The 72,089-nt window shown below is 32.1% G+C and overlaps 6 protein-coding genes, 1 long non-coding RNA gene and 1 other non-coding gene across 8 annotated transcripts in view; 7 read left to right on the top strand and 1 right to left on the bottom strand.

The window, feature by feature from the left end:
- Positions 1-5,944: 5,944 nt before the first annotated feature.
- Positions 5,945-12,589, top strand: LOC101265804 (branched-chain amino acid aminotransferase 2, chloroplastic-like). The gene is made up of 10 exons (XM_004234597.5): positions 5,945-6,185; positions 6,439-6,524; positions 7,387-7,561; positions 7,692-7,868; positions 7,959-8,090; positions 9,719-9,817; positions 10,526-10,642; positions 11,060-11,155; positions 11,927-12,039; positions 12,254-12,589. Exons 1-10 carry the CDS (start codon positions 6,042-6,044, stop codon positions 12,369-12,371), a joined length of 1,257 nt encoding a protein of 418 aa, XP_004234645.1. The 5' UTR covers positions 5,945-6,041; the 3' UTR covers positions 12,372-12,589.
- A 1,424-nt stretch (positions 12,590-14,013) lies between these two features.
- Positions 14,014-18,013, top strand: LOC101265515 (uncharacterized). The gene is made up of 11 exons (XM_010319471.4): positions 14,014-14,228; positions 14,298-14,369; positions 15,042-15,112; positions 15,337-15,415; positions 15,497-15,571; positions 15,746-15,860; positions 15,943-16,000; positions 16,083-16,154; positions 16,422-16,552; positions 16,626-16,749; positions 17,701-18,013. The coding sequence occupies exons 1-11, from the start codon at positions 14,226-14,228 to the stop codon at positions 17,774-17,776; spliced, it is 876 nt and encodes a 291-aa protein (XP_010317773.1). The 5' UTR covers positions 14,014-14,225; the 3' UTR covers positions 17,777-18,013.
- Positions 18,014-25,111: 7,098 nt separating this feature from the next.
- LOC101265208 (uncharacterized) lies at positions 25,112-26,153 on the top strand. Its single transcript, XR_011220365.1, has 2 exons — positions 25,112-25,398; positions 25,721-26,153. It is a non-coding gene; the product is annotated as an uncharacterized protein (transcript).
- Positions 26,154-28,049: 1,896 nt separating this feature from the next.
- LOC101264898 (cytochrome c oxidase subunit 6a, mitochondrial-like) lies at positions 28,050-30,203 on the bottom strand. Its single transcript, XM_004234594.5, has 4 exons — positions 29,977-30,203; positions 29,423-29,529; positions 29,180-29,222; positions 28,050-28,296 (listed from the first exon to the last, which is right to left on the bottom strand). Exons 1-4 carry the CDS (start codon positions 30,059-30,061, stop codon positions 28,262-28,264), a joined length of 270 nt encoding a protein of 89 aa, XP_004234642.1. The 5' UTR covers positions 30,062-30,203; the 3' UTR covers positions 28,050-28,261.
- Positions 30,204-31,013: 810 nt separating this feature from the next.
- LOC109119800 (uncharacterized) lies at positions 31,014-31,525 on the top strand. Its single transcript, XR_002027221.3, has 2 exons — positions 31,014-31,175; positions 31,384-31,525. It is a non-coding gene; the product is annotated as an uncharacterized lncRNA (long non-coding RNA).
- Positions 31,526-35,855: 4,330 nt separating this feature from the next.
- On the top strand, positions 35,856-37,308 carry LOC138347735 (transcription factor HY5-like). The gene is made up of 4 exons (XM_069296050.1): positions 35,856-36,033; positions 36,116-36,206; positions 36,770-36,896; positions 37,118-37,308. Exons 1-4 carry the CDS (start codon positions 35,867-35,869, stop codon positions 37,243-37,245), a joined length of 513 nt encoding a protein of 170 aa, XP_069152151.1. The 5' UTR covers positions 35,856-35,866; the 3' UTR covers positions 37,246-37,308.
- Positions 37,309-41,422: 4,114 nt separating this feature from the next.
- Positions 41,423-51,865, top strand: LOC112941131 (transcription factor VIP1-like). The gene is made up of 6 exons (XM_026030274.2): positions 41,423-41,589; positions 41,672-41,762; positions 42,325-42,451; positions 42,659-42,743; positions 43,125-43,137; positions 51,701-51,865. Exons 1-6 carry the CDS (start codon positions 41,423-41,425, stop codon positions 51,863-51,865), a joined length of 648 nt encoding a protein of 215 aa, XP_025886059.2.
- Positions 51,866-68,418: 16,553 nt separating this feature from the next.
- The window catches only part of LOC138347358 (basic leucine zipper 63-like), a 6,029-nt gene continuing 2,358 nt past the window's right edge, over positions 68,419-72,089 (top strand). Inside the window, exons 1-2 of the mRNA XM_069295478.1 lie at positions 68,419-68,585; positions 68,670-68,760. Coding sequence (XP_069151579.1) covers positions 68,419-68,585; positions 68,670-68,760 — 258 coding nt within the window. The remainder of the gene's footprint in view (positions 68,586-68,669; positions 68,761-72,089) is intronic.

Here is a 72,089-nt window from a genome sequence, read left to right as displayed (position 1 = left end):
GGAGTCTTTGTGAAGCTTACTCTTTTTTGTTTGCCCATAACACAACTCTCGCAAAGACCCATATCAACAGACTTCAGACCCTCTAATGCTCCTTTTGCAACCAACATCTTCATTCCTTTAGTACTCATGTGTCTAAGTCTGTTGTGCCACAGACATGAACCGAAGCACCTTCAGCAATAGCAGCCATGTTTATACATCCTGCCGTGGTGTACAAGGTTCCAGATTTGGTGCCACGAGCTACTACCATAGCACCTTTCACGATCTTCCATGAACCTTTCCCAAACTCTGCTGCTTATCCCGTGCTATCCAACTGACCAACAAAGATCAGATTTTTCTTGATCCTAGGAATATATCTGACATCCTCCAATGTCCACTGGTTTCCCGAGGTGGTCTTTATGCAAACATCCCCCTTTCCTTCAATCTCTAAGGCTTTATTGTCAGCAAGATATACTTTTCCAAAATTTCCAGATTTGAAATTTTGGAACAACTCCTTGCTTGGAGACGAATGGAAAGATGCATCAGAATCCAAAATCCATGATTCTACCTGGCTGTTCACACTAAGGATTAGAGCATCCTCAATGTCCTCTGCTGAATTTACAGAATCATTGTCATCTCCAAATTTCTGATTCTGTTTCTTCTTGGCTTTGTACAGTTCGTCCAAAAGTGCCCTTTTTCTCCACAGTTCCAACAAGTCACGTTTGATCTGTTCAGGAATTTTCCTCGATTCTTTGATTTTGATCGACCATGTAGATTTTGGCCTTTCGTCTTACTTCTCCCCCTTCAATCAATGCTGAGAGCATTGCCCGATGAATCTCCCACTTCTCGTTTGCGAATACTTTCGCTAAGAACAACATCACAGATTTCATCAAACTTCAGTTTCTCAGATCCACGGGAACTGCTAATCGCAGCAACAACAGTATCCCAAGACTCGGGCAGAGACGACATCAAAATCAATGCCTTAATTTCATCTTCGAAATTAATATCCTCTGAATTGAGTTGACTCACAATCATATTGAACTCGTTTATATGATCAGAAACGGATCCATTCTCAGACATTTGTAAATTGAACAATCTACGTATCAAATATACCTTGTTCGTAGCCGATGGTTTTTCATACATGTTTGACAGTGCCTTGAACAGACCGGACGTAGTCTTCTCCTTCACGATGTTGAACGCCACATTTCTTGACAAAGTCAACCGGATCAACCCTAGAGCCTGGCGGTCCTTGAGTTTCCACTTCTCCTCCGTCATGGATTCCGGCTTCACCTCGGTCAATGGTTAGTGAAGATCTTTCTGGTACAGATAACTTCGATCTGCATCTTCCAGAAACTGAAATCGGATCCATCAAACTTCTCGATTCCAAGCTTCGAACTATCCATCTTTAGTGTCGTGTTGAATATCCTTAGCTCTGATACCAGTTGTTAGGATCGAATTCACGCACACACACTAGAATGAAGAACACAAGAAATTTCAAGAGAAAGAGATGAGAGATCTAGAGAGAGAGAAAGAGAAAACCCAATATTTCGTGGTAACAATCCGTGAGTAAACTTCCACGGCGGTGAGGTATATTATAGGAAACTCATCATTCTTTCTACGTTAGAAGACCCGTACTTATAGATATTTCTTTCCAGTTTAAAAAGGAGAAGGAAAAAGGCACATTGTTTTCTTGAACAAGAAATACATAATCTTATCTCCCATTCCCCTAGAAATAGAATTCTGAGTTTTAGCTGAATATAAGGATCGCAGGAACCACATAATATTAATTACTAATTCTTCATATTATGAAAATTATTCTAAAAATTAATTTGATTTATTCTTATCATAATAAATTATAAATTATTTCACTAGCTAGAAATTCATAATTGCACCCCTCTATTTATATTTTGTAATTTCTCATCAAACACTTACGTAATTCTACATGTTAAGATTATCGATACTGATCAATAAATTAACTTCCAGGTCATTCCCATGATCATTCTATCAAATAAGGGTTCTTTCCAGCATTAATGCAGGTTAAAATCCTTCATAAGATTAACCACCTAAATTCAAAGGCTTTTAAGAATCAAAATACAAGTTTGGAAGGTAATTAACTTACCTTTACTAAAGAGAATGGTGGAAAAGTTGAAGAAATTGCCATAAATATCCCTTATCAATTTCACGAACGAGGTTGTAAAAAATAAGAGGTTTTGTGAACTATTCTGCATTAAATTCGGACTTACCCTGCTATAGATGTCCAATAGACAAAATTAGAGACTTGGAAACCTTTCCAAAAGCTTCCATTTCACAACATACCTTCGACCCTTAATGTTTTATATTAACCCTTTCACGCCAAGTTCGATACCAAGAATTTTATTCACCTAAATTCAATTTCAAGAGGCCTTATGAGTTCATTAATGTCTTAGATACTAGAAAACATGAATCAAACTTAGACTTATCACCCAACCCATTTTTGAATTTCCAGGACCTCGCCTCGTTCAAATTCCGTCCAAAACTAGCCTAACCTAGAAGTTTTGAGTCTCACCCCCAAAAAAATTTGATCCAGTTTTTCCACCATTGATCTATATCGTTCAAGAAACCACTGCCTCAGATACTAAAATCAATTGGACCAATTAGCAATAGGAAATGCATAAAAGATGCAACAAGTATAATATAAGTACAAGAACACATGTACTTAAAAGGCATCATAAACGAAACAAGCTAGGATTAAAAAGTCATACGTAAATGGGTTGTTTGATAGAGTGTATTAGAGAAAATAATGCTTACATTAGCTTGATGTATTACTAGTATCTTGTTTGATTCACATTTCTAACCTATGCATAACTAGTACTTATATTAGTGATACACTCTATTGTGTATTGAAGAGTGTGTAACTAATACCATGAATTTCTATGCATTAGTAATACAATGAGTTCTAATATTTTTTAACTAATGCAAGCATAACTAATACAAATATCACTAATACAAATATTATTAATACACCATACTTTGCATTATCCTTATACAATCTGTCAAATTCCTTTAAACAGTACAAGATATATTATATAATATATTCTAGCTTATGTGTCTCAATCCACTAATACACGGAAAAAGGAGAAAATAGATACAATGACATCAAGGCCCATGTTTTCATGGCCCGAACTATTTCACAAAAGACTGCAAGGTACCTATACTACATGTATATAGATATTATCTTTCCACACAAATATACTTCATTATTTTCACTAGATCACTTTGTCACATGCATATGCCTATATACACAAACATTACATTATTCACTAACTACTTCCATTTTGTAATATATATATATATATATATATATATATATATATATATATATATATATATATATTATATACATATACTATTTTCACGTATACGTATCATACACATATTTTCCAGTACACCATACTCAAGTGCAGATATATTCTTTCTCATATTGTGTATATATACACTATTTCATATATCATATACTTCCTTGTATATTGTGTATACACACATCATATACCACCTTATACACATTATAATACACCATTGCATATACGACCCAGTTAAGATCATATAGAGTATATACATATTCTTCAAAAAAAAAAAAAGAGTGAACCCTATTGAAAGACGAGAGTGAGGTACAACAAGTCATTTCTTTCTACCGCCCTTCTCACGGAGCTGTACGTGGACGTTACCCACTCATACAACTCTCATCTAACAAACAATTAACCTCTCTCTAGAAGGAATGAAAGTACGGATAAATCAACATAAAAAATAAGATTATTTTTGTACACGATCTTATTACGACCATCAGGGTCGGACCCACACCATACCGGGGGGGGGGTTGTGCACCCAATAACTTCCGAAAAATAATATGTATATCTATTTTAAAAAATTGGTATAAATTAAGATATAATTAACAATGCACCCATAAAAAAACATAGAAGTGCTCTGTGCAATAGCTAGAAGCTAGAGATATCACTCTCTAGACCAGGGTTCGAATCTCATTTAAGTCTGTTTTTATTTTAGGTTTAGCTTAGACCTTATATTTGAGCTATGTTTATAATGGTGCACCCAAAGCCTTCATATCTTGCAGTTGTCCTTATATCATTTTCTTTTTCTAAGTCTTTCTTATAAATTAAAGCACTCACTGAGTTACTTATAAAATCTCAACTCTCTCTCGACACAGAGAATTCTTCATGTTTCCATGTCGATTAGAGCTTCAACTGTCTTCTCCTCGCCATTTAACCTTCTGGACCCTTGGAAAATAAAGTTAAAATCAAAAAGAAAGAAGAGAAATTGGGTTATCTTCCTCGAGAGGATAGAGTTCTAATCGACTGCTCTGTGAAAGGCTTCCCTCTTTTCTTGGCTTTGACAATGAACTATTGTTGTAGCTTATCAATTGTGAAGTTTCGTTTAGTTCTAAAGGAATAGTCTTGATTCTTGAAAATGGTAGCTAAAATGAGATAAATTGTAGGGGTGAAAGGTACCAAATTTATTGTCCCTTTGGTTATTGGTTTGTAAACTAAAACTATTTGGATTAGTGAAATGCTATGGCAAATCTTTCTGAAGTATATAGTGTTTGGTATTTATCTTCTTTTGTGTCTAAACAATCTTGTTGGTCAACACATATTTACTTGTCAAGCTAGAAGATCTTGATGTTTATGATCACTCTATATGGCCAACTTGAGGAGAGTATTGAAACATAAAATAGTCTTAACGATAGTTTTTAGTCATTATATTTTCAAAGAGCATTCAAGTCATTTCGATAATAAAGACAATTAATTTGCTAGAACATCACATCAAGTTAGGCTAGCTAACTCACCTTAATTTATACTAATAATAATAATAATTTTTCCTTACACCAATACCATCATTCAATTAAAGGGAAGGATTAAGCAAATATCAAAAATCCACTCTGGAACTTATCCAATTTTTTAGTTCAAAACAACTTATTAATTACTTTAATTTCCTCCTTTACTCTAATACTATCTCTGTTTCTAATTATCTGTCCACTTTTTCTTTTATAGTTGTCCCTAATTATTTGGCCATTTTGATAAATCAAGAAATGACAAATTTTTTTACCTATTATACTCTGACTAATTACTTTGAAAAATATAAAATTTTTCATCCACTTCATAATTAATAAAATTAAAATGATAAATCATTAATTATTTTCTTAATAGAAGCGTCAATTCAAAAGTGTACATGTAAACATTCCCCAAGGCCCCACCAACCCAAATTACGTGAGAGAATTCTCCTTCCACAAAGTTACTAGAGGAATTCTCCTTCCACAAAGTTATTATTAATTCTTTTCATTCTATGATTAACTATACATCGTATTTAGATAAATATATAAAAACTAACTATAAATAATTAAAGTACGAAACTTAAAATAAATTAAGACTGATTGTACAAAATTCAAAGTTAAGCAAAGTGGTATAAACATTTTTTTGAATTACATATTTGCCAAAATACTATAAACATTGTTATCAATTTGGTTAATATTCCCAATAAAAAAATACTAGTGTAAACTATTTCCATTCATTTCTATTACGCGATTCTTAAAAAAATTATAATTGATATAAGTATTTTATTATAATATTTATATTAATTGATATTTAATTTTAAATCATAAAAAAATTTAAATAATAATTACTTAATATATATATATATATATATATATATATTCACCATAAAATAAAAATATTTTTTTTTATAATAGATAAGCGAAAGTTAATGAATAAAATATTTTTAAAAACTATTTTAATTCGTTTAAGAAAGTATTTTTCTTTTAATAACTTTTTAAATTTTAACACATAAATCTTTAATCTGAATCACAAAACTCTTTTTTTTTTTTTTAAATTTAGTATCAATGTAAGTCATTCCTATTAAAATGAATATTATTAATTTTTTGGAAGATAGTATTGAAGTACGTGGATTGCATTTTATAATAGTCAATAAATTGCAGCACGTCGTTCAAAATTAGAAAAATTAAGAAAGCATTGGAAGTGTGACAAACGAAACGGCTCAAGTCGTAGAAGAAGAAGAAATCAATGGAGAGCGGCGGCGTATTAGCAGGGCTTCACCGGAATCCTACTTGCCACCACCTTCTCCGGCCACCACGAGCCGCCGTTAATAATCTTCTCTCTTCTTCTTCCTTCACCGATAAGCGCCATTTTTCTCCTCTTCCTCTCAAGGTTTTTTCTCCGCTACACTAATGTCCTCTTTTTTTTTGTTTATTTTTTTGACCTGAATGAATTTGGACGAAAGGCTCGAACCGGAGAATTCTAGTCAAATATGAAAATTGAAAGAGTTTCGCCTACGTTACGTTCAATTTGAAATGTCTATGCTTATATTCGTGTTTTTTTTAAACGTATTATCTATACGTGTTTCTGTAATTTGGTTCATGTAATTGGAGTGTTGATTTGTTAATTTTGTGATGTTGTACAGTTTCAGAAGCAGTCACATTTTGCTTCTTATAGTTGTAATTGCTCCATAAACGATGGGAGTGCTTTTCAGGTGGCGAGTTCTGCTAGGTATTTTTTTTCCCTTTCTACTGAGTATTGTTTTCCGAAATATTGTTTTGATCAGTACATTTCGATTGATACATCGAAATTGAATCGACATCACATCATGGAAGTACTACTATAAGCTGCTTAATATTTAAGATTTTGTTTGTGAGTTCGACTTGTTCAGCATTTCCTGTTTTCAACTGGCTATTATGCGAAATTAGAATAAACTAAAATACATAAATCAATTAACTACTGCTCAACGTTGTGTTTAGCTAAGCCTAATAATGTAAGTGCATGAATATTTACACTACCGGAAATTAGGTAGCTTTATCGCTCCCAGAATTAGTATGTTATACGTTGTTACAAACTAGTGATGGATAGCCAAAATAAACGCGGGGATGAATATGCTTTTATGGGGGTTAAAACCTATTTTTAAAATCTTAACCTCAGGGACCTCATTGGATCATAGGCTAGTCACTGTATATATTGAAGATCATGCAGTTCTGTTGAAGAATAATATCTCAACATTCTCAATTAACGTTCTTAAAAGTAGCTTTTATCGGATGTTCATTTTTTCAACCTTACAAAGTGAGGTGGTTAAATCTCCCCACCTTGAACCAGCCTTCATTCTGTGAGACGACGTCAGAGTTCATCAACCATAAGAAACAAAAGCATAAAACTAGAGCATAGTAACATTGATGCATCAACAGTACATTTTCCTCGAATTATACATTTCTATTTATTTTCAGATTATCTATCAAGTGCCTCTAGATGTAGTGCTTTGCTTGTTTGCTCTTAAAAAGAAAGAAAGAAAAAAGATCTAGTGCTTTTCTTGTTTAATCACTAGTGTACCAACTGATAAGAAGTGTTTTCTTTATCAAAATAGTGCAACAGCTGAATTAGCCAACATCGATTGGGACAACATTGGCTTTGCGGTAATGCCTACTGATTATATGTATAGCATGAAATGTTCTCAAGATGGAAACTTTTCTAAGGGTGAGCTCCAACGTTTTGGGAATATTGAGTTGAGCCCAGCTTCTGGGATATTGAATTATGGACAGGTCTGTTTTGCAACTTGCTGGTGTTTTTTATATTAATCTTAAATATATTGCTTATACTATTCATTTTAATGATTACTGCTCCACTTTTGTCTGTCATACTTTACTTAAATGCTTTTTGAAATATTGATAGGGATTGTTTGAAGGTTTAAAAGCCTATAAAAGACATGATGGTAATATATTGCTATTTCGACCTGAAGAAAATGCTCTGCGCATGAAGATGGGAGCAGAACGTATATGCATGCCTTCACCATCTGTTGAACAGTTTGTGGAAGCAGTAAAAGCCACTGTTTTAGCAAATGAAAGATGGGTAAATGTGACAATTCAACGTTGTAGTCAGTAATCTTGTTGTTGGCTGATTCCTGTACTCCTGACCGATTTCCTTTTCCAATTCCTTCAGATTCCTCCACCAGGTAAAGGTTCATTATACATAAGACCACTGCTTATGGGGAGTGGAGCTATTCTTGGTGTTGCTCCAGCTCCTGAGTACACATTCCTGATTTATGTTTCACCTGTGGGAAACTATTTTAAGGTACTATTTTACGCATCCTTGCTTGCATATGCATCTGTTTTTTTTTTAAATTTTTTTTTGAGATAGGCGTAGATCTTTTAGGATCTCTTCTCCTTTTTGTTTTTCCTTCTGCTAATGAGCAAACTAGCTTTTGTATTATCATAAGTGTCACCTTTGACTACTTTAAAGTTGAATACATTGATACAGGGGTGATATTTTTCTTGGTCACCACTGCTAGGCAGTCCGCACACTCTGCTTAACTTCAGCCTACACACACACTCACAATTTTCCTACAAGTCCTTAAGACTGTTTTCTTAGGCTGTATATAAATAATAGCAACGCAAACATACAAGAACAAATCCCAACCACCTTTATTAATCTCACAGATATACAAAGGAATAGGCTTGACGGGTTATACTAAGGCAGAAAACATGTTTGAGATGTAATTAAACTGTGTTCATCATTTTGAAAATTGCATATTTGTGGGATGTTACAGATTTTAACCTCACTTTTAGTGTTATCCTTGTTTGGTATTTCAGTTTTTCTCTTACATATCACATTCCATGAAAATGTTAATCATTCATAAAAAGTACAAAAATCATCGGACTATGCAAAATCATTTGGTTAATTGCCTGGGGGTCACACACGACTGCACTCAAAAGATGTATCAAAAATCTTTCCTATTTTGAAAAAAGTGTTATATATTTTCCCTTATGTGTATGAGATTACCCATCAAGTCAATTATCTATTTCAAGGAATACTTCCATCTTTGCGAGAAGTTCCAAAACTTATTCAGTTAACTAACATTATGTTGAAAATCATTGATGAATTTACCATTCTTATTGGGAAATAACTTTTCCCATAAACCACCCTAATAAAACTTCTGTCAATGTTCATTCCCATTAGATATGTAAAAGGATAAATCATTTTGGTCTTTTTGAACAAATTATACTTCACTTATATAAACCTAAGCCTATAAACAAGGAGAACTTTGCTGCTAAATTATGTGAAGAGATAATTGTTGTAAGTTCATCAGGATCCATGATATTATTGGTTTTAAACTATAGAAAAAAAATGATTTACAAGGATTGCCCAGAGGGGATGGGGAGCAAAAATTACATATGCAATTGTTTTCCCTGTTCTGCTGTTTATTACATTTCATATGGTTATAGGAGAGTTTTAGTTGCTGATTGAGTATCATGAGAAGCATTGGTATTAGACATAAGGTGTTGGGCTATGGAATTTTGTTGTGAATGATACAAGAATATTCATTAGATCTGAATTCCTTTTTGACTAAATTTTGAAATGTTCAAAATTTTGTATGAATTTAAGTCCTTGATGATGGTTGTGGCATATCTCGGGACTGTCAACTACAGTTGGTATATGAAGTGAATTTGATGTGAAAGCAAAAAGTTAACAAGTTATGATACATTATCTCACAATCTTCATACTACTTTCAAGACAAGTGGTTATGGTGTTGGTAAGGAATACATAAAGGATAGGAAGATGTAGGTTTGTTGTTAATTCTCAATCCTCAAGTGAGCATGCCATCTTTTGTTGTAGAATTCCATGTTTGTGTTCTAATAATCATGTTATCCGTTGGGTTTTCTCTAGTTCTACCGTCACTTCATTTTTTACTTTCTTGGCAGGAAGGTATGGCACCAATAAATTTGTTAATTGAGACAGAAATGCATCGCGCAACTCCTGGAGGTACCGGAGGTGTCAAGACTATAGGAAATTATGCTGCGGTAAGCTAGGTTTACGGTTTTTTTTTTCAGATGTGTGCTCATGCAACAAAAAATATTGGAGCCTTAGTTTCATTTTCTTCTTCGGGATTGATGATGATAAATATTCATGAGATCATACTAAGCTTGCTTGTCCTTTTTGTATTTTTAATGTCATCCTCACCCTTTGTTCATTTGTTAAATATACGATACGTCCTTAGTTTCATTTTCTTCTTCGGAATTGATGATGATAAATATTCATGAGATCATACTAAGCTTGCTTGTCCTTTTTGTATTTTTAATGTCATTCTCACCCTTTGTTCATTTGTTAAATATACGATACGTTCTCTGCGTTCAGCTTAACCCTTGAACTTCTGCACTCCACCTAGCAAGCTCTTATTCCTCTAAACTTTTGAGCCTTTCACTCTTGTGTTACACTTGATGTGTTTACAAGGGGATATGCAATTTTATTATCATATTATTAGATGGAAACACCTAACTTTATAGGCAAGCAGTGATTATGAGAAGAAAAACATTTGTCCTTCTACTAATTATTTGATGCCTAATTTATAATTCTGGAATGAAATGGGTCTAAATGGACCGAAATGGATATAGGGATTCATATGGCTGACCAAAACAGCCTAGGATCGAGGCGTAGTTTCTATTTTATATGGATAATCAGATCTGCAATTGTTGATGACTTCATTTTCATCTACGGGTATGTGAATGTAGGTTCTGAAGGCACAGAGTGCTGCTAAAGCAAAAGGCTACTCTGATGTTCTGTACCTTGATTCTGTCAACAATAGATACCTAGAGGAGGTTTCCTCTTGTAATGTCTTCATCGTGAAGGTATAATATTACGTCAATTTTGTCTGTGCACCAAAACTATTCTTTTAGTATTTTCATTATGGTTACGAAGAAATATGTGTCCGGATTTTTTAATATAAGCTTTTATTTCGTATCCTTTTTATCTTTTCCCAATTTGGCTTACATATGGGTTAGGTCATCATTGTCTCCTTTCAAACACAATGGATTTCTCTTACTTTATTTGCAAAAAGAAAGAGCTCTTTCCTTCTGGTGAATGTGTGAATTCTTGGCATTGAAACATTTGCTAGTCTTAGGCAAGAACAAAAATGATAAGATTCACTTAGATATTTGTCAAGCAGTGGCATTTTCCCTACAAGGATATTTTGAATTCTCCAAACAGACTTCTTTGCAAATTATCATAATGATGAAGGCAAGTATGTTTCTATATACATTTCTCAGGGTAATCTGATAGCAACTCCTGCAATTAAAGGAACCATTCTTCCTGGTATCACACGAAAGAGCATAATTGACGTAGCTCTAAGCCAAGGGTTCCAGGTAAGCCCCCTTCCATTTGTCTAATACAAAAACATGCTTTAGACTAATCTAATCCTACTTGCCATATCATAAGGGTTTCAAAATATACTTATATTGTGTTCCATATGTGCAAGCAATTGGAGTTCCTTCCCTTCTTTTTTTCCCTTCCATATTCAGTTTCTTGATATTTTTAAGTCCTCTAGCTTACTTCAGGAAGACGTGAAGATAGTGTTCATCATATTTGTAATGAAACCCCAGTTTAAAAATCAATGAATATTGTGCTTATTCTACCAACTAGTATATACAATTCTGAGCTTAGTCAAAGGGATATCATTACAAATTTTACAGTTCCAGAGGATGAGAAAAAGAAATGTTGCAGACGAATTATTCAAGACATAGGTAACTGAGAGTTGCTTTTATGTTTTAGCAATAAAAAATTTGGCTATAAATCTCAGATTTAAGCAACAAGCTAAGGGAAATGGTTCTGCATTGGTTAAATCACCTAGGTAGAACTTCAATTCTATTGAATGATAGTATTGAGCCTTTCATGACTATTGTGTATATGTTGGTCATCTGGCTAGGAGAAAAAAATAGAATCTTTCAAGTTTAGCTCTAGCCATGGTGAGTCAAATTCGTGGCAATGACGCTTTGATGATTAAGTTCCTGGCATAATGATGAACTTCACGTTACCATTCCTTTGATTTCTTCTAGTTCAGTTGGCTGAGCTGGTAACTTAATACTTCATATATCATAAGACTATTATTCTAAGACCATAATGTTTTCAATATGCAGGTTGAAGAACGGCAAGTGTCTGTGGACGAATTGCTTGATGCTGATGAAGTGTTCTGCACAGGAACAGCAGTGGTTGTATCTCCTGTTGGCAGCATTACTCATCTTGGGAAAAGGTATCTACATAAAGCGGAATGGAATTAGATAGACTTTTTCATCCAGATACTATCGTGTTATCTCTTTAGTCGTCTCCTGCTGCAGAATGTGAGATGGCTATGAACATATACATCATGATTTCTAAAATAAGTTGCTTAGTTGTCAGTGCATGAATACCCATGTGTACATTCGTATATGTCTGGATCACGCACATTCTGGCTTACATTTGTGCAGGGTATCATATGGAAGTGATGGGGTTGGTCGTGTATCAAAGCAATTATATTCTACACTTACAAGCCTACAAATGGGACTAGCAACGGATAACATGAATTGGACTGTTGAGCTAAAATGAGCTTTGCTATCTTTGGATAAAAAAGTTATATTCAGTGGATAGTAAATATTCATGACACTACAATTTTACTGTGTTATTAATTTATTTTCAAGGTTTATTTAGGCCTCTTATGGAGAGTTACCTAATGTTGTATGTCAATTTTAGTTCATGCTGTATTTTCTTTTACAATGTTAATGCACATAACTTAAACACTCTCTTCTAGCTTAAGTTTGTCTGAAGTTCTCGCATTGTCATATAGACTTTTATATGTCTGTTAACGATCTCAGTTGATATCATTTGTATGTCTGTTATATCTCCTAGCTACTTAGCTGATCGCTTAATATGTCTTCCAACTCGAAGACACTTTCAATGGAGATTGTCAAAATCAACATTCTGATTTGACTTGTTGGGGAAATGCAAGCGGGCAGAAAGAGGATATGTCAAAGTTTCGAATCAAAATTCCTTCCAGATGTGTTGAATTTTTGAGCGACGGGCAACAAGTAACACCTTCATGTGAAAGAAAGATTTGTTGTAGTGAATCATGTCACGAATTTACTTTTTTCCCAAGAATGATCACACATAACTTGATTTTTATGTTTTTTTGAAGCTATATCATAGAAAATTTTGAGCATGATTGAAGCCTATCTTTTATTTACTTCAAGGAAGGTGACTTCTCTCGTAGAACCTTCAATCAACACTTACAAAACTCGATGGGGCACTTAAAGACAACTCGACAACAAGACTTAGATTCTAATCATTTTCGTGACTTGAATTTTTGTAGATGACGATGTATAATCATCTTCATGTCACCTTTATTTTTTCATTCATTCATGTATCAAATTCTTTTAATATTTGAGCAATATTTTTTTTTAAAACTTCATCGCAAATCCTCTTCTTCTTTCAATTATATATGCCTAAATATTGCGAAGAGTATGATCAAACACATATACTTATAAAAAAAATTTTTGGGGAGGGGGGCGTACTCAATTTAAACTCATGCAGACTATAGGAATAACAAATAATTTAGGCTCATGAGTTTATGAGAATTCAACTTGCAGTTTAGGCTCGTACTTTGAAGAGTGTTTTCACATGTAGCTTAAGCTCGTACGTTAAGGAGCGTTTCAATATGTGTTTAGGTTCGTACATCGAGGAGCATTTCAACTTGCAGTTTAAGCTCGTACATTGAGGAATGTTTCAATTTGCAGTTTAGGCACATATATTGAGGAGCGTTTCAATTTGCAGTTTAGGCTCGTACATCGAGGAGCATTTCAGCATGTAGTTTAAGCATGCACATCAAAGAGCATCTCAACTTGCAATTTAGACTTGTATTTTAAGAAGCATTTTATAGTTGTAACAAGGTTGCTTATGATTAACCAAAAAATTTCATTTCGGCACTTAACGAATTGTGATTGATTCTTGAATTTGCAAGACTACCACATTATTTGGACATGTGTGTTCATCTTGTTGGGCTTGGATGCCTCGTCATTATAACACATGATATGAATTTGGATTTTAAACTGAAATAAACCTTGTATTATAATTTAACAAAATAAACTTGTTTATTTGTAAACTGCAAATAAATCCTTCAACTCAAATACACATAAATTTAATCTAAATTTCGTATAAATAATCCTTTGTGGTTGTGGCATAAGTAAAATTTTTTAAAGTGGACAACTAAAAAAAAGCCCAAGAAGGTCTTCATTTTCCTAAATGATTTTCGGGCAAAAACAGAAGAAGTAATGTTTCTGAATGCTGAATAGCAGCTGAAAAAAAATAAATAGATTCTTGGAATTGGGTTGAGAAGCTGTTGAGGCTGGTGGCGTTGGTATCTGACATTGAAATATTTCAATTTTGGTTTGTTGGAAGATAATTATAATGGTAAGTAACAACTTTATTTTCCCCCAAATTGATTTAAGTACTGAGTATATCTGAATCTCATACATTTAGGAGTGTGCAGAGCAGAAAAGATGCCAAGAATTGGCCAAATCATCATCTTTCTACCGCAGGATATATTCAGAGGTATGCTGTATCAGTATCAGTAAATCTTAAGATTTAATACTCTATTTTATTGTTTTTTAGTATGGAGTCTCAAAATTTAAAATGGAAAGAAAAAGCCCCATTTTTTGCTTTTCTTATTTGGGAGGAGTGGGAGGTGGAGTCAGGATTTGAAGCTTATTATGTGTTCGGAGCTATGTTGTTCTCGCTCTCCCAAAATACGCTATTTTTGGAGTATCCAACACGTACCTGTTCATATTTTTGTGAAGTTTGAGCATCATGAGTTTCAAGTGGATTTTAAGGATGAATAGTTAAATACAGGGTTTAAACCAAAGCTAATGAATTCGTTTTTACTAAGGAAGGGATATTTACATACCCAAGATTACATTGATGTTAAATTTTAACCATTATGTCCTTGCACTTTCCAGTGGCTTTGTGAAATTTTGAGATTCATGGCTAAGAATGATCAGAAACAGTACAGATAAGTTTTGTAGATGTTTGCCTTTTATGAAACTTCTCTGTAATTTAGGCATTGTGCTTGACATTGCTCGGTTTCTAAATTAGAGATATTTAATGTGACTTTTGAACTACTATGCTATTTGCATCGTCGTCTATTATAGACATTGATTGAGTGGTTTTGAATATGCTTTTGGCAAATAATTTCTTGGATCTTCTGAAATCATGTTGTATTTACAGGTAGAGGAGATAGGATGGGAGCACCTTGTTAGATTTGGGAAAGACCTAAGACTTCTCAGCTTTCGGATCAAGTATGGCCTCTTTTATCTCTTAACGTTATGCTTGGGTTAAAATTAGGAAGAGGAGGTGTTGGTTAAATGAAAGAAGAGGTATTAGATTGTTCCCTTGTTTGTTAGGAAGGAATTATAAGAGGAGGGACTGTAGTGGAGGACTGTAAACTTCTGAATTGCAGCTAGTGGAAGACTGTGATTTGCCTTACCGGAAAATAATCTCTCAAGCTTTTTCCGTGTGTTAGGGACAAGAAGGGAAGAGTGCACATTCTGCAGATAACTTTGGATGGAACATATCCTAACCATCCGCCTTCATTATCAGCGGTTGGCATCCTTCAAATTTGAGATACTAGAACCTTGCATGAAGTCTTTAGGCAATGTCCTAATTTACTGACTATTCCCCAGGATGTGCCTTATCTCTTCAATTTGAAATGGTCAATTAACTCAAGACTGAAAGATGTTATCCAACAGTTTCAGAAGGTAATTGTGTATTCTTTTTATCATGTTGCAGCTCTCCCCTCGTTTGCATTTGCATTGTAACTTATGATTTACTACTGATTATTTCATCCACCAATGATATATGTGTAGTTTATCAACATTTGTGAATTGTGATTTTCTGCTATAATTACCATATCTTTTTCTTAATGGATCCAGCATCTTGAGAAGCTTCAGGACTTTTGGAATCTAATGGATGACATTGACCACTCTCTTTTGGTTTCTGATCTACGATATCCTCAACGTGCTTTGTCACATCGCCAACTTAATATAAGTATGTGCGTATTTACATGAATGTTGTTCAGTATCCCTTTACCGCTGCAGAAGTAATTGATATCCATTTTCTTTTGCTATAGGTAATGACAGCTACATCATATTGTCTATAGATGCTAATGATCCGACATCCCTACCAGAGTAAGTTTTTTTTCTGAAACTCACAGCGTTTACAAGTATTCTTATCTTTAATGATTTTGAAATTGATATGGAGGTCTTCTAGCTGTCGCTTTCTAGGTTCTGATTCAGGGGTGGAGAGATTGAGGGCGATGTGGAGGAAAAACTGCAAAAGATGGTATTTCAACTATTGCTTTTACTGCTGGATATAATCATCAAAGTACTGCTTTAAGTAGTTTTTCTGGATTTTTCAAGCATCATTGTTGATTTCTCTGTTACCTAGTGTATTCATGCATAAGTTGATGTGCCTTAAGATTACTATGTCGTTCTTAAGGTAAATTGATGTGCCTAGGATTTGAATTCCGACACAGTCAAAATTGTGTTATTTAGCTTTTGCTTGTCCCTTGTTTTGTTTCACCAACTGAGATTTCTATTTTACTCACAGGATGAGAGACAAGCATTTTTCCGAGAATCTTGCACACGTGTTGGATATTCAACTTCATGGACCTTCAAGCATTCAGAAAACTGATCCACAAACTGAATGTGGCATTTGTTATGCACAAAATCTTCCAATTGGTAATCCTAATATCCGTAAGATAACCCAATTGATATTCTGTGGTATGGCACTGACTTGATGATGTCAATCTAGATGATGAACTTGGTGATAAGAGTGGAAGTGGCACTGATTGTACATGTGAAAATAACAGCTGCAGTAGGGCCTTCCATAGTATTTGCCTTGAAGATTGGCTCCGTTCCATCACAACAACAAGGCAGTAAGTTGAAATCTCCTATCTTTATTTTTTGATTGTGATGGTAAACATATCTTTAAGATATTGTTATTCTGTTGTGCGAGCCCAGAATTGAGCTTTGTTGATCATCTGTTAGTGTTGGTGATAAAAGTTTTTAGTTGATATATAGCCAGGCCAAGTTGAAACTAGATTAATGTTTTGGAATGGAAAATATATTATTGATTGAAACAGATGCTAATGAAATGAAATATCTCTGTATCATACCAGTCCATTTACAGTAAGAGAGATTAATTAGACAAGATTTTGGTTGAACTAAGTATAGTTAAAATACACCTTGTTTTTTCAACAGTACGCATAAAAACTCTTACCTTGCTTGCATGAGCTTTCGTAGGTAAGTCATACTGTTGTATGTTACAATGATAATATATGCATTCTTTTCACGGATGGAAGTTCTATTTTTCAATTTCTTTTTCACTTGAGCAACGACTTTGATTACCCTCTAATCCAAATTGACTTCTTGTTGTATGATCATTAAGAGAGTTAAATTTGAGAATAGTTGGTGCTAATTTGAGGACAAATGGAGAGGCTATACATTGTTTTGGTTTTTGAGCAACATATAGATAAAATTGTATAAAGGGAGTAAAATTGAGAAATGTATAACTTTTGGAATAATTGAACTTCCCTTTTTGTGCTTGGAACTTCTTGTTACCTTTTGCCTTTGTATCCTTCAATACATAAAGGGGTCGTTTGATTGTTGGTTAGGAAGTAAATTATTCATGTATTAAAACCAGTATAACAAGTACATTGTTTGGTGGCATTTTAGTTGCTATGTATAGCATTGAGCACATCAAATACGATGTATGGTTCTCGGCTTACAGTCCCGAATAACTAAACCCTGCATAACTCTAGCCAACTGTAATGACATAGTTTTTTTAATTTTCTTATCACATTTATCTGCTTTGTTTGTTTTTACAGGTCGTTTGATGTTCTGTTTGGCAATTGTCCATATTGTTCTGATCCAATTGCTGTCAAAATGAATACTAGAAAGTAAAGCCTATTTCTCAGTCTCAGCCACATTTGCATTCCTTAGCCGCAGTGTATTTAGTAATGCTTGTATAAGTTATGCTTTCAGTAATTGCAGAATAGTCCTCGCAATGAACTAGCCACGTGTCGTACTACATGTTAGAATAAGGTGTCCATTTGTCCTTTCATAATTAGCCGGATTGTACCGATGAGAACTTATCGAATATATGAAAAACTAGGAACTTCTCTCCTTCTCTCTCTTTTATTTCCCGTGTTATTTTCTTCACGAATTGAGTCTTCAAATAGCTATCCATGTGATATAATTTGGTGTATGTATAGGTCGGTTCGATTTATCAGTTTTTGGTTTAAATACGTTAAACCAATAACCAAATCAACAAGGTATTTTATTTATCGATTTTTGGGTTTATCCGTTTTGGTTCTTAATGGTTCGGTTTCTGTTTCGATTTAACCAATAAATAAATACTTATAAAATAAATTTTCCAAGACAACACAATAGTTACTTTACAAATGCCCATAAAATAGAAATAATAATAACAAACATACAAAGAGAAATTAAGAGGAATATGGTTCTTATTTTAGATTTTGACGTTTTGTGTAATGTGAAGTTCTGAATTCAAAGTCACTATGAAATATGAATTAAAGGCTAAAGTATAAAGACAATAACTAGTAAGTTATTGGAATTAATATATACTTTAATATTTATGTATAAGTAAAAGTAGTAAACTACTAGTCTTAATGGATAATCGGTTTACCAATAACCCAATATTAAAAATTAATATCAAATCGATAATGCAATGACTTTTTTTTTTTTTATAAAATCACTAACCCAATAAATCAATAACACTTTTTTCAATTCAGTTTATCGATCATTTCGATTTTCACTCACTCTCAAATATAATAGTAGGAGATACTATATGAGTATCACAAGGATTGAGAACGTCCTTCCCTCTTTTGTTGTTTTAAGAGAACGAATTTGCAATTGACAAAACAACCATTTATTTATACTAAAATAATATGAAAACTTGCATTTTATTTTGATATGCTTATATATTTGTAACATATATAAACTTCTGTAAAATTGGCGTACATCAACAAGAGTAGTATATCAATATTGAGGAACTTTCACATATAACCAGTTAAAATAATCTAATTGTTCTCTATAGCTATAGTTTGATAATTACAATTTGTAGCTATATGTTATAGGGAGGAGAGAGGCGAGCAAGACTGGGAAAGAGGAGAGAGCTGACAGAGAGGGAAAAGAATGGGAGAAAGGTGAATTATGTATGTATATCGATTAGAAAATTATATATTATACACGTGTATTTAAATATATGGCAAGCGAGATTGAGAGAGGGAGGAAAAGCGAGCGAGAGAGGGCAAAAAGCGGGAGAAATGTGAATTGTATATGTATATCGGTTAGATTATTGTCAATTATACATATGCATTTGTATATATTGCAAGCCAATTGGGAGAGGAAGGAGAGAGGCGAGTGAGAGATGGTAGAGAGTGGGAGAGATGTAAAATGTATATATATATCGGTTAGATAATTGTATATTATACATATGCATTTGTATATTCTGGCGAATTATACATATATAAATGCGACTAATTATACAAACTGGAAGTCAACCCACGTAATTTATGTATAATGTTAGTCGCGAGTGGTAATTATATCAAACTATAGCTATAATGAGTGATTTCGCTGGCAGACGTTTGTATAAATCGCTAGCAACTTCTCAATTCAATTTTATGTGTTTGTATATTTGCATAAAATTTGAATCTGTATACAATTGAATCAAAATAAAACGTTTGTATATCAAATATCTCTCTCGCTTTATACAAATATAAAATTATACATTGTATTTTGTATAAAGCGAGAAAGAGAGAAAGACAAAACAGAACTAGACAGGGAAATATTTGTATTGTATTATAGTGTATAGGACGAAGACATATGTATTTACATGTGTATATAGAATTTTCTCTCGCTTTATACAAACAGCAACACTGTTTGTATAAATGAAAGAGGAGAGGAAGAGACTGGCAAAATTTGACAGAGTGGCGAGAGAGACCTGAGAGAGGGGAACAAAATTATATATATATATATATATATATATATATATATATATATATATATATATATATATATATAACAACAGTTTGCTATAAGGTATAACTAAATCAAGCTGTGGTTATGACATTTATTTGAATTAATAATTTGCTATTATATACAATTTTCTCATTTAAAAATTGATGATTTGTGATACCAAATAGCTTTTAAAAATATCATTTCGTGTGATCATCCTAGTTGAAAATTTAAATGGTTAAAAGAAAGCACTATTTAACTATATTTTCTTCACATCTGCTCATATACAAATCTATTTTTTTTATATATATTATATATGTAAAAATAGAAGTCTTTTTATTTAAAGTAAATAAATAAATTAAAAAGCAAGTTGGTAAAAACTATACCACCTAATTTTGGCCCATATCTTCAATTATTGTGTTATATCTAGTGGAGTACTTTTGAGAAAGCAAGCTTACAAGTTCCTCTTACTTTTCATAATCTCTTTTCCGTAATTAAAAAAAGTGTTAATATTTTTGTCTTGTATTAATTATCGTATTTTTCTTTCACACGTTTTTTAAATAAATAAATAAATAAAATCTTTATTAATTCATCTTTAACTCTTTCAACATAATCAATAATTAAATTCATATTTAAGTATATATAAATTATTAAATTCACTTAAATTTATTACCAGACCTTTAGATCCACCATATCCAAATTCCTTCTTTAGATCGAGACTTGCCACAAGTAGAGAGCACTAGTTCATGCACCTTGTGATACAAAAAAAAGAAAAAGAAAGACTTGACAAGATATTTTGATTATGTATATTAAAAAGTCACTGCTTTGTCACTTTAAAGTGATAAAGCAAAGAGAGGAGTAATCAATTTATCATTTCAAAGGATTAGCAAGGGTATTTATCAGTCGGTTTAATTTGATTTTATGTATTATTAATTCTATTTATCAATTTCATGTTTCCAAATATGCTAAGCTAATAAAAAAAAATCTAATCAGTTTTTGGTTTATGGGTTTTGATCGTTAATGATATTATTTTCGGTTTAATCGGTACGAAAATGCTCATCAAATAAATATATGACTTCTCCAATAATTTGACGTGCTAAGAATGTTCATAAAACAAAATAAAATAAAATGCACAAGTACCCCCTCTCCCCAATCTATGTTCGAAATTCCAGAGACACACTTATACTATACTAATGTCCCATTAATCCCTTGAACTTATTTATAAGTAATTTTCTAGCCCTTTTCGACCTACGTGGCACTAGCTTTGAAAAAAAAAATCAACCAGAGTTGGGTTCACTAAATAGTGCCACGTAGGCCGAAAAGGGGTAAAAAATTATTAATAAAATAAGTTCAGGGTGGTAATAGGACCTTAGTATAGTATAAGTGTGTCACTAAGATTTCGGGCATATGTTAAGGGGGTACTTGTACATTATCTGTCGCGATCCAAATCGAGTCGTGAGTGGCACCTACACTAAACTACCTAGGTGGGCGAACCAACGAATTTAACCTTAAATTATATTATACAAGAATAATGTGGAAGCTCAAAATCTCATTAAATATCATTTCTAAAAACTTGAAAGTCATCACATCAAGGACATCTAAACTTCAAATACTAAGTCTAAGAGTATCAAATACACCAAAATAAAAGAATAAAACGGTATGAGTCCGAAAACATAGGACATCATGTCATGACTGAGAGAATCCAACACGAGCTTGAACGAATAGCTCACCCTGGAACCTCATATGCTGGAGACTAGCTAGACCTGAGGGCAAGTCGAAGTAATTGGTACACACTGACTCCATAAAAGGAAAACAAAAAAAAACACAAGTAGGACTCGGTACGGGGCAACATGTACTGAGTAGGTATCATCGGCCAACCCAAAATAGAAACTAATATACAATGGACAATAGTATGAACTCAAGTATAGCACTTAACAGGTGATAAGCAATAAACAACATGAGTCAGGGTCAACAACACTAAATTAAGTATGTACTAAGTCAACAATATCAAGATCATCCATGAGGACTCGTGCCTCCAACCAAACCATTTGGGGAATAAAGTTCTTTTAGATTGAGTATATTAAATTAATTCAATATTTTTTTCCTTTAATGTTACTGTGTCGGAATGTGACACTCTGATCCAATTATACCGTGTCGAAACGTGACACTTCGATCCAAGAATATCGCGTCGGAACGTGACACTCAAATCCAAGAATACCGTGTCGAAACGTGACACTTCGATCCAAGAATATTGTGTCGGAACGTGACACTCCGATCCAATTATACTGTGTCGGAACATGACACTCCGATCCAATAATACCATTAATTTATCATTTATTATCACCACTTTCAATTCATTGATAATTCATCAAGTCTTCTTTATTTAAGGTATCATTCGTTAAAGAGGTTTCAAGAATATAAATTTCACGGTCTCAAGATTTCAGACTAATCACAAAACACACAACCAAGTCACATAACCACACAATCAAATACATAGAAAACTTCACAATATAATTCAATGCATATCAATCACTATTAAGAGTTTACTATCAAATAGCATAAACCGTAACCTACCTCCATCGAAGAAACGAAGTCAAACCAACTACTTCTCCATTGCCTTTCCTTTCCTCCATGTCTTCGAACCTTTCCAATCTATAAAGTATATGTGCATAATTTGTAAGTTAACGGGTCCGTATACACTCATATTATTCTATATATAGCATAGACTTGACTATGAATCAAACACTAATCTATATTCAAGTTTCTTATCTTGAGGTCAATAAATATGTCAAGCCTCTTATTTCTTATATTTAAGTCTAAAGTTAAGTCTATATTTCTTTGAATAATATAACCTTAATAATATTCAAAATAATATACTAAACTCAATATTTAATTACCTATCTTAATATATCGCAACTTATTTTTTTAATAAGATAATAAAATAATATTTACTTAAAATTGGAATTCACTGATTACGAATCAATAGCGAGTGTCAACGATCATGTCGAACTTTCAATATTTAATTGCATAAACACACTGCATATGAATACTTCCCAGTTTCAATTATTTTTCAACTATGAAAAAGTGAATTACTATATATATATATATGATTGAAACTTTATGCAAGGGACTTAGAAATAAAATTGAAACAATTTATATCCATCACCTTAATTCTTAGATAAACATTAATCACTAATTATTTCAAACCTATAAATCCATGTGTTTGACAGCAATTACGCAGGACCAAAAGAAAAATCAAAGAGAATAAATATGCAGAAACTTTTCCAACTAACAATTCATTCTTATCCTAATTATTGGCATCATTAATTTTCTTATGCAAAGATTCCTCTAATATAACAAATTACAACTACATAATTGATTAGTCTCTTTTCATATGAAGATATAAAATTATAAGGCAATAGGCATAGTATAATGACATTCAACAGACGTTAGAGCATTATTATTCTTACCCGAATGCGCTTGGCAGCCCAAAAATTAATTATTTAATGCGTATCCACCAATTAAATAAACTACATAATAAATATTCGTCAACTAAATAATTATTGTTAAATAGTTCAAGATTTTCATTTAGAATCTATCAAAAGAGTCTTTTGTGAAATAAAAAGGATTAGTACTCAAAATGATTAAATGAATCGTTATATTATCCCAGACAAAAACAACAATAACTAACATAAAAAGAATTATACAAGTGTTGTCGTTCCCTCCCTATTTCTCCTTCCCCACCCCCAATTTTTTTTAAAAGAAATAAAATAATAATAATAATAATAATAATAATGTCATATAAATGTTAAAGGACATATGTAGTAATCAATAAAGTGTTAGATATTATTATTTATGAAGGGATAAATTAATAAACTATTACCGTCTTAATTAGTTATCGATTTATTTAATAACTTAATGTTGAAAAATCAAAAAGTGAATTAATAACCTGATAATTATTTTATAAAACTATCAGAAGTTAGTTAGTTTGATAGCAATAAATGAATAATATTTTTTTCTATTCGATTTATTTATGGATTCCATTTTTAAAGATCCAAGCATGAGAATCACAAGTGTACACCTCCAATAATCACAAGTGTCATTTTCTATCGTCGTTCCTTTTATACTACTAATTACACTCAGAAGTCTCTTTATAGAATACTTAACTAAAGTGTGAAATGTGTTAACTCATAAATAAATAAGAAATGATTTTGACCTATACCATGAAACTTTTTTATAATAACATTTTTATATAACAATAACTCACTAGTCTATAACAATCATGTTTTTCTCAAAAATCATTTATGTTATAATTTTCTACAACAATTAATAATTATTTATTTCTATATCAACACAGTCTTTGTAAAATGACCTAACTCTTACTATAATAACGAGCTTCTAACTTTTTCACATAGCAACATTTTTCATTTTAATCCACCACACTCCACCCCGTATAGATATGTCGATATAAATTCGTCCTGTATAAGTTTTAAAATTGATTTTGTTTCTAAAAGTAATTTTTACATATATTTTTTTTTGCTCGTTAACTTATATTAGTTTAATACGTATTGACATGCATTTTTCATAATTTTAACACAAAATTACCTTAACCCTTCCCGCATAATCTTAAATCCCTTCCACCCTGCATAGTCTTAAATTTGCTCCGCTTCACACTCACCTCTTTTCCATTGTCATCCCTAATTAGGTCGATCAAATATTAATTTAGAACAAAAAATATAATACTAATATAAATTTCACTAAAAGACTTCTCTTTTTTTTCCCCATACATATTTATAACTAATTAGGATTAAAATTTTGCATCTTTTTACTTAAGAAAGTTAAATATTATTTAAATGTTAAATAATATTATAGCAGTTAAAAAAAATCTTGAAATCAACAATACTATTATAGAAATGTATGATTAGATGATATAATTTTTAACAAAAAAGGAAATGTATGATTAGATGATATAATTTTTAACAAAAAAGGATCCACCAATACTGCAAACAAAAATATTCCACTACAGGATTACTATAAAAAAAATATATGGTAGAAACCAAATTTTCAATAAAATAATAATAAATTTTTCTCTTTTTTTCTGTGAAAAGGTTTTTCTTTTTTTTTTTTATCATCAATACAATTAAAATATCTTTAAAGATAACTAAAAGAAGTATTTTTTAAATAAAATTTCTATAAAAAAGATAATGACTTTTATAAGACGATTTCTTTGACCTTATCAATTATTTTGGCACATAAAATAAAATATGTCATAACCCCTAAAAAAAGAGGAAGTTTACCTACATAAATATTTTATTAATTTGTGCCTATATATAGAGCAAGATAACATGAAGTCATTGATGAATAAAAGTAAGTGCAATACAATAATTTAATTAATACAAGAAAAAAAAAATGGTGATGGCTGTGGGAAGTCCAAAAGTAGCTGTGGCAGTGTTCATAGTGAAGGAAAACAAATTGTTGATTGGCAAACGTCAAGCTTGTGTTGCTCATTCTTATTTTTCAGTTCCTAGTGGTCATCTCGAGTTTGGGTAATCGCATTTGATGTTTATATTAAATTAATGAATACATAACTCAAGTTTAATATTTATTCTAAATACTTTGATACAACATGTGACATGTTGTAAATTTCTTTCCTTCGTAATCGAAGTTTTTTTTTTCTAAAATAGTATTTCTATCTCTACAAGATAGTGATAATATCTTGATACATTTTATCTTTTTCATATCCTACTTATGAGATTTTACTGAATATGTTATTATAAATAACATAACAAGAAAGATTGTTATTTTTATTGTTATTATACGTAAATAGATTTGATATATCTAGTTTGTATTTTTTGATTTGTTTTGAAGGGAGAGCTTTGAGGAATGTGCAACAAGAGAAGTGAAGGAGGAAACAGGTTTGGACATCATGAAGATAAAAATACTAAAAGTAACAAACAACCTCTTCCGTGATGATGAGGAAAATCTTGCATCACACTATGTAGTCATCCTAGTACGTGCTGTGTTGGTTGATCCAAATCAAATTCCTCAAAATCTTGAACCACAAAAATGTGATGGATGGGAATGGTATGATTGGGAAAATCTACCAAACCCTCTTGTCCCACAATTTAAAAGTGCCATTAAACAAGGTTTCAACCCTTTCCAAGACAACTTTAAAGAATATTGATCATATCGATCGAGTCGGTTCGATTTCTGAAGTTTATTGGTTTACTTTATCGATTATCAGTTTGTGTACATGTTAACTGTTATAGAATCATTAATATCATATATATGTATTTATCGATGTATTGGTTATTGATCTTTATCCATTTAAAAGTTAAAATTCCACATAAAAAAGATCATTGAATTATTTAGAAACAAAGTGAAAAATCAAATTAACCATGAATATATATATATGAATTGACATATTGGAGAATTTTTGACCAAATTGAACCATTATCTAAAGCAATTTACCAGAATAATATATTTTTCTAAAATTTTACAAAACTAGTATAAACGTATTTCACAGTAACGTTTTAGGGTATATTTTGTTTTTTAAAAACTAATAGCGTTGGGTTGATATATGTTACTGTAAGTAACGTTTTACTCCTAAAACGTTATTTTGAGTAACGTTTTACTCCTACAACGTTACTGTGAGTAACACTTTACGTATATCAATCTAACGCCGTCAACTTTTAAAAAATAAAATATATCCTAAAACGTTACTGTGAAATACATTTATAGTAGTTTTGTAAAATTTTAGAAAAATGTATTATTTTGGTGAATTGCTTTATATAATGGCTTAGTTTGGTCAAAAACCTCGTGTAAAAGGAGTTAAAAGAATAAAATAATGTGAATATTCACGTAGAGACGATGAGAAAATAAAATAATTCTTCTTAATTTCTTCTATTTAAATGAGATAATAAAAATAAAATAGTAGTATTTTTAAAAGTATATTTTATTATAAATAAAGAAAAATTAACACAACTTATTATTGGTAAAAAATTGAGCCCCCCTAAAATTGGGGGCCTAAGTCCTATGTCTTTTTCAAATAGGCATAGGAGCCAAGCATGAGTAAGAAAACACTAGCAGTTTGTTAATAGTCGAGAGTTTGAGACTTTGAAAAATGAAAATATAAGTCAAGAATTTCATACATCGGATAATATAAATGTAATGTACTAATTTATTATAGGTTATCAGTTACCATAAAGAATAAACCTCAAACCACTAAGAATCGATAATCCAATATAAAAGAAAATCAAAACCCTGAATCACTAAATCAATAACTTATTTGTTTCTCAAAATTGTCTTTTACTTGGTTAAATCATCAAATTGAAGTCATTCTTGTTGGTTACTCTATTAACTAAATTGTTTGTCGTAGTAGCAAATACAAAATCACATTTCTTTGAAGATACTTTGGTTCAATTGTGAATATAAGTTAATTAGCATATCGTAAATTTCTTAAATACGATAATTCTTTCGAAAAGAAATTATATTATTTATACAACCACATAAATTTGTGTGTACATTTGGGCACAATATTAACCTCCCCTTAGAATAAATGTGAATTATACATAAGTTTACCTACGGATAATTATACTCTCCTTTAGAATATGTAAGATAAAATATAAGAATGTAAAAACCTTTAAAAAACTACACTTATATTAAGATATGTTTAGTACGATTTTATTTCTTTTTAATTTTTTTTTCTCATTTTGTTTAACTTAACATATTTTTGAAAAATATTTGTTTAACTTACGTATTTTTGAAAATATTTTTCAAGTGAATGTACTTACCTCTAATTATAAAAAAATAACAATTTCATAAATATAAGTAAAAATTTTTTTTAAAATTACTTTCCTTAAATTAAGGAAATATTTTTCAAAACTTTTCCGATAAAAAACACATAATCACTCACTTCGAGACAAATAATTTCTAGAATAAAATGAAAAAACATAACAGAGGGGCAAAGGCGAGGGGTTTAAGAAAAAAAACACGTAAACTTGTTTATCTTACCCCATAAGAAATGACGAATAATATGAGTATCCATATTATCCATTGAAATTACCATTTACCTATTTTTTCCATATCAAATAATATGGATCGAATCGATTGATTAATTTTCAACCATCCTATATTCCACTTTACCAATTTATTTGCTACTCCTACCCTCAAGCAATAGAGTATAAATAGGTAACAATTTAAACAAACTCGAGCAGACTATAAAGTAACATAGCATACACAACATGGAACACCAGAGAGTACATCACAGATATGGCTTAGTATCAGCCTAAAACATCTGAAGTAAATTCAAACATATTTCAACACAACTTCGATTGATGATGCTGTACGTTGAACTTTTTGAAGCCTTTCACGAATATATATATATATATATATATATATATATAGGTTTTAGTGATGCTTCCTCTCGAAAAGGCCATCCGGACCTGCATTCGTGGAGGGCCAAATATATTTTAGTATAAAACAGTTTCAAGAATATGAACCATTCAGGATGATAGCAATATAATGAAGTTATCATCTCAACTCAGCAAAATCAACAAACTAAAGTTGTCATAATCAACATAAAAGGAATATTAGTTACTAGTCATGACTCATTGAGATGATCATGACACTTAAAAAGATCCATTTTTGTTAATATTTCAGCATCGTAATCTAAGTTGCTCGGACTCTTAACTTTTGTATCCATATCCATGTCAACACGACATAAATGTGGGCATGGAGTTCGTAGGGGATTTGGTTAAATCAATTTTGTGTACTTTGACCGGAATCAACATAGAATTCTGGGACATATACAAGGATTTTTGTATTAAAAAACTAAAACTAAGGCGAAATTCAAGAAAACGGAGTAAAATTGTATGTAGAAATTTCTTTGTCAATCCTTTTCCTTATATAACTTTGAAGGATTCTGCTCTGATCAATATTTTTTTCTTTCATAATACCTTGTAAGCTTTCCAGTGTCTCATAATTTAGAGATAATAACTCTATTCTTAGATATTTAAATTATTTTTAGCCGAATCATGCACCTCCATATCCCCAAATGCTAACATATAGATGATGAAGGATCCAATCTCTAGATTCACAATCATTCAACCAGTATGAAACTCCCACATCCGAGTCCGAGCAACTTAAATCGTAAAGGGAAAAAACAAAGCATTCAAAAACCAGGCTTTGCATTTTTGAAGCCTCGATCAGAATGATTTAGTTAGATTAACAGATTAATATTCAGAAGAATCATCAATGTACGATTAAAAACGTAAACTTGTAATCATTGAGGAGCAAAGTAAGAGAGATGTTAGGTATCATAATTACCCCATGGAAACTCCTTGTTACGAATGTGCAGATACGGGTAAGGCTGCAAAAAGAAATGATAGTAAGAAACAGGGCAAGTGATGTACACACTCTGTCTCAGCTGTAAATTATACAATTATTCAAAACAATGTCTGTTCAATGAACAGATGAAATTACATATTATCTCAAATCTCATTACTTCAACAGGACTAGTGAAAACTCTATCGAAATTTTGAAGACAGAAAACAGCGTATTAACACTTACAGGAGGCTCTTCATAGTGGGGATGACCCTTAGAGAGATTAAAAATTGTAAGAATAGCGCACGCAGCTATTCCAGCGTAAGTAATTTTCTCCCACTTAGCTGCTTCACCTGTCCACACTCAAAATTCAGAGATTTTACAACTGTATACTCTCTATTCAGAATATTGAAGTTTTAGCTGATGATATATGTTCCATCTAGTGGATGAACGCAGGACGGAACCATCAACAGAAAATTATACTATTTATACATGATTAAAATAATTTTTTATCTAGATATTTCAAATACTATTTCTACAAATTTTGAACCCTTATTGAAAATCTTTACATGTTGACACTCTAACACCCCTTCAATTGGAGCATGGATGGATCGAGAGCTCAATAAAAAATAAGACTGACAAAAAACTAACAAAAGAAGGGAGAATTGCGGATTCAATCCCCAACCAATGTGAATTTTTTTAAGAAACTATTTACAAGCGTTTATCCTAACCCCTGTTTTAAATTAATTACTCTATTTGATACCATCGAAATATACATAATTTAATGAATTTTCACTTACGAGCCTCATCGTTGTGGGCGGAAGAAGAGAAATTCCTCTTGAATGCACTGGCGCGGAAGGCGGATTTGATGAGAGCAGATGCCATTAATTCTACACTCTTCCAACTACTATTTATGTATTGGAAAAAGGACAAAAAAATGTTCTACACTCTTCTACCTTGCTTCCTATAAGTCATCAATAACAAAATTAAACTAGATTTAAAAGTTTTTTTTTATTTTGTGAAACTCCTTTTATAAAGGAATGGAACAATCATAAGGTTATATTAAATTTTAGGAAGAAAAGATCTGAAAAATACGAAAATTACTTTGAAAAAGGTAAAAGTTTTTGAAAATAACAAGGTTTTAATTCATTCGTCTTATAATTAATAGAGGTAAATGGTAAATTCAATATGCCAATTATTAATTTTTTAATAAATGTGTCAATTCAAAAGTGAACTGGTAATTAAGGATAGAGAAATTACTCTTCTATCCCATTTATGTAATACTTTTTCTTTTCAAGAGTCAATCAATTTAATTTTAATAAAAAATTTGAATATGAAACCTTCAACTTTTTTAAAATAAACTTTATATATTTATAAACTACTTAAAAACTAATAAAGTGTCAATAGTTGAAAATTTCAAAAACAGTTAAAAATTAATTTTAGTGAATTTATAAACTTACCCTCGTAAGGTCATTAGCCTGGAATATTTTTTCCTTTTTAAAACTCGTGGCAATATTTTACAAGTTTAGCTTTAGAAAACTCATATTCCTCCATGCCTTGACAAAAATAGGAATGAAGAAATTCCTTCTTGGCATACATTAGATGAAACTTTTTACTTATTTGCGTAAAAACATCATGCTATGATCAAAATAAAATAAAATAGACTTTAAGGAACAAAATAGCACATGATCAAATGAGTCGATTCATATTAACATAAAATGTACTTTAGAATTAGAACTAAATTTCTTTGCTCTTTCCTGTTAATAGCACAATCTTTTTTAGCACACCACGTGTACCACTCAGCAGAACAAACACCCCAACCTCACCAACACATAAACTCTAAAAGAGCAAAATTGATTCTCATAGCTTCTAAGGTTTCTGGATTTTCTCCTGTCAAATTGATGTTAATCAATGGATAAAATTTTCATATTCTTTAGCAGAATAAATTGGTTGATCATAAGCTCTAACAAAAATTTCAACCATTGATATTCCTCCTACGGTAAGTTCATAGTTTTTAAGTTTATGATTTGAATTGTTGAAAAACATCAACTACATTATTATTTTACTATGTCGAGCTTAACGAATTTTATGGTACCTCATCTCGTTGCATTTATATATACGCCCTTTTGTTTTATTTAGAAGTCTAGGAGGCTACAATTTTTTTGTTCAACATGCGTTTTAGTGGTGAAATGACATTTTCATATTAGGTTTTCAATGATCCTCAATTGGATGCAGGAAGACGCTCAAAGGTATGGTGTTGTATTCCTTTTATAAAAAAACAAATTGTCGTGCAAAAGTAAATTTACACTCATGATAAATTGGTTAGACTAATTTGTTGTCTTGCCTTCATTTTTGTGTGCTTCGAGTCATTACAAAGCTTTCGTATCCCTTTTAAAAAGAATAGCTCTAGAGCTATTAATTCTGTACGGATATGTATTCCTTTTTTTTTTAAAAAAAATGGCATGACATGTTTGCAAGTAAGATGTACCAACTATATATGCTTTCGTTAGGTTAGACTGCTTACACCACATCGACTCTTGTGTGAACGCAGGGTGTTCGTAGACCATATTGTCTTTTAAATGCCCTAAATTACCATTTAAAGAGGCAAGAGAGATGTGTGAAATTACCTATCAAAATAAAGCAACTACATCTTATGTGAAAAGGTTCTGAATTTTCATGTGGGCATATGGGCTTGGAAGATATGGATAATAAATGATTGTGACGAACTCCTCTATATGTATAGTCCATTGTTCTTGCAAGATAAAGAGAATTATTTTGGTAAATTCTACTTCACTTTACACCTCAGCAATCAACTTTCTAATCTGGACTTTCGTTGCCCTAAATAGAATTGGTATTAGTTGGCAAACACCACAGCTGCCAGCTCCAGGTTATTAATGGAATAATTATTTTCATGAACCTTGAGCTGTCTGGATGCATAAGCTATCACCTTACCTCCATGCATAAGAATCACAATTCAAATCAACCCTAGATGCATCACAATAAACAATCATTGCCTTGCACATGTATGCTTGGAAGTGACTTGTGAAGTAGTTTTTTTTTTTTTTAGGAAAAGAAAAAAATATTATTTTCGTAAAGTTTTAGACTTTTTAGAATCACCACTTAAATTTTTAAGGAAAAATCAAGAAAAAATTATTGTTTTGAAAAGACTTAACAGAAAAATCGATTGAAAACTTTTAACGGGGGGGGGGGGGGGGAGGGGGGAGGGGTTCGGGGATTCATATTAACATCTTAGGAAGGTTTGAAAGCATTTTAGACGTCCGCTTACTTGCGGTTATCCGAGAACTAATTTAATTTGGCTAAAAAACTTTAATTTTTTTTTAGAATTGTTTGAAAAGTGAAATATTTAATTTTACTATCTAAGTAAGAATTGGTTTGCAAGTTTATTCATCCTTTTAGAATCCATTTAAAATTGATTTTAAGTCGATAAAATATTTACGGCGTTAGCGGGGATTTAGATTCTTAACTTTGAAACTATCAACAAATAAAAACAGATAAATAAACAAGAATAAGAGAGAGAGAGGGTTGGGTCCAAACCCGGGTTCTGTCCGCCTGGACCGGTGTTTGGACCCATTTTTCTTTTGGGTCTCAGGCCAATTTGATTTGTACCTGTCCTAAACTAATGAGATAATAAATTTTATTTATTTGGGCCTAAGATCCAAATCGTCACATGTCCTAAATCTAGCAAAATAATAAGGGCAACTTTCACATATAACAAATAAAAAATTCATATTTGTATGCTATAGCAAAGTTTGCATAATTGCGATCCATAGCAAACATAAAACTGTATAATTCACTATACATATACAATTGTATAATTCGCTAGCCTAAATTGTATAATTCGCTCGCCTATTTCGCTGTAATTGTATAATTCGCTATCCTATTTCACTGCAATTGTATAATGCACAATTGTATAATTCAATGTCTATTTTGCTGCAATATTTTTATAAAATTTGTTTTGCATACAATTGAATCGAATTAAAATGTATGTATATTTCATAATTATAAGTGTATAGCAAGAAGATATATGTTTTTCTCTCGCTTTATACAAAAACAGAAACACAATATATACACTTCTGTTGTATAAAGCTAGAGAAAGTTGTATTTCATTGCAATTGTATAATTCACAATTATATAATTTGTTGACCTTTTTCTCTGCAATATTTATATAAAATTTGCATTTGTCTACAATTGAATTGAAGTAAAATGTTTGTAAATTATATAATTAAGTGTATAACACGAAGTTATATGTTTTTGCATGTGTATATACAATTTTCTCTTGCTTTATACAAAACAGAAACAGAAATAGAAATTATACACTTCTGTGTATAAAACGAGAGAGGCGAGAATGGGAGAGTGGCGAGCGAGAATTTTGGGAGAGAGGCGCCTGACACATTTTGGCTAACGTTTGCTATGGAACACAATTAAATCAAACCCTAGCTACTCCATTTATTTTGGTTATTAATTTGCTATTATATACAATTTTCCCAATATAATAAGAGAAGTTTACAAGGCTTAGGCCTGAAAACAACAAAATACAACAATAATAAAAATAATTTTGGTCTTCTCGTCCCAACTTCTTCAACTTTTCCTCAATTTTTATACTTCATGACCCATCGATTTTAATGATTGACTCAAGAAGGAATTCGAGCCTTCATGGCTCTCAAAAATGCAAAAGAATGAGTTCATGGCGAACCCATGCCCAAATATACATGCGAACAAAGAAAGGATAAGGAGTTAATATACTATTCAAATTGACGATACGACTAAACTTGGTTTTAACTTAGATTATCATTTAAATAACTAGTTTTACTCTATAAATCATCTATCTAAACATTCAAGTACTTATAAAGTGGACCACAACAAGTCGTTTCAGAGATAAAAAACTAGTTAACATAAGTTCAGAAGGATACATGCTTACCTAGGACGCCAAGTGCTCACCCTTGTCTATGATATCCAAAAGCTACAAAAGATGAAAAATGATCATCATTGTCTGTGGTACAAAGATTTGCATTAGGAAAAAGATGTAGAGTGTAGCATGAGTACCAAAAAAGGTACTCAATATGCATCAAAGGCCGACAAGTGCACAAAATAACCAAGACTACAAGAATGAAGAGTAACCTAAATTTAAATCCATTTTTTTTCCAGGATCACAGCCTAAGTAACCACATAACAAAGAACCAGTCAATTTCCAGCCCAACTAGCAAGAGTTCCAATCAATCTAGGCCACCCATCGAGACAGTCCATTCCAGGAGGTGTAACCCACCCAACAACAAGAGTGATTCGGGTGGGGGGGGGGGGGGGGCGGTGTCAACTCTGTAAATCTCAAGTAAGATCCAAGCCACTATGGATTGATGTCCACTCGTAAATTGATCACAAAAAGGCTTCAAGCCTGAAAGACACAAATTTTGAGAAAGTGCAAAACATCCGGTAACGCATCATTACCATAGAAATATGGAGAGAAGATAGAGAGGGCTATGTATTTGTTCAAGAGCCTAAAGTAAGACTTATTTGATCGTACCATATATACTGGCTTTACGTATATATACTTTCAAATAATTATGTATCTTATCACTAACTAACAGTTTTCTAACACCATAATAAGGAGGATACACCTAAATACACATTTTTTTGTTGTTATACACTAAAATAAGGAGAGAGGCAAGAGAGAACGTGAGGGAGGCGAGCGAGATGGGGAGGAAGATAGTCATGTATCATAGATACATGTGAATCACATTACATACACACTAAGAGTCTGTTTGGATTGGCTTAAAAAGTTATTTTTAACTCAAAAATAAAAAGTCAAACATAAATAATTTTTAAGTCAAAAAAAAAAGTAGGGGGAGACCTACTTTTGGTTTTTGACTTATTTTAAGACATTTTTTTGCCTTTTCAAAGACTTTCAAACTTATTTAAAGTCAATGATGACTTATTTTAAGTCATTTTGACTAATTTTAAGTTAGTTTTCATATTTACCAAACACTTTCAAAAGTCAAAAACTAACTTAAAAGTAGGTTTGACCAATTTTAAAACCAATCCAATCACCCTCTAATACATGTATGTGGTGCGACTCATATGAATTTGGCTAGATACAGAGGAGAGTGGTGAGTTAGATTTGTTTTATGTCCAGATATATGCAAATCCACTTTGATACATTATATCTAGAACAAAATACACCTTATTTTGACTTCATATATTCTGAGATACATGTACCTGTACACACCAAAATCTGGTCATATTTATAATAATGTAAATTAGAATGTACGAAGTAATAACCTCAGAATCTAGTGGAATTTATGTAAATTTGCCTATATATATATATATTATATATATATATATATATATATATATATATATATATATATATATATATAACAAATATTCAATTTACTTACCTTTCTACAAAGATCTAATTATATAAATCTAGTTTCCAAGATTTCATAATTTCCAAGTGAAAAAAAAATCATTTTCCTATCTCTATATAAAGATATATAGTTATGGCTTTGCAAAATCACAAAAAGTCAAAAGAAGCATTCTTCAATTACAGGTATACATACCTCCTCTTTCACTTGTTAATTCATTTTCTTTATCAATCTTATTTCTTCTTCTTATTTTACTAATGCTTCTTTTTTGGGGATTTTTATTCAATGCTCCTCAGGTGATTCAACAAAAATGAATGAGAAACGAATCAAATCCGATGAGCCACATTTGAGTTTGTCTTTGAAAACTTCAATTGAATATGAATCAGTTAATAGAATTTCAAGTTTGGAAGAAGCTCTGAATTCAGAAATAAAACATGGTCAAGTAGATCCCAATATGAACATGAAGAAGTTGAGAAGGTATACACACATCTATTTTTATTGACGCTACTTAAAAAGGTGAATTTCTGATGAAAAATTCTTATGAAATCGTGATTTGTAGAACAATATCAAATCGATTGTCTGCTCAAAGGTCTAGGATGAGGAAGACTGAATATATTGATTTGTTGAAAAAAGAGGCCAAAGATCTTGAGGTAATAAAATTCTTAGATGAACTTTTTATTAGAATGTTTTTTGATTCATTATTTGATTTTTTTTTCTTGGATGGTTTTATTAAAATTCAATGGTGCACACAAATATATTTAGACAATTCTAACATATAAAAAATTAAGCAAATGTAACATTAATAGATCGAATTATATCAATTGTTACTCAAATCCATTTATGTATAATTATTTTAATTTTTTGTGCATTGAATCTTTTGATTAAAATGACGTTGTTTCAAAAATTTATTTGTTAAATGTGAAATATTAAGTACCCATTTTCATTTGACAGCATGTGATCATAAATTAAACTAATCTCTAGACGAAGTGTACTAATTACAACAACATATATATACAAGAATAAATCTAAATAAGTTATAAAATATATATACGCATGCAAATCACAATTCTATATTCGTAATGTACAACAATTGTTTTTGATACACTAGATAATGGATACGTAATAGTATATAATTTTCTTCAATATCAACGGGTTGGTTTTTACTCTAAACTTATTAGCGCTTAAAAAATATTTCGTATATTTACTTGTGCAGGAAAGGATAGCTTTTTTGGGACGAAAAATAGAAAATGACAAAGACAACAACAAGAAGCTGCAGCTTGAGAATCAAATGTTGCAATTACAATTGGATAGCATCACTAACAAATCTAATTTACTCGCTGGTATATACATATATATACATATTTTATTTCCCACAAAAATATTTATTTTTTTATTTGACATTTATGTAGGAACAATTAATAATATAAAAACTACTCACAAAATAACTATAATTTAAAAAACATATTTTATAGTGATTAATATGTAAATAATAGTACATAAATGTTCTCATAATGTGAAACTGAAATTGACTTTATTCACCTTGATTGTGTGCAAAATGAAGAGCTGGAAGCTGAGTTGAAGAGGCTTAAGGAACTTGAGGATGAGGAAGATGAAGAGTATATCGACATAGACCAGTATCTCAACTTTGACAACATGAACATTTCCCCATTCAGGATTGACGGCATATGAAAATGTTAGGCCAACATTGAGTGTCAACAAATATCATCTTTGTTAAATCATTTCTTTTCTTTGAGGTAGTGTTGAGTTTGAGTTTGTGTTTGGGCGGGGGGGGGGGGGGGGGGGGTTGACGGGTGTTGAAGTTATGAACTTTCATAATGCATTTTTCATTATTAGATTCGAAAACAATGTTGTGAACTTGGTGATCTGTATGGATCTTTTAACTCCATGTATAATTTTAAGCTGACTTTAATTTATGTTTAATGAATAATTTCTTAAATATCACGTGATTAAAGTCACACTTCATGCAATTCTTTGTAGTAAATCTGAGAAGTATTGTGATGTTACTTCTTAACATGATTTCAAGATGTTACTAGTACATTTTGGCATGTTCAGTTCTAGGCTTCTAGTTGGCAATGATAAAGATTTTGTTGAAGAAAATTTCTCAGAGTGGTTCTCTATGTTGGGATATTGATTTATTAGAAAAGATCCAATCTCTTGAATATTATGTGAAGAAGTTAGACTAAATTTATTTTTTCAGCAATTCAGGCCAATGGGGAAGTATCGTTCCTAATTTCTTACCATAATTGAAAAATCCTAAACAAAAAGCACAGTCTCCATATTTGGCTAGTCTTTTTCTTATAGGAAAATGATTATAATGAAATGTTCTATCATTATTTAAAAGTCATCTCACTCGTTATGGAAACCTAATTTTTTTTGTAAATGCACAGCCAAATTAATTAAGGGTGACGCAAAGTAAATCTCAAAACTTTGAATTTGATTCTGGATGATGTCACTCCACCAGAGCAGGAATTTTACCACTCACTATAGTGGTTGCTAGGCTGTTATGATGAGACTAAAACCTAGCATCTACAAATTTTATAATTTGGCTCCTCCTCTTCAGTTGGAAAAGATGTGAGGGTTACTCCAAAAATCCTCCTAGGATGGTCCAAGCTTGGTGACAACAGAGAGGGAGGATTCCAGCGCAAATAACGGGCATTTTCACTATCAAGGTGTCTCGATAGAGGGATTGGGCCTCTATGGTGAGGTAAATCATTATAAATGGAGAAAATAACCTCAAGATCGCTCATTATTATGCAAGAACATTTTGTGGTAGAGATTTTCACTTTTTTCATCTGGAATCTTTGAAAATTTAAGTAATTTATTTCCCAGCTTGTTACTTTGATTCATGTACCTTAGAATTGATAGTTGTTATCCTAGGGGAGATTTGGGCTTGAATCAAATGATTTGTTAATTATCTTTTAAGTATTAAGGTCAATTCTTTAGTGTGAAAGTTGTTTAGGGTATGAATTAAGGCACTAGAATCCCCTAGAAAAAAAGTTGAGTTGAAAGTTTCCTTATCAATCTAGTTTTGATATAAGTTTTTACTTAGGTCAACTTCAAATAATAATATCTCTCCGCACATGATGAATTAGGTGACCTAGCTAGTTAAAGTTCTATGAGTCCTCTTTTCAACTCTACCAAATTTTCCCCATTTTGAGTTCTAAATAAAATGTTATGCCCGTTTTAGTGAATTCTTGTCAGCAATCAAAGTTCGACCGATGAAAACTACAGACAATGGAATGTTCCACGAATAATAGATCCTTCTGTGAAGGCTTGCTACATGTTTTTCCAGCAACTTCTTGCATGCATTTCAAGGTTATTTTAGTCCTATTGCCAAACTTTTTTACCCTATTCCTAGTCTTTTTTAGTGCATTAACTCAGTATATCATCCAACTAGCTAGTTTTCCTCTAAAAATCATCAATTCAACTATTCAAGTATTTATAAAGTCTCTTAAAACTCACCTTGGGTTCCTCTCCTCCGTCAAGAACCCTCACACATTCAAATCAAAATTTCAAGCTACAAAGGGAGACTTTCCATCCAAGGTTTTTTCCAAGTTCTTCCACTCTAAGAACTTCATAAAAGAGTTTATTTTTTCAAGATCAGGCCCCAAGCACAAATTCCTTCAAGAAATTATAGCTAATGTTCTTCATCAAACTCAAGATAAATGATATTTCCACCAAAGTTGTTAGTCTAATAGCTTAATAAACAAGTATGTAAGACTATCATAGTATTGGACTAGTTCATACTTACACCCTACATATGTTTGATTCAATGAGATTTTACATAATTATCTAAGATTATTGCAACACGCATTAAGTAAATAAAAATAATTTTTAAATTTTTTTTCATGAATGTGACACTTTTCTAGGTATTCGACAGTTAAGTTCAAAATTAATAAATATGATATCTGACTATTGAAAAACACACATTAATGACATTCATGCTCTTGAGTCGTGACTAATACAAAATAAAGCAGCAAAAGCAATTTTCTTCACCCCGAGTTTGATGTAAGGACAAAAACTCGGAAATATTCCCAAAAAACCTATTTTACAACATACCTTTGAACTTTGACTTCCTAAACTAACTTCTTCACCCCAAGTTTGATGTAAGGATTTGCGTGAATTATTTCCTAGAGGGACTTATGGAATCCTTATTGTCTTAACAACATGAAAATTGGAACTTATTTAGACATTTCACCCAATCCATTTTTGAATTGTCGTTGTTATGTGTTATATTGTAAATTTTTCTAGATTCGTATTTTTTAGAGCTAGACATGATACTAGCAGTACACATTGATTTTGTATACTGATACAATATTTGCACTTTCTTTGTTCATTACATGTCATATTAGGCGGCTCCAACGTGACCCTAACGGTGAATCCCACGTTATTCTTATCCAAAGGTAAGCTACTTTGTTCGGGATTCCATAGATATTCCTTTTTCTACTTCATCTTCCAGACTTAGACAGTAGGCACTCTTGTATTTTTGAGGTTACGTATCAATATTCTAGATTAGTGAATGTTTTGGTACACAACTCTTAGGTTCTACGATTTAAGTTTGTAATTGTTTTATGATAATGTTTTGCTATGAGTAGTGTGTGTTAGTATATGATTGAATTCTCCCATGGAAGATTTACTGTAGGTGCCACTCACGATGGGTGAGGCTTGTGACATATTTAAGTTTAAACGATAGTATTCGACATGCATCATAGTATTCGATATACTGGTTCTACGTATATCTACTTTCAAATAATTATGTATCTTATCACTAACTAACAATTTTCTAACACCATAATAAGGAGGATACACCTAAATACACATTTTTTTGTTGTTATACACTAAAATAACGAGAGAGGCAACAGAGAAGGGGTGGGAGGCGAGCGAGATGGAGAGAAAGATAGTCATGTATCATAGATACATGTGAATCACATTACATACACACTAAGAGTCTGTTTAGATTGTCTTAAAAAATTATTTTTAACTCAAAAATAAAAAGTCAAACATAAATAATTTTTAAGTAAAAAAAAAAGTAGGAGGAGACCTACTTTTGGTTTTTGACTTATTTTAAGACATTTTATTGCCTTTTCAAAGACTTTCAAACTTATTTAAAGTCATTTATGAATTATTTGAAGTCATTTTGACTAATTTTAAGTTAGTTTTCATATTTACCAAACACTTCCACAAGTCAAAAACTAACTTAAAAGTAGGTTTGACCAATTTTAAAACCAATCCAAACACTCTCTAATACATGTATGTGGTGCGACTCATATGAATTTGGCTAGATACAGAGGAGAGTGGTGAGTTAGATTTGTTTTATGTCCAGATACATGCAAATCCACTTTGATACAGTATATCTAGAACAAAATACACCTAACTTTGACTTCATATATTCCGAGATACATGTATCGGTACACACAAAAATCTGGTCATATTTATAATAATGTAAATTAGAATGTACGAAGTAATAACCTCAGAATCTAGTGGAATTTATGTAAATTTGCCAATATATATATATATATATGTATGTATGTATGTATGTATATAACAAATATTCAATTTACTTACCTTTCTACAAAAGATTCTAATTATATAAATCTAGTTTACAAGATTTCATAATTTCCAAGTGAAAAAAAAATCATTTTCCTAGCTCTATATAAAGATATATAGTTATGCCTTTGCAAAATCACAAAAAATCAAAAGAAGCATTCTTCAATTACAGGTATACATACCTCCTCTTTCACTTGTTAATTTATTTTCTTTATCAATCTTATTTCTTCTTCTGATTTTACTAATGCTTCTTTTTTGGGGATTTTTATTCAATGCTCCTCAGGTGATTCAACAAAAAATGAATGAGAAACGAATCAAATCCGATGAGCCACATTTGAGTTTGCCTTTGAAAACTCCAATTGAATATGAATCAGTTAATAGAATTCCAAGTCTGGAAGAAGCTCTGAATTCAGAAATAAAACATGGTCAAGTAGATCCCAATATGAACATGAAGAAGTTGAGAAGGTATACACACATCTATTTTTATTGATGCTACTTAAAAATGTGAATTTCTGATGAAAAATTCTTATGAAACCGTGATTTGTAGAACAATATCAAATCGATTGTCTGCTCAAAGGTCTAGGATGAGGAAGACTGAATACATTGATTTGTTGAAAAAAGAGGCCAAAGATCTTGAGGTAATAAAATTCTTAGATGAACTTTTTATTAGAATGTTTTTTGATTCATTATTTGATTTTTTTTCTTGGATGGTTTTAATAAAATTCGATGGTGCACACAAATATATTTAGACAATTCTAACATATAAAAAATTAAGCAAATGTATCATTAATAGATCGAATTATATCAATTGTTACTCAAATCCATTTATGTATAATTATTTTAATTTTTTGTGCATTGAATCTTTTGATTAAAATGACGTTGTTTCAAAAATTTATTTGTTAAATGTGAAATATTAAGTACCCATTTTCATTTGACAGCATGTGATCATAAATTAAACTAATCTCTAGACGAAGTGTACTAATTACAACAACATATATATACAAGAATAAATCTAAATAAGTTATAAAATATATATACGCATGCAAATCACAATTCTATATTCGTAATGTACAACAATTGTTTTTGATACACTAGATAATGGATACGTAATAGTATATAATTTTCTTCAATATCAACGGGTTGGTTTTTACTCTAAACTTATTAGCGCTTAAAAAATATTTCGTATATTTACTTGTGCAGGAAAGGATAGCTTTTTTGGGACGAAAAATAGAAAATGACAAAGACAACAACAAGAAGCTGCAGCTTGAGAATCAAATGTTGCAATTACAATTGGATAGCATCACTAACAAATCTAATTTACTCGCTGGTATATACATATATATATTTTGTTTCCCACAAAAATATTTATTTTTTTATTTGACATTTATGTAGGAACAATTAATAATATAAAAACTACTCACAAAATAACTATAATTTAAAAAACATATTATATAGTGATTAATATGTAAAATAATTGTACATAAATGTTCTCATAATGTGACACTGACATTGACTTTATTCACCTTGATTGTAGTGCAAAATGAAGAGCTGAAAGCTGAGTTGAAGAGGCTTAAGGAACCTGAGGATGAGGAAGATGAAGAGTATATCGACATAGACCAGTATCTCAACTTTGACAACATGAACTTTTCCCCATCCAGGAATGACGGCATATGAAAATGTTAGGCCAACATTGAGTGTTTACAAATATCATCTTTGTTAAATCATTTCTTTTCTTTGAGGTAGTGTTGAGTTTGAGTTTGGGTTTTGGGGGAGGGGGGGGGGGGGGGAAGAGGGGGGGGGGAGGGGTTGACGGGTGTTGAAGTTATGAATTTTCATAATGCATTTTTCATTATTAGATTCCAAAACAATGTTGTGTACTTGGTGATCTGTATGGATCTTTTAACTCCAAGTATAATTTTAAACTGAGTTTAATTTATGTTTAATGAATGATTTCTTAATTATCATGTGATTAAGATCATACTTTATGCAATTCTTTGTAGTAAATCTGAGAAGGTATTGTGATGTTACTTCTTAACATGATTTCAAGATGTTACTAGTACATCTTGGCGTGTTCAATTCTAGGCTTCTAGTTGGCAATGATAAAGATTTTGTTGAAGAAACTTTCTTAGAGAGGTTCTCTATGTTGGGATATTGATTTATTAGAAGAGATCCAATTTCTTGAAGATTATGTGAAGAAGGTAGAGTAAATTTATTTTTTCAGCAATCCAAGCCAATGGGGAAGTATCATTCCTAATTTCTTACCATAATTGAAAAATCCTAAACAAAAAGCACAGTCTCCATATTTGGCTAGTCTTTTTCTTATAGGAAAATGATTATAATGACATGTTCTATCATTATTTAAAAGTCATCTCACTCGTTATGGAAACCTAATTTTTTGTAAATGCGCAGTCAAATTAATTAAGGGTGACACAAAGTAAATCTTAAAACTTTGAATTTGATTCTGGATGATGTCACTCCACCAGAGCAGGAATTTTACCACTCACTATAGTGGTTGCTAGGACGTTATGATGAGACTAAAACCTAGCAACTACAAATTTTATAATTTGGCTCCTCCTCTTCAGTTGGAAAAGATGTGAGGGTTACTCCAAAAATCCTCCTAGGATGGTCTAAGCTTGGTGACAACCGAGAGGGAGGATTCCAGCGCAAATAACGGGCATTTTCACTATCAAGGTGTCCCGATAGAGGGAATGGGCCTCTATGGTGAGGTAAATCATTATAAATGGAGAAAATAACCTCAAGATCGCTCATTATTATGCAAGAACATTTTGGGTTAGAGATTTTCACTTTTTTCCTCTGGAATCTTTGAAAATATAAGTAAGTTAGTTCCCAGCTTGTTACTTTGATTCATGTACCTTAGAATTGATAGTTGTTATCCTAGGGGAGATTTGGGGTTGAATCAAATGATTTGTTAAATATCTTTTACGTATTAAGGTCAATTCTTTAGTGTGAAAGTTGTTTAGGGTATGAATTAAGGTCACTAGAATCCCCTAGAAAAAAAGTTGAGTTGAAAGTTTCCTTATCAATACACTTTTAATATAAGATTTTACTTAGGTCAACTTCAAATAATAATATCTCTCCGCACATGATGAATTAGGTGACCTAGCAAGTTAAAGTTCTATGAGTCCTTTTTTCAACTCTACCAAGTCTTCCCAATTTTGAGTTCTAAATAAAACGTTCTGCCCGTTTTAGTGAAGCCTTGTCAGCAATCAAAAATCTACTGATGAAAACTATAGGCAAAGGAATGTTCCACGAATAATAGATCCTTCCGTGAAGGCTTGCTACATGTTTTTTCTAGCAACTTCTTGCATGCATTTAAAGGTTATTTTAGTCCTTTTTCCAAACTTTTTTACCCTATTCCTAGGCTTTTTTTAGTGCATTAACTCAGTATATCATCCAACTAGCTAGTTTTCCTCTAAAAATCATCAATTCAACTATTCATACATTTATAAAGTCTCTTAAAACTCATCTTGGGTTCCTCTCCTCCGTCAAGAACCCTCACACATTCAAATCAAAAATCCAAGCTACAAAGGGAGACTTTCCATCCAAAGTTTTTTCCAAGTTCTTCCACTCTAAGAACTTCATGAAAGAATTTATTTTTTCAAGATCAAGCCCCAAGCACAAATTCCTCCAAGAAATTATAGCTAATGTTCTTCATCAAACTCAAGATAAATGATATTTCCACCAAAGTTGTTAGTCTAATAGCTTAATAATCAAGTATGTAACTATCATAGTATTGGACTAGTTTATACTTACACCCTACATATGTTTGATTATTGGACTAGTTTATACTTACACCCTACATATGTTTGATTCAATGAGACTTTACATAATTATCTAAGATTATTGCAACACGCATTAAGTAATAAAAAATAATTTTTTAATTTTTTTTAATGAATGTGACACTTTTCTAGGTATTCGATAGTTAAGTTCAAAATCAGCAAATATGATATCTGACTATTGAAAAACACACATCAATGACATTCATGCTCGTGAGTCGTGACAAATACAAAATAAAGCAGCAAAAGCAATTTCGAAGTCAAAATTGTATAGAAAATGATAGATATTATAAACTATAGACCTTAATTAGATACATAAATACAAACACCAAAATGAAAAATGTATCTAACATGTATAGATATTGTACGTACATGGCAAGTGAGCTTGATGAAAATAGAGAAAATTGATAGCTACATCAAATATAAACTCAATGAAGCTTCTTTGGACAACCTCTTGATTAAATAGAAAATTTTAAAGCATTGAAAATAATTAAATATTAAAATGATAGATTTGTTGAATGAAAGTAACATGAATATAAGAGCGTGAAATAGTTAAAATTACGATTGCATAATAAGGATTGAAGGCTCTATACCAAAATGGACACGTCTATTGTAAATTCTCTAAAAAAAATAAATCAATTTGCATATCATTTTAGCTAAAAAGATTTTTCTTGGACCCCCAACTATCAGTTAAATATTATACATATATTTAAGAATTTAAAATTAGTAATACAATACAGTTTTTATTTATATCAAATCATTTTTTTAATTTTCTTTACTAAATGGTATACCCTTAGCTTATCTGCCTTTTTGTTTTGCATTATAATCTAAAATTATGAAAAGCCATTTTAGATAAATATAATATTCTTATTATCTTTAACACATACCTTTAACTTCTAACTATGATCGTCCTAAATTTCAATCGTAGAAAAAGTATAACAATATTAAACTACTAAAGATGAAAAAGATAAAGAAGATAACATGATCAACGAGGTTTATTAAATCAAAACAAAGACAAATATAACAATGTGTGAGGAAAAATAAGGGTCTGAAATATTAAAAAAAGTTATTAAGCCAAACAACATCATTCAAGCCCTATAATTATTTCATTAATTTCTAAAGAGTAGTTAATGGTTTGCTTTGAGATTTTACTTCTTACTATTAAGTTTTAGTAAAAATTTAAGGAATCCCATAGTGTAATTCAATAATTACATTTTTTCCCGATAAAATTAGTATTTACAAAAAATCCCTTAAATTTGTTGTTTCGTGATACTTTAGACTCTAGTGATACATGGTAAATGATACATGGTAAGTTTAAATTGTTGAGAAAAAAATTGAGAAAAAATGGTACAATTAATGTTGTTACTAAAACAACTTAATTTAAGGTAACAGATCATTAATCACCATAAAATCAGCACGTAATTGGATAACATTCTCCCCTATGTATAAGGTAACATATCATTAAACATTTGGATAATATTCTCCCCTATATATTTTTCAAAGTCCTTTAGAAAATTATTGTTAAAATTGTCAGCAAACCTTATGAGATGTGTTGATATCTTTTTAATCTTGTACTTCAGTGGCTGCAATTTGAAAATAAAACAGCAAATTATAATGATATTGAAATATAAATACTAAATAAAACAATTAATAACTTACTGATACATGGTTTCAGTTTTCAGAAATTCATACTACATGAAAAACATGTGATACATGTCTACTACATGTATCAGTGAATTAACTAAAACATTATAACATGTGATACATATCTAATACATGTATCAGAAACATCGCCTAAACAATATACACATTGATTGTATATGTATCATCAAGTACAGTGGATGAAACATTTATTAAACTTAGTGAATGATACATTATAACAATTTTCAAAACATGTATCAGTTCATCTGCTTGCCTCCAAGAACAAGAAGATTACCAAATTCATCTGCTTTTTGATTGTTCGTTTAATCTTTCCTCTGATTGGAATTTGTTTCTTCGGTAACTGAACTTGGGGGTTTAGGGTTTTTATTTTTGGGAGTTGTTAAGCATGTGGGTTTACGTTGAAGTTGCAATGGCGGAGTAAGTAATCTTTAAGAGAAGGAAGATGATTATGAAAAAAAAAGAACTGAAACTTGATGGAGTAAGAACAAAACGGGAGAAGTTAAGAGAAGTTGTTCTGATTTTTGAAATTTCAAAATTTTTGAATTTTGAAATTCAAAATTTCAAAATTGGGTCTTTTATTTAAAATTAATTAAAATTAATAATTCAAAATCAAAAAACTGATTTAAAAGGTTGAGTGTTTAAATGGAGAAAATTCAAAATCCAAAAACTAATTTAAAAGGTTGAGTGTTTTAATGGAGAAAAAATAGGCATTAAAATGGATAATTGTGTATTATAGGAGAGAATGTAATGTATCTATAAACTTACACTAAAATTAAAAAAAAGGGAATTATGTAATATTTAAAAAAAGAAGGGAAAATTAGAGAATATAAAACTTATAGTTGTGTATTTAAGTTATTTTTCCTAAGTTTTAAGCTTTCATTTCTTTTGTATTCGAGATAGCGTTTTTATTAATAAAATACACAAACTAATTAGTCTTCTTAGTGGTTCAAATAAAAACGAGAAAGATTAAGAGATTGTTGCGTTATTTGAAGAGAAATCAAATTAAAATACTCAATAACTATAATTTCAATAAAATCCTTTTATTTTCATGTGAAATGTCACAAATGGTCATTAACAATTTTATTAGAAAAAGTACATGTTTACATTTTCAATCAATAATATATCTTTTTTGAGAGATAAAAATCTTTAATTGTTATTTTTTTTCTTATTCTGCAAAACATGTCACACCCCGAACTTACGCCCTGGACGTGAGCGGCACTCTAGAACCATTTAATCTCCAATTGAACCTTTGGCATGACTGACTACTTAGCGAAGATTTACTCAAGCAATAACAAGCTTAGAAAATATAATTTAGAACATTCAAACTCAAGCGAATTCTTAACTCAAACTAGCTGAAAAATACTTAATTGCAATAATAATTATAATACTCAACAAAACAATCTCAAAATATCTCAATCAAAAGCGAAAATTTTGAGAGACTCCTTAACTCAACTATCTATGAAACATCTATAGGTCAACATAGATGTCGGGACGCGATCCACAACACCTTAAAGGGGCTAAACTAAAAGAAAAAAGAAAAATAATCAGGAATGCAAGCTAACTGGAGTTGCAAATGATCTCAACGAAGCATTTGTTGATGAACATGAACACTTTTATCTTCATTACAATAAGATGAGGTGGAATGACTTCAGTACATGAAATGTACGAGTATGTAAAGAGAACAAAATGTATAGATAACTGAACTAATAACACTGAGAGAATACTCACCTCAATTCAACTCAATACAAAAGCAATAACAAAAGATAATATGCTTAAAGCTTCATAAAATAAAGATATTAACTCAACAATGTATATAAAAATACAACAAGTTACTCTTTATTCTTATTTGGGAGATTCTCAGACTGATAACCATCAGTTGAGCTATGTGATGATACAACATCTAGCCCGCTCGTTTTTAAAATCTTTGTTTCTCTTTTTCAATGTAAAAGTGGTATATTTGGGAATACTTAGTTCTCTTATATTCTTTTTCAATCATAAATGGAACTCTTCTCAACACTAATCGTTGCTTTCTCATAAAATTAGTGTAAGACCATTGTTGGTGTCACGACATAAAAATGAACGTGATGACACTCGTCTTATCCCACCAACAGAAGTCAGCCTAAAATTCAACATTGCAATCAAATGCGGAAATTTCATAATCAACTCAAAAAATATTCCCAAAATCTGGTTGTCACGTGTACAAATCTCTAAAGTATTACAATTAATTCAAAAGAAAACACAAGTCTCAAATGACCTTGTTTCTAGAATAAAACAAGATGATATATAGGAGTAAGAAGGTATGGTGAGATAACAAACAACTACCTCATAAATATCCAATAAACCTCGAAAAATAAGAGAATATATCACAAAAGTCTTGGCTACTAACCTACAAAAAAAATGTAAAATAAAGGGGTGAGTACCAAACCACACGATACTCAGCCAGTAAACCTCTAAACACAAGCTATGGGGATAAAATACGGGTATTACTTACACCCCAACTTAATCTCCACGACAACAGCCTACATAAAATTAGCCCAACCTAACATTTCACAATTTACAAACACATATATCAACAACAATATTCTAACAATCACATATTCGCAAAAACAAGATCAATATTCATCAATAAAAATCTCCACAACTACAACCTGCATAAAATGAGCCCAATCTAACGATTCGTAATTAAAATAAGACACATATTAACAACAACAATCTAACAATTATATGTTCTCAGCAACAAACTCAATATTCATCAATCAGAGTTCCACAAATAGACACTCACAAGATCAACAAAACAAAATGTAAAGTTCACTAATGATAAATGTACCACCCCGTATAAAAAACAGACCAGAAATTAGCTTTTCAGAATCTGCAGGTGCAATCGACGGTTACCATCGACGGACCGTAATCTTATATAATGCCCGTACTGTGCATCTGTCATTTGCCACTGATGTTTTCCAAAAAACTCAGCCTAGAAAATCGACGAAGTGTCGATCTATGGATAGATCTACGGTCCGTAAGTCGGGTTACGGTCCGTGGATTGAGAATCAAGTTACCCAGCCTCTAACATTAACTAATGGTCGTTCGATCTGCGGTCCGTAGATGATATTAACAGTTAGTTAGGGGGAATTGCTATTAGGGTTAACTTCAAATGGTCTTCACTTTTAGAACAAAATTATTTAGATGCTCCATAACCTATGAAATAACAGATAATTGAATCATCTTTCCATAACCACCAAGTTTGCTAAAAATTTACCTCCGAGTAAAAAGATATGCCCGTTTTAGTTAAGGCCCATCGAGCAGACCCAAATGACGAATCGACGATTGAATGACGACCCTTCTATCCAGGTCGTCGATTGGTCCGACAACAATTAGTTCAGGGTCTTTTGTCCTTTTCCTAGTTCGTTTAATCCCTAAGATACGTCGTTTAAGCCTTAAATCTTCATATATTAGTCAACTTAAGCCTAGAAACATAACAAGAACTTACCTAAGTCAAAATCATAAATCAAAACTTAGAAAATTAGAAGCAAGAGAGGAGAAAAAGGTCAAGAAAACTAGCTCATAAATACATCAAGGTTCCACCAGTTCAAGCCCCAAAATCTAAAGATTTCTCTGTGGATTTCATCACCAGGTATGTGGGATTTCACTAGTGGGTTCATTCACCCATTAGATCCCTAGTCCTCAGTGAGTTCTTGATTCTCTTATCATGAATAAACCCAGGGTTCTAGAATAAGAGCAGATCTTCATGAATTAGTTAGATATATGTTCCAAATCAGATTACCATGTTATTACTCAGATTATTGCATAAATTTCAGAATTCTAGCTATGTATTTCTTTAGTTCTTGAATTACACATGTTTGGTCAAATATTTCAGTTGCTTCAAATACGCATGCCTTAGCTATTAATGCAAAATTATAAGATTAATTGTTGCATTCTCAATTTGCAAGTTCAGTTTTGAGCTATCCAGTATTTACATAAATTCAGTCATAATGTCTTAATCACTTAATACAGTGGGAGTAGCATAATACCCAGTTGGACTAGGTTTCAGCGTATCTATACAGTCCCAGGTTACTAGCCAAGTAGGTTGTAATTCCTATCTATGGGCATCAATTTAGTGATCATGCCAACATGCCTTTATATGTTTGGTAGGGTATATTGGTCCTCTCGATAGGTCGTATACATCAGACTCCACATTAAGATCATGTTATTTTATTATCGGTTATTAGTAGCTCCCACAATTCAGTCAGACTATATTACATTGAGCATATTTAAAGTTCAGTTAGTATTCAGTCTCATGTTATAAATCTAGTTATTGCATCCTGTTAGCTCAGAATTCAGTATATCATGTTCAAAATATTATACTTGCTTTTTTGCCTGTTCAGTTATGTATTATTTAAGCTTTATTCTATCCTACATGCTCAGTATCTTTAAAGTACTAACGCATACGTGCGCAACATCTTCTCATGATGTAGGTTTGGGTTCTCAGCATCCAGATCATGCTTAGATCGAATCCCGATCTCCAATTCAGCAGAATATGTGGTGAATTCTCATTCTTTGGGGATAGCATTCATGAGTTTCTTTTTAGAATTTAGTCCTTTAGTTTCAGTTTTTGCTAGATTTAGCTGGGGCCTGTCAACATTTCTAGTCAGTTAGAAGCTATTTTCAGACATAGTTAGTTTCAGTTTAGTATTGAGTTAATAACTTCTTTGTATTAAACTCATCAATTTTAATATATCTCAGTTTTAGCATATGAATTTTCCCCGTCTTTTTATTCTAAATTATGAATTTAGATTCCGCATCACATTATTATCTTTAGTATGCTCATGATCATGCTAGTAGGGTTAGCTTGGGATCACTCGTGGTCCTAGGTCCCGTGTCCATATCTCGAGGGTACTTCAAGGCGTGACAAAATTTGATATCAGAGCACTATATTTAAGAGTCCTAGGATGCCTAAAAAGTCGCACTAAGTATAGTCCTTTTCATGGGTGTAAAGTGCACCACATCTAATGAGAGAGAGACAATGAAGTGTTTTAATTTTTTTTTTCACTTTTTTGTTACTCTTATTGTGCGTAAGTTATGATCTAATTCCAATGTAACTCTACGTTCTGCATTTTCAGATCCTGCCTTCGCGTAGAGCTAATGCCACGAATGCGAATGCCAGGAATGTAAACGCATCTCCTCCAGTCCCAGATCAGGAAGTCTCCAATGTTGAATTCAAGAACGTCATTCAGATATTGTCTTTGAGTATGGCCAACCAGAACAATCAGTGGGTTGAAGCTTAGGTGAATGCAAATGGTGGGTTAATAGCAGCTAGGGTTCATGACTTTGTTAAGATGAATCCTCCTGAGTTCTTAGGATCGCAAACTAGTGAGGGTCCCCAGAATTTTTAGGATAAGATCAAGAAGATCTTTGAGGTGATGCAATTCACTGGAAATGATCGGGTTGAACTGACATCATACCAGCTGAATGATGTTGATCATATCTGGTACACCCAGTAGAAGGAAAATAGGGGTACAAATGCAACTCCTATTACTTGGGATTGACTTAGTAAGACCTTTTTGGACAGGTTTTTCCCAATAGAGTTGAGTGAAGCAAAGGCTCAAGAATTCATGAACTTAAGGCAGGGAAACATGACAGTCTAAGAGTATGGGATCAAGTTTAACCAACTCTCAAGGTATGCTGACTCCAGGGCTCAAATGAATAAGTTCTTATATAAAGTGTCAAATTTGGTAAAATTTGAGTGTAGAAATGCTATGTTATTGGGAGATATGAACATCTCTAGAAATATGGCTCATGCTCAGCAGTTTGAGGGTGATAAGCTAGGGAACATGCCAATGAGAATAGGAAGGCTAGGACTGTGAACTATGACTACTCTAATTTGAAATCGGGTGGTGTAAATTGCTCGCAGAGTCAGCAAAAATTTTAAACCCTAGCCCCTTCATCAACTATTTTTCCATACTCCAAGAACAACTATGATCAGAAGGTTGGGGCACCAGACTCTAAGTCTCACGGAAGCATTTCAGGCACCAAGACTTCTCACTTTCTCTAAGTGTAGTAAGAACCATCCAGGCGAGTGCCTCGCTATAAAAGGAAGGATGTTTTGGGTGTGGTCAGTTTGGTCACAGGTTGAGGGATTGCCCTTCTACACAAGGTCAAGGAGGTGGTAATGGTAGAGCTCAGTCTACAACTTCCGCAGCACCAACAAGTCGCCCAACTCAGTTGGGTAACCCATCTGTTTTTGGTGGCAGTCATCGCTAGAACAAGTTATATGTTCTTCAGGCTTGCGAGGATTAGGAAAGTTCTCCTGGCATAGTCATTGGTACGTTACGAGTCTTTGACCTTGATGTTTATGCATTGTTAGATTCAGGGCTACTTTTTCTTTTGTAACTCCTTACATAACAGTCCAATTCAGTGTCACTCCAAAAACTTTCTCAGAACCTTTCTCAGTCTCTATCAAGTCAATAACATAGGTATAGCTAGACAGGTATACAAAAATTGCCCTATCACAATCTCTAAAAAATTCACCTCAGCAGACCTTGTAGAGTCAGAAATGGTAAACTGCGATGTCATTCTAGGCATGGACTGGTTAGATTCCTATTATCCTCAATCGGCTGTAGATTTAGGATTGTTCATTTTTAGTTTCCAAGTGAACCAATTTTAGAATGGAAGGGTAGTAGTTTAGCGCCTATGGGACGATTCATTTCTTACCTTAAGGCCAAAAAGATGATTTCTAAGGGTTATCTTTATAATTTTGTTCAGGTTAAGGATTGTAGCTCTAAAACCCCAACTTTTGAGTTAGTTCCAGTATTCAGTGAGTTTTGCATAAGTATTTCCCGAAGCTCTTCCCGATGTCTCTCGTTAAAGGGAAATTGACTTTTGAATTGATCTCCTTCCAAATACACAACCTATTTCTATTCCTTATTATAGAATGGCTCCAGCAGAGCTTATGAAATTGAAAGATCAATTGAAAGACCTAGATAAGGGCTTCATCAGACCTAGTATTTTTCCATAGGGTGAACAAGTGTTGTTCGTAAAGAAGAAAGATGGTTCTCTCAAAATGTGCATTGACTATAGACAGTTGAACAAGTTCACAATCAAGAATAAGTATTCCATCCCCAAAATTGATGACTTGTTTGACCAACTTCAGGGTGCTAGCAATTTCTCGAAGATAAACCTTAGATCAGTTTATCATCAGCTTAGAGTCAAAGATAGTGACATTTTGAAAACAACCTTTAGAACTCGGTATGGTCATTAGGAATTTGTAGTTATGTCATTTGGACTAACTAGTTCTCCTCCAACTTTCATAAATTTGATGAACATAGTGTTCAAATAGTACTTGGACTTGTTCATTATCGTCTTTATTAATGATATCCTTATTTACTCTAGGAATGAGGAAGAACATGCGAGTCATTTGAGAATTGTTCTACAGACTCTCAAAGATCGCCAATTATTCGCTAAGTTTAGCAAACGTGAGTTTTGATTTCAATCATTTGCTTTTGTTGGTCACATTGTATCTAGCGAGGGGATCCTAGTGGATTCACATAAGATAGAAGCAGTGAAACAATGGCCCAAACCTACCTCAACTACAATATCAGAAGTTTCTGAGGTATAGCGGGTTATTACAAGAGGTTCGTGGAAGGATTTTCATCCATAGTCTCACCATTGACTAGGTTGACTTAGAAGATGGTCAAGTTTCAATGGTCAGATAATTCTGAGAAAAGATTTGCAGAACTGATAACTAGATTGACTACAACTCATGTATTGACTCTACCAGAGGGTTCAGATGGTTATGTGATCTATTTTGATGCATCAAGAGTTGGCCTTGGTTGTGTGTTGATCCAGCGAGAAAAGGTTATAGCTTAGATTATGGCGATGCAATTCCAAAACAAAAGAACTAAAGGGAGTCTGAGTTCGGAAAATGCATTGAAAAACAAGATGAATCTATGGCAGAATGAAAAAAGTAGATCTCCCTTGGATTTAATAATGCTAGGATCAAAGATGTGATCACAAAACAACCACCGAAAAATGCCTGGTAGTCAAAAAAAAAAGAGGAAGTACAATATTAGTACGTAAAATCCACAATGTACTACTATGATTATTTCCCGCTACAAGTTACACAAAATATGAACAAGTAACAATAACTTAATAAACTAGATAGCATACAATTAATACCATAATCATAACATAGTTCGTATTCCTAGTCCTCTTCTTAAATTGACATCCACAATAAATATGAGCAACAAAATTTCAACAAGATAATCGATTTTCTCATGGAACCCACACATAAATAGTCAATGTACAAGGTGTGGTACTCAATCCATCCTTTATTAATTTGTATCAGCATGATATCTGAGTCAACCATATCGATATCTCATACCAAACATGTTACTCGAGCCAACTATGGGAGTATCCTATACCAGGCGTGGTACCCGAGCCAACCAACAATCACAATCACAATCACAATGAATAACAATCACACTTGTACACTCAAGTAAACAAATTCGTCAAATACAATTGAAAACAAACTTATATTTCTTAAACTTGCATAACCATGTATGCAAGCAATACTAAAAAAGCAGTTTACAAGCACATAACACGAAATAAAATAAACAATCATTACCTACCTCCAATCAAACCAACAATGTTCTAAAGAACTTCAACTTTCCCCTTGTGATGATACATATCCTTTTTTTTTCTACTATCAATAATATAGACATAATCAGGCCCAAATGGCACCCAAATTATACCCAAACACCAACCCTAGGAAAAATCCATGATAATTATACTAAACTGGGGGTTTTTCCTTCATTATACCAACTCAAACCCTCCCAAGGAAACCACCATAGATTCTAAGGCCCAATAATTGAATTAACAAGCTAAGAGAGTAATTAATTACCTTCACCAACGATAACAGTGAAAGATAGAGAAACGCCCTAGGTCACCTTTGCTCTTCCACTGAAATGTAATTGTTGAACAATGCGCAGTTTTGGGAAATTTCTATATTAAATGTGACTAACCTTATTATAGCAGCTCCATGCAGCTATTGTGATGGCACTGTTGTGGGACCTTCTGCTATAGCGGAAATTAACTCCACTACTATGTCAGTATGTCACCCTCTATAATGATTTATATTGGACAAAAACTTGGTAATATTCCCAAAAAAACCTATTTTACAACATACCTTTGAACTTTGACGTCCTAAACTAACTTCTTCACCCCAAGTTTGATGTAAGGATTTGCCTGAATTATTTCCTAAAGGTCCCTATGGACTCCTTATTGTCTTAATAACAAGAAAATTGGAACTTATTTAGAGATTTCACCCAATCCATTTCTGAATTGTCGTTGTTATGTGTTATATTGTAATTTTTTCTAGAGTCGTATTTTTTAGAGCTAGACATGATACTAGCAGTACACATTGATTTTGTATACTGATACAATATTTGCACTTTCTTTGCTCATAACATGTCATATTAGGCGGCTCCTACGGTGAATCCCACGTTATTTGTATCCAACGGTAAGCTACTTTGTTCTGGATTCCATAGATATGCCTTACTTTTCTACTTCATCTTCCAGACTTAGACAGTATGCACTCTTGTATTTCTGAGGTTACATGTCCATATTCTAGATTAGTGAAAGTTTTGATACACAACTCTTAGGTTCTACGGTTTAAGTCTGTAATTGTTTTATGATAATGTTTTGCTATGAAACTTGATTTTATTGATTAAAACTCGTACTTCTAGTTGTTGAGTTGTGTGTGTTAGTATAGGATTGAATTCTCCCATGTAGGATTCATTGTAGGTGCCACTCACGATGGGTGAGGCTTGTGACATATTTAAGTCTAAACGATAGTGATTGACACGCATCCATACCATATATACAGGTTCTACGTATATCTACTTTCAAATAATTATGTATCTTATCACTAATTATCAGTTTTCTAACACCATAATATGGAGGATACACCTAAATACACATTTTTTTGTTGTTATACACACTAAAATAAGAAGAGAGGCAAGGGAGAAGGGGAGGGAGGCGAGCGAGATGGGGAGGAAGATAGTCATGTATCATAGATACATGTGAATCACATTACATACACACTAAGAGTCTGTTTGGATTGGCTTAAAAAGTTTTTAACTCAAAAATAAAAAGTCAAACATAAATGATTTTTTAAGTCAAAAAAAAAGTAGGGGAGACCTACTTTTGGTTTTTGACTTATTCTATGACATTTTTTTGCCTTTTCAAGACTGTCAAATTATTTTAAGTCATTTTTGACTTATTTTAAGTAATTTCGACTAATTTTAAGTTAGTTTTCGTATTTACCAAACACTTTCAGAAGTCAAAAACTAACTTAAAAGTAGTTTTGACCAATTTTAATGCCAATCTAAACACCCTCTAATACATGTATGTGGTGCGACTCATATGTATTTGGCTAGATACAGAGGAGAGTGGTGAGTTAGATTTGTTTTATGTCCAGATACATGCAAATTCACTTTGATACAGTATATCTAGAACAAATTACACCTTATTTTGACTTCATATATTCCGAAATACATGTATCTGTACACACCAAAATCTGGTCATATTTATGATAATGTATTAGAATGTATGAAGTAATAACCTCAGAATCTAGTGGAATTTATGTATATATAATATAACAAATATTTTATTTACTTACCTTTCTACAAAAGATTCTAATTATATAAATCTAGTTTACAAGATTTCATAATTTCCAAGTGAAAAAAAAAATCATTTTCCTATCTCTATATAAAGATATATAGTTATGCCTTTGCAAAATCACAAAAAATCAAAAGAAGCATTCTTCAATTACAGGTATACATACCTCCTCTTTCACTTCTTAATTCATTTTCTTTATCAATTTTATTTCTTCTTCTTTTTTTTACTAATGCTTCTTTTTGGGGGATTTTATTCAATGCTCCTCAGGTGATCCAACAAAAATGAATGAGAAACGAATCAAATCCGATGAGCCACGTTTGAGTTTGTCTTTGAAAACTCCATTTGAATCAGTTAATAAAATTCCAAGTCTGGAAGAAGCTCTGAATTCAGAACTAGAACATGGTCAAGTAGATCCCAATATGAACATGAAGAAGTTGAGAAGGTATACACACATCTATTTTTATTGAAGCTACTTAAAAATGTGAATTTCTGATGAGACATTCTTATGAAATTGTGATTTGTAGAACAATATCAAATCGATTGTCTGCTCAAAGGTCTAGGATGAGGAAGACTCAATACATTGATTTGTTGAAAAAAGAGGCCAAAGATCTTGAGGTAATAAAATTCTTAGATGAAAACTTTTTATTATAATGTTTTTTGATTCGTTATTTGATTTTTTTTCTTGGATGGTTTTATTAAAATTCAATGTGCACACAAATATATTTAGACAATTCTAACATTTAAAAAATTAAGCAAATGTAACATTAATAGATCGAATTATATCAATTGTTACTCAAATCCGTTTATATATAATTATTTTAATTTACTTCTGCAGGAAATGATAGCTTTTTTTGGACGGAAAATAGAAAATGACAAAGATAACAACAAGAAGCTGCAACTTGAAACATCACTAACAAATCTAATTTACTCGCAGGTATATACATATATATATTTGTTTCTCACCAAAATATTTATTTTTTTATTTGACATTTATGTAGGAACAATTAATAATATAAAAACTATTCACAAAATAACTATAATTTTAAAAACATATTATATAGTGATTAATATGTAAAATAATAGTACATAAATGTGACACTGAAATTGACTTTATTCACCTTGATTGTAGTGCAAAATGAAGAGCTGGAAGCTGAGTTGAAGAGGCTTAAGGAACCTACAGAGGATGAGGAAGATGAAGAGTATATGGACATAGACCAGTATCTCAACTTTGACAACATTAACTTTCCCCCACCCAGGAATGACTGCATATGAAAATGTTAAGCAAAAATTGAGTGTCAACACATATCATCTTTGTTAAATCATTTCTTTTCTTTGAGGTAGTGTTGAGTTTGAGTTTGGGTTTGGGGGGGGGGGGGTTGACGAGTGTTGAAGTTATGAATTTTCATAATGCATTTTTCATTATTAGATTCGAAAACAATATTGCGTACTTGGTGATCTGCATGGATCTTTTAACTCCGAGTATTATTATAAACTGAGTTTAATTTATGTTTAATGAATCATTTCTTAAATATCATGTGATTAAGGTCATACTTCATGCTATTATTCGTAGTTAATCTGAGAAGGTATTGTGATGTTACTTCTTAACATGATTTCAAGATGTTACTAGTACATCTTGGCGTGTTTAGTTCTAGGCTTCTAGTTGGCAATGATAAAGATTTTATTGAAGAAACTTTCTCAGAGAGGTTCTCTATGTTGGGATATTGATTTATTAGAGGAGATCCAATCTCTTGAAGATTGCGTGAAGAAGGTAGAGTAAATTTATTTTTCAGCAATTCAGGCCAATGGGGAAATATCGTTCCTAATTTCTTACCATAATTAAAAAATCCTAAACAAAAAGCACAGTCTCCATATTTGGCTAGTCTTTTTCTTATAGGAAAATGATTATAATGAAATGTGCTATCATTATTCAAAAGTCATCTCACCCGTTATGGAAACCTAATTTTTTTTTAAATGCACAGTCAAATTATATAAGTATGACACGAAGTAAAGCTCAAAACTTTGAATTTGATTCAGGATGATGTTACTCCACTATAGCAGGAATTGTACCACTCACTACAGTGGTTGCTAGGCCGTTATGATAAGATTAAAACCTAGCAACTACAAATTTTATAATTTGGCTCCTCCTCTTTAGTTGTATAAGATGTGAGGGTTACTCCAAAAATCCTCCTAGGATGTTCCAAGCTTGGGGATAACCGAGAGGGAGGATTCCATCGCAAATAACGGGCATGCATTTTCACTATCACGGTGTACCGGTAGAGGGATTGGGCCTCTATGGTGAGGTAAATCATTATAAATGGAGAAAATTCCTCAAGATCGCTTATTATTATGCAAGAACATTTTGGGGTAGAGAAGGTGACTTAAGGTAATTTTCACTATTTTCATCTGGAATCTTCGAAAATATAAGTAATTTATTTCCCAGCTTGTTACTTTGATTCATGTACCTTAGAATTGATAGTTGTTATCCTAGGGAAGATTCGGGCTTAAATCAAATGATTTGTTAATTATCTTTTAAGTATTAAGGTCAATTCTTTAGTGTGAAATGGTTTAGGATATGAATTAAGGTCGCCAGAATCCCCTAGGAAAAAGTTGAGTTGAAAGTTTCCTTATCAATCCAGTTTTGATATAAGATTTTACTTCGATCAATCTCAAATAATAATATCTCTCTGCACATAATGAATTAGGCGAACAATCAAGTTAAAGTCTATGAGTCTTTTTTTCAACTCTACCAAGTTTTCCCCATTTTAAGTTCTACATAAAACGTTATGCCCGTTTTAGTGAAGCCTTGTCAAACAATCAAAGTTCTATTGATGGAAACTACAAACAATTGAATGTTCCACGAATAATAGATCCGTCCGTGAATACTTGCTACACGTTTTCTCCAGCAACTTCCTTCATGCATTTCAGGGTTATTGTAGTCCTTTTCAAAGCTTTTTTACCCTATTCCAAGTCGCTTTTGAGTGTATTAACTCATTATATCATCCAAGTACCTAGTTTCCTCTCAAAATCATCAATTCAACTATTCAAGTATTTATAAAGTCTCTTAAAACTCACCTTGGGTTCCTCTCCTCCGTCAAGAACCCTCAAACATTCAATCAAAATTCCAAGCTACAAAGGAAGACTTTCCATCCAAGGTTTTTTCCAAGTTCTTCTACTCTAAGAACTTGATAAAAGAGTTTATGTTTTCAAGATCAAGCCCCAAGCACAAAGATTTCCTCCAAGGAAACTAATGTGGTTCATCAAACTCAAGATAAATGATATTTCCACTAAAGTTGTTAGTCTAATAGCTGAATAATCAAGTATGTAAGACTATCATAGTATTTGACTACTTCATACTCACACCCTACATAAGTTTGATTCAATGAGATTTTACATAATTATCTAAGATTATTGCAACACGATTGAGTAATAAAAGATAATTTTTCTTAAAAAAGTTTTATGAATGTGAAACTTTTCAAGGTATTTGACAGTTAAGTTTAAAATCAATGAATATGATATCTGACTATTGAAAAAAATACATCAATGACGTTTATGCTCGTGAGTCGTGACAAATAAAAAATAAAGCAACAAAAGCAATTTCAAAGTCAAAATTGTATAGAAAATGATAGATATTCTAAACTAAATACCTTAATTAGATACATAAATACAAACACCAAAATGAAAAATGTATCTACCATCTATAAAATTCAAAGTTTCTCTTTTTCAATGTGAAAGTGGTATATTTGGGAATACTTAGTTCCCTTATGTTCTTTCTCAATCGTGAATAGAACTCTTCTCAACACTAATCTTTGTTTTCTCATAAAATTAGTGTAAGACCATTGTTGGTGTTACGATTTAAAAATAGACGTTATGACACTCGTCTTATCCCACCAAGACAAGTCAACCTAAATTTCAACATTACAATCAAATGCAGAAATTTAATAATCAACTCAAAAATACCTCTAAAATCTGGTTGTCACGTGTACAAGCCTTTAAAGTATTACAATTAATTCAAAAGAAAAGACAAGTCTCAAATGACCTTGTTTCTAGAATAGAACAAGATGAACATAGTAGTAAGAAGGTATGCTGAGATGATATACAACTACCTTACAAATCCCCAATAAGCCTCGGAAAATATGAGAATATGTCACAAAGTTCTGGGCTAATAACCTAAAAAAATTGTAGAATAAAGGGGTGAGTACGAAACCACACGATACTCAACAAGTAAACCTCTAAACACAAGCTAAGGACATCAAATATGGGTACTCCTTACATCCCAACCCAACCTCCACAACTACAACCTGCATAAAATTAGCCCAACCTAACAGTTCACAATTTATAAACACACATCTCAACAACTATATTCTAACAATCACATATTCCTAACAACAAGATCAATATTCATCAATTAAAATCTCCACAACTATAACCTGCATAAAACCAGCCCAACAGAACGATTCATAATTCACATAGCACAAAGCTCAACAATAACACTCTAACAATTACATGTCCTCAGCAACAAGCTCAATATTCATCAATCAAAGTTCCAAAGTAAGGCACTCACAAGATCAGCAAAACAAAATGTCAAGTTCACTAATGATAAATATGTGCAATGTAATTGAATGCAATGTTAAGTATAAGGATGCATGTATGACCTTGTGATACACACCCGTTGTCTCTAAGTCCGGGACTCACGGGGGACATATCTGTCCATGCATTTAATGAAGTGCGCGATATGAGCCTCCATAAATCGCAGCATGTAATACGTCTCTTGAAATGGTACATCCTCTTTAATTTCTTATTTTTTCTTAGTTCACATAACACTTGTCAAAACCATGTCTTAGAACAATGCAAATGACATGTTCACACAAATAATGAGGAGATGACAATTTTCATAACATTGCACAATTCATAATAACATAATCATGATACACTATTAACAATGATTCAACAAGTTGTTCAACCATTCTCAGCCTATCACACACAAATAATTAATCACATTACCTTTTATTACCCATTTTTCATCATTAGAATTTATCAACATGGACAAGTCAACCCATCACTAAGTCCCATTACTCCCCAACACACACCACAAGGAAATACACGAATTTCATACACTTAACAAAGGTATAGGAATCTACTTGCCTAAAATAGTCGAACAAACACTCCAAGACTTGAGTCTTCCCTTTTTCGTTGGACTTCCAACTCAAATCAATCTATTCACATTAGTAATCGCAATAAAATTTTGAATATAACAAAACTCAAATTGCTATAGCTCTATCCTAGACCCAATAACTCACCAAGAAAATTCACTCCAACCTGTAACCAAGTTCCTACTCTTGATGCCATTTAATATTCCAACTCTCATATATCTCAAATTCAAGCTTGGGGTGATATTTAGAATTTTCAAAAATGACCTTCTGGGTCATTACAGTTGGTTACAAAAGATTCTCAACAATAACTCAATAAAAATCTTGAAATTTTCTCTTAAACTCATTTTAGTTTTGAATGTGCATTAAGACAGTTAATTAAGATATGCCGGAAGTTTCAAAGGTAAATGGAGCCTATAGGAGTTACAAGGAAAGGAAACATGGGCACAACTTATAGAAACATGCGCCATATGAAACAAAAAAATGAATCAGCCTACAAACCTCGGCATACTATTGGCGGAGGGTGCCAAACCCTGAACTTCAAAAGTCAGGCCTTGGTGCACTACTAGCGCGATGTCCCAAGGCCTGAACTTCAGAAGTTAGGCCTTGGAGCTATCATGGTGCGCCACCCCATGCCCTTTCCCAGCATTCCGATGAATTTTCAAGCTTAAATTAGTGACCCAACTTAGTTTAGAATTGAGATATTTCTCCTAAATTCTTCTTGATTCTCAAACTTAACACAAATGCATGAGAACTTTCATACAATTCCTCTAGAAACATAACTTTATCAACTCAATAGGGTTCATATGATACTAAGCATGAACAACAAAATAATATTCACAAAACAAACGAATCAAAAAGCCTTAATTGTTAAAGAATTGAACTCAATATCAAGAACTACGACTGGATCTTTTAGATGTAACAATTTATTGACTAAATTGAGATGTTGGATGTGAGGACGAACAATTCCAACACTGTGAGAGCCTTAGATATTTGGAAGGAACAAAGGTTCTTGGCGAAATAAACATAATAGACTGTTGTGCGGAATTTGAGATAATACGAGAAAATATAAACGCGAAAAACAAGACAACAGATTTACGTGGTTCACCAATAAATTGGCTACGTCCACGGGAAGAGAGGGAGCAGTTTTATTATGGAGAGGCAAAAACAGAATTACAGAATAGGGTTTGCCATAGCGTCTATATATATATATATATATATATAGTGCTAAGCTATGCCCTAACAGGCTTGGGCCCAACATACAGAATCAACAGAAAATAAAGGGCCCAATACAACAACATTGTATACCGTCGGGCCGGGGGCGTGGACCCCAGGCCAGGGGGCGCGTCGCCCCCCTGGACCCCCCCGACTCGCTGACCGGGCAGCGAGACCCCCGTCCTTTCTGTTTGTAGCGGGTCCGATTCAAGGCATTCAACATAGACCCTTAATTGGGTGAAGAAAAATGTGTCTAGGCTTAGAAGAGAAGGAAAAGACCAAACTATCCGTCTAAAAAAGATTGAGGTGCCTTAAAAGAGAGGCTTCACCAAAATGGACATAACATTTTACTCTGAACTTCAAATTTAGCAAACACGGCAACATTAGAAGGTGAACTCAAAGACCTTTAATTTGATAGGTCACAGGCCACATAATTCTTTGTTTACTAAGAGATATGATCGTTTGAATTTGACTCAAAATTTAAAACCGATGGCTGACTTGCACGAACCCCTCTTTAGCCCTTTTCATAGTCGGAGGTGTTACACTATACACATAATATATAAACGTAAAATAACTTATAAATTAAACATAAAATTATTAAATCAAATTTTAGAAAACATATGAAATATGCTAATTAATTAATAAGAAATAAATTGGTAATATGTATATATGAAAATGAAAATTTTGTCTTGACAAAAATATTTTTTTTGTTTATGCTTTTTTCAAAAAAGATCTTTTTAAAAGTTTTTTTTCCTACAACAGAAAAGTTTCTTCTACTTCCATTTAAAAACACTTTTAGTGATTTGTCAAACACTTATTTTTTTTTTAAAAAAAGTATTTTTTCTCAAAATAAGTGTTTCGGGCCTCGCAACAACAATGTCGAATAGGCTCTAAAGTAAAAAAGTGATTTTTTGGTTAAAAATATCCCTCAAATATACTCTAAATTTAATTAACATCTTTTTACTACCATAGTGAGCAAAAAACATCCTGTAACTATCCTGAAAAATGGCCAGATTCACCCTTCCTTTTTTTCTTGATAGCAACTAACGGTTAAATTCATTTTCATTCATGTAAATGAAGCTAGAACTAACTATGGATAAACATGTGACGTTTTTCACATATTAAAGTTGCAGTTCTTCTCATATCAATATGATGAAAAATGCATACTAAAATATTTATAAGAAGTTCACATAGGTTGGATCTTAAGAAGTGAAAAGCATCACATAAATTGAAAAAGAAAAAGTATATTTTTATGTTATAACTAAATATGCAATTTTTATATTTAAAATTACAGTAACTAGTATTTATCAAATTTCCACCAAATATATATATATAAAATAAATAGACTACCTTCATACTTCGAATTCCCCCCATTGTCTAGAAAATAAGAGAAAATTATACATTTTTTATTATAATATTCCGTCGCTTATCTGATCTTTATAACTATAAAATACAGGCGAAAACTAGTTTACTCGAAATATTTTGCTCACTTTTTATGGGAACATCCTGGCTACTATTGTGAAGTTGAGAATGAAAACCTCTCTTCCTAGCTCATTTAATTTAGTTAGGACTGTCCATTATTACTATAAGCTAAGAGAAGAATGGGAGCAAACAAATGGGGGATTTGTGGGTTGATCAACTGTTAGTTTTTTGACAAAAACTAATTGAAGGATGAATCTTGCCATTTTAAAAATAATTGAGGAGGTTTTTCTGTTCATTGTGATAGTGTAAGGATGTGGTTTAAATATAAGAGTATGATTGAAGGATGTTTTTAGCCCAACAAACCTAAAAGCATTTTTAGTACTTCTCAGTCTTAGTAAACACAACTAAAAACTAAAAAAAAAAACGTAAAAGTTAAATCACTTCCAATAAGTCAATCAAACATCTCAAAGCGCTTCAGTTAGATAAAATACTAATATTCTGAATATTTATGTGCTAGCCAAATTATTAGTGTAAGTCTGTCTGAAATCTCATTAATGCAACGGGGCTAGTGAAAATTGAAATCCGTAGGATTCTATGAGGTATTAACTCAATACAAGTAAGATCGGTGAAACTGGTACTATGATACTCACGACCCGACATTCCGAGTCATGATGACACTTACTATAACACACTTGTAGGTAAGTCAATCCGTACCAAAAGACGACAAATAATGAGTATAAGGTAGAACTAACTAAAAAATAACACTAATAATAAGAAAAGATAGAAATGGAAGCAAATTAAAGACTGTATATACTAAAATGCCTCCCAGAATTTGGAATTCACAAGGACATGTTATCTAATATGAACAAATACAAGTCATAAAAGTGGACCACAACAAGCAGCCTAATAAACAAAAGACTAGTTAACACAAGTACAAAAGGAGACATGATGATCCGAACTCCAAGTGCTTACCCTCGTCTCCGTTATCCAAAAGCTACAAAAGATGACACGAATGATCATCGTTCTAGGTGGTCCTAAGATCTCATAACGAAAAACATGTAGAGTGTAACATGGGTACCAAAAAATATGCAATAGACATCATAGGCCGACAAGTGCACAAAATAGCCAAGACTACAAAAATGAAGAGTAACCCAAATCTGAATCTTCAAACATTTGTCCGCTCCCAACCCCAGTTATTAACATAACCGAAAACCAGTCAATTCTCATCCCAGATAGAAATAATTTCAATCTAAGCCACCCAACAAGACAATCCACTCCTAGATATGTAAGCCGTCCAACTAGCAAGAGTGACTCGGGGGAGTGTCGATTCCATAGAGGATCTCAAGTAGGCTCGAAGCCACCGTGGATCTAAGTCCACTCGTAAATGATCACAAAAAAGATCAAATCCTTAAATACACCAATTTCGAGAAACGCAAAACCTCTTGTAACATATTGGTGTGGTTGAAATGGGGAGAGAAGATAGAGACGGCTAACAAACTGGGAAAGAGCCTAAACTGAGGCTCATACTATCATACCTAAGTCTATTACAAGAACCTAGTTTCGACTGCTATAGTCGTGTATCACCCTCTATAGCGGCTTCTACAGGACAAATACTAGGAAGTCTCCCGAAAAGAGCCTATTTTACAACATACATTTGAGCCTTAACGTCCTAAACTAACCCTTTCACACCAAGTTCGATGTCAGGATTTCTATTTACCTTAATTGACTTCTAATCCATTCTCTCAATTTCCTTATACCTCATGTCACTCAGGTTTTGTCCAAGCCTAGCCTAACATAAATTTCTTAACTCATCAAACAAAAAGTTTTATCCTTTGTTTTCTTTCAATAGTAACTCACTCATAACGATCATGAGGGTCATTACAATACAAATTTAATTGTTCTATTTTATTTTGTTTCCTTGAGTGAATCGGGGTTGTTTGTAATCATATGGGATATGCTACATACAATTGTTATGTCGTGATTGGTGACTAAGAGTCGTGTTGTGTTGCAGACTTGGGTTGTTGTGTGTTATCTTGTCTCTACTATGCTTTAGTTATTTTTTTAGATACGTATATTTGGAGCAAGACATGATACTAGCAGTAGACTGTGGTTTTGTATATTAATACAATACTTACTCTTTCTTTGTTCATTACATGACATATTTAGGCGGCTGCTACGTGACCTGAATGGTGAATATCCCATGCTATTTGTACCCAATGTGAAGTTACTTTGTCTGTGACTCCATATATTTGTCTTACTTTTCTACTCCATATTCCCGACTTGGACTTTCTTGTATTTTTTATATTTCATCTCCATATTCTAGATTAGTGATGTTTTGGTGCACAACCTTAGGTTCTAGGGTTTAAATCTATAATTGTTTTATGATAATAGATTTTTGCTATGAAACTTGATTTTATCTATAAGAACTATTACTTCTAGTTGTATTATTGTGTGTGTTAGTTAGTGATTGATTCTCCCATGGGGATTTAGTGTGGGTACCACTCACGACGGGTGAGGCTTGTGACATGTTTAAGTTTAAATTACATTATTTGACATGCTTGCATCCATACCATATATACTAGTTCTACCTATAATTTCAAACAATTATGTATCTTATCACTAACTAACAACTTTCTATCATATATTGAGGAAGGTACACCTAAATACACATTTGTTTGCTGCCAGACACTCTAAAATAGGAGAGAGGCAAGAGAGAAGGGGAGGAAGGTGAGTGAGATGGGGAGGGAGATAGTCATTTAACACAATTACATGCGAATCAAAGTAAATACACACTAGTTACACATATGGCTGGGATTCATATGTATATGTCTAGATACAGAGGAGAATGGTGAGTTAGATTTGTTATATGTCCAGATACATGCAAACCTACTTGGATACATATATCTAGAACAAATCACACCTAATTTTGACTTAATATATTTCAAGATATATGTATCTAGACACACCAAAATCTGGTCATATTTACAATATTGTAAATTAGAATATACTAAGTAATAACCACAAACTAGTGAAATTTATGTAAATTTGCCTATATATTTACATATATAGCAAATAATAAATTTAATTAACTTTATACAAAATATTTTAATTATATAAAGCTAGTTTACAAGATTTTATACTTTCCAAGTGAAAAAAAATCATTTTCCCATCTCTATATAAAGATATCTAGTTATGCCTTAAAATCACAAAAAATCAGAAGAAGCATTCTTCAACTAGAGGTATACATACATTTGTTCTTTCACTTCTTAATTCATTTTCTTTATCAATTTTCTTTCATTTTTTTTTACTAACGTTTCCTTTTTGGCGTTTCCTTTTTGGGGATTTTTATTCAATGCTCCTTAGGTGATTCAACAAAAATGAATGAGAAACGAAACAAATCTGCTGAGCCTAATTTGAGTTTGTCTTTGAAAACTCCAATTGAATATGAATCAATTAATAACATTCCAACTCTGGAAGAAGCTGTGAATTTGGAGCTTAAAAATGGTCAAGTAGACCCCAATGTTAACATGAAGAAGTTGAGAAGGTATACACACACGTCTATTTTTATTGAAGCTACTTAAAAAATGTGAATTTCTGATGAAAATTCTTATGGAATTGCAACTTGTAGAACGATATCGAACCGATTATCTGCTCAAAGGGCTAGGATGAGGAAGATTGAATACACAGATGGGTTGAAAAAAGAGGCCAAAAATCTTGAGGTAATAAAATTTAGATGAAATTTTTTTATAAGAATATTTTCAATTCATTATTTGATATTTTTCTTGGATGATTTTATTAAAATTCAATTGCGTGCGCAAATATATTTACACACAGTGTGCATCCAATCTTATGATTAAAATGACGTTGTTTCAAAAATTCATTTGTTTTTTTTAACAACCATCACACTATATTAATGCATAAAAAGGTTCAAAGAGTTAAAGGATGCAATTGCATCACTTACAGTCCATCTAGGGAAAGTAGAAAGCTAAATTACTTTGTGTACTAACAAAATAGAAAATTTTGCTAAAGTATGTGCGACCAAATTCCAAGACCTTGGAATATGCATCAAATTAACCACTTCAAAGTACTTCATAAGGTTCCAAATATCTTCACAAGTAGTCTCTACATCCCATGAGACTATCGTTCTTTGTAGTACCATATCCACCACATTTTTTGCGTCTGATAAGATTTGCAACTTTGTCCATCGCTTTTCTCTAGAATTCTCCATCGCCATACGAACTGCAATGGCTTCAGCAGTGATGACTTCCCCAACATATTAAATCGGGGTACCAAAGGCATAAAGGAGGTTACCATGGTTATCTATAGCCGCCACGCCAATGCTTGCAATCTTTTTTTCCTTATGTACACTAGCATCTGCAAACACAACAATACAATCTTGTGCCATAGTTCAATTTCTATCATTATTACAAGCAGGTATAACTCTTGGGAGAGATGGAGGGATAAAATTGCTTTTCATGCTCAAGAAAATCAAAAAGAGCTTAGTTAACGATATCCTTAGGGTCAACAATTTCTCCATTGAAACTCTTTGTGTTTCTAGCCTTCCAGATTTGCCACATAATAGAAATACTTAATTTAATCATCTCTATAGAGTCAGGATAACTTTTAACATTTGTAAAAAGAACATTCCACCGACCAGTTAAATTCACAATATATTCTAAGTTAGGCCAATTAATGTGGCAAATTTTCCAAACCAATTGAGCACTGGGAAACCTAAACAAAATGTGATCAATCGTTTCATTCTCAAGTCTACAACCCTTACACTCTCCACAAATATGGGTCAGTCTCCTAGAAATTATGTGGTTGACCGGTAAACATTAAAAATGCAATTTCGAATAAAGTGTTTATACTTGTTTTTAATGTTCATAGACCATAAAAACTTCCAGAGTTCTTTTAAGAAAGATTGATTACTAGATTGGCCTCTCTCATTACTCACTTGTTCACACCTGATCATTTCCCTTGCTAAGTGGTATCCTAATTTAATCTCATACTTCGCAGACTTGGTATGGTGCCAAATAACCTTATAGGAAGAGCCTGTGGTTGAAATAGATATAGAGACTATTGTATGGAAATCATTTGGGCAGAAATACTACTGAAAATTATCCAATTTCCATGTATGGGTATTTCCTCTTTAAGATCTTTCACTCTCAACTCGACATCTAATTTATCAAGCATCTGACTAGGTTTGAATCCACTAGAGTTAGGAATTCAAGGATCTTTCCACTCTTTAATACAATCACCAGAGCCTCCCCTCCATCTAATGCCCTTTTGTAAGAGATCTCTACCCCAAATAATGCTTTTCCATATCAAGAATTATTAGATGAACAAGTGGCATTAAGGAAGGAAGTATGTGAAAAATATTTGCTTTTAAGGATTCCAAAAAGTAAAGACTCTTCTTCGGTTGAAATTCTCCAAGAAAGCTTTGCCAACAATGCTTTGATTAAACAACTTTAAATCTCTAAATCCTATTCCCCCTTTAAACTTAGCTAAACATAGATTCTCATTTTTTCAATGTGCATCTTTCTTTTATCTTTATCATGCACCCACCAAAAATTAGAGAAGATAGTCATAATCTCTTTACATAAGGAATCCAGAATTTTAAAACATGATAGCGCATAAGATGGAATTGCAGATAATACAGATTTAAGCATCACTTCTTTTCTTGCTGGACTTAGGAAGTTATTTTTCCATCCTTTTATTTTGGATTTCACCTTATTTTTAATAAACTCTAGCATTTTTTTCTTAGATCTTCTAACTACCGCAGGCAACCCAGATATAATGCTAAGTTATTCCATTGTGGTTGTCCTAACACTTCATTAGTACTATCTTTATCAATATCAGAACAATTTTTACTAAAGAAATAATTCATTTAGTGAAGTTTACCTTTTGTCTCGAACACTTCTCATAAGTTTTTAACATTTTAGAGATTTTTTGAGGGTTTTTGATAGTCGCCTTACAAAAGATAAATGAGTCATCAGCGAAAAATAAGTGATTAATTGTAGGACCTCCTCTATTTAAGCTTAACCCTTGTATATCCCCACATAATTTCGCTTGATTTAAGAGTCTAGAGGGACCTTCAACACATAAGAGGAAAAGATATGGAAAAAGTGGATCTCCTTAATCCTCTAGTAGGTTTCACTCCTCCCACTATGTCCCCATTAATATTTAAATTTATACGTTGGAGTGATGATGCATTGCATAATCCAATTAATAAAAGTTTCATGAAAACCCATTTTAGCAAGTAATTTTTGAATATAAATCCACTAAACTCGATCGTAACCTTTAGCCATATCTAGCTTAAGGGCCATGTATTTTTGTTTTACACGTCTTTTATTTTTAAGAAGATGCATGAACTCGTGCGCTAGGCTAACATTATCTACTATTTATCGTTTTTCAATAAAAACATATTGATTTGGAGAGATAATATTGGGTAGGTAGACTTTCAGTCTCTTAACAATAATTTTAGCAATAACTTTGTACGTTGTAGAGAATAAACTTATGGGTTGAAATTGACTCACATCACTAGGATTTTTCACTTTAGGGATCAAAGTTATAAAAGTTTGGTTCCAAGAAGGTAGAAGATATCATAAATTAAAAAAACTTTTTACAGTTCCACAAATATCAACAGAGATAATATTCCAATACCTTTGACAGAAGAAGAGTGTCATTCCATCAACTCCTGGAGCTTTTAATGGATGCATATAAAAAAATGCTTGTTTAATTTCCTCGTTTATTATTCCTCTAGTAATCATATCATTAACCGAATTATCTCCTAAGGTAGGAAGTAGATTAAGAACGTGATTAAATCCGTAGGTCGGAAGTAGTGAATAAATTTTTATAAAATCTTTCTACCTTTATTAAAATATCCCTATGATCAGAAAGCCAACATCCATCATCTAAAATAATCCCCTTAATATTGTTATACTTACACCTTTCAATCATTTTTATATGAAAAAAAGAAGTGCTCTTATCGCCTTCCTGAAGCCATAAGGCTCTAGATTTTTGTTTCCAATAGGCTTCTTCATCCTTA

The sequence above is a fragment of the Solanum lycopersicum genome, chromosome 3 (assembly GCF_036512215.1).
Source record: "Solanum lycopersicum chromosome 3, SLM_r2.1".
Lineage (NCBI taxonomy): Eukaryota > Viridiplantae > Streptophyta > Magnoliopsida > Solanales > Solanaceae > Solanum > Solanum lycopersicum.
This window is presented reverse-complemented; position numbering and strand designations above follow the sequence as displayed.

Excerpts from the sequence above, each read along its gene's own strand:
- LOC101264898 (XM_004234594.5), bottom strand. The coding sequence starts at position 30,061 with ATGGCATCTGCTCTCATCAAATCCGCCTTCCGCGCCAGTGCATTCAAG. Across the intron at positions 29,530-29,976 it reads CGCCCACAACGATGAGGCTC|GTGAAGCAGCTAAGTGGGAG; the intron begins GTAAGTGAAAAT and ends GAGTGTGGACAG. Across the intron at positions 29,223-29,422 it reads CCCACTATGAAGAGCCTCCT|CCTTACCCGTATCTGCACAT; the intron begins GTAAGTGTTAAT and ends TTCTTTTTGCAG.
- LOC112941131 (XM_026030274.2), top strand. The coding sequence starts at position 41,423 with ATGAATGAGAAACGAATCAAATCCGATGAGCCACATTTGAGTTTGCCT. Across the intron at positions 41,590-41,671 it reads AACATGAAGAAGTTGAGAAG|AACAATATCAAATCGATTGT; the intron begins GTATACACACAT and ends CGTGATTTGTAG. Across the intron at positions 41,763-42,324 it reads AAGAGGCCAAAGATCTTGAG|GAAAGGATAGCTTTTTTGGG; the intron begins GTAATAAAATTC and ends TTACTTGTGCAG.
- LOC138347735 (XM_069296050.1), top strand. The coding sequence starts at position 35,867 with ATGAATGAGAAACGAATCAAATCCGATGAGCCACATTTGAGTTTGTCT. Across the intron at positions 36,207-36,769 it reads AAGAGGCCAAAGATCTTGAG|GAAAGGATAGCTTTTTTGGG; the intron begins GTAATAAAATTC and ends TTACTTGTGCAG. Across the intron at positions 36,897-37,117 it reads CAAATCTAATTTACTCGCTG|AGCTGGAAGCTGAGTTGAAG; the intron begins GTATATACATAT and ends TGCAAAATGAAG.
- LOC101265804 (XM_004234597.5), top strand. The coding sequence starts at position 6,042 with ATGGAGAGCGGCGGCGTATTAGCAGGGCTTCACCGGAATCCTACTTGC. Across the intron at positions 6,186-6,438 it reads TTTCTCCTCTTCCTCTCAAG|TTTCAGAAGCAGTCACATTT; the intron begins GTTTTTTCTCCG and ends GATGTTGTACAG. Across the intron at positions 6,525-7,386 it reads CAGGTGGCGAGTTCTGCTAG|TGCAACAGCTGAATTAGCCA; the intron begins GTATTTTTTTTC and ends TTATCAAAATAG.
- LOC101265515 (XM_010319471.4), top strand. Across the intron at positions 15,113-15,336 it reads CTTCTCAGCTTTCGGATCAA|GGACAAGAAGGGAAGAGTGC; the intron begins GTATGGCCTCTT and ends TCCGTGTGTTAG. Across the intron at positions 16,750-17,700 it reads TCCATCACAACAACAAGGCA|GTCGTTTGATGTTCTGTTTG; the intron begins GTAAGTTGAAAT and ends TTGTTTTTACAG.